Source organism: Epinephelus lanceolatus, chromosome 3 (assembly GCF_041903045.1).
Source record: "Epinephelus lanceolatus isolate andai-2023 chromosome 3, ASM4190304v1, whole genome shotgun sequence".
NCBI classification, from domain to species: Eukaryota; Metazoa; Chordata; class Actinopteri; order Perciformes; family Serranidae; genus Epinephelus; species Epinephelus lanceolatus.
The window spans coordinates 1,855,574-1,927,662 of record NC_135736.1 but is presented as its reverse complement, the minus strand read 5'-3'; the positions used below and the strand labels follow the sequence as shown (position 1 = coordinate 1,927,662).

Sequence of the window (72,089 nt, the reverse complement as noted above, 5' to 3'; positions counted from 1 at the left end):
AAAGGCGCTGTGTGTAAGTATGTGGCCAAAACGGTTTCTGCACTCAAATTCAAAATACTGCCGCGAGTCATGTCCACCCCCCCTCCCCTACAAATTCGAGGTAGATTCGCTGGAGACTGATTTGTTTGCCCATGGGCGGCTGCCGTGGCAGGGCCGCGCTGCCGCGTCCTTGATCTTTGGTTTTCCAGAGGACCGTTCAAGCAAGTCCGGCTTCTCTGCTGCTAACGCTGCTGCCGGGATGCAGCTGAGGAGGAGCTGGCTGCTAATGCTGTGTACCGGGACACTGCTAATGCTGCTTGCCGTGCTGCTGTAGCTCAGTCGTAACTGTAACTGATGCTGAGACTCTACTGACTGTGTGACTGGTAGACGGCGGTGGGTGGCGCAACAGGCCAAAACACAAATTCAAAACATAAACATGATTTGTGGACCGTAAAAAAATTTTTTAAATGCGAATATTCTGGCAATACTATTGTTGTCGGTGAGATCAGTATGTTATATGAACATTGTTCCTTAGTCTCTGTGACATATTAGGAGGATTTTACGACTATTTGCTTTCGATTTCTTACATATACCTCCTTTAAGCCTGCTATTGAGCCACTGGTTTCAACCAGCATTCTCCCTTTCTTATGCTATCTGCATGTAACTGTTTCCAAATCCCCTTCGCTACAGGATACAACGCAACCTCCTGAGCAAACAACCTATGTGCCAGAAATTGACAGAGGTTTGGATCAAGCAATAACACATGTCTGATTTGTTCTTTCAGTGAATTGTTGTAAAGATCTTCAACAAATAAGACATCTAGTGAACGCACCTCAGGAAAAGCACAGACTCTGTCTCACAGGAGTCTCTAACTGAGTGTTGATCAGTTTTGGCATGCGGCCAGCCAGAGTTGATTTGCCACATCTGTTTACCCTGGCAGTGTCATGCACCAGTGACAGCGACTTTACTAATGTTCTGTGATATCGTCATAATGATGTTCTACTGGGGTCACATACAGCCAGTAGATAGTCTGTGGTTTGTACAGGTCCACTGAGCTCATTCAGAGCTAAGTATAGTCAGGCTTCACCTCTAGGGCTTCAATTATCAAATTATCTTTGTCTTTTTTATCAACATATTCTTACTTTAAACTCATCAGATATCGCTGCTTTATCAGTGGACTTTCATGTCTACATATTGTGGTGGATTACCTGGAGTTTTAGGGGTGCCAGTCGGAGCTCCCTCCGACAACTGGAAATTGAGTACTGGTCAGGGTAATCCCCCAAAGTCCCCCATAACCATAAACTCTGTGTCATGTACCCTCTTTTGGTTCACACCACCATTACAACGCATACAAGGCACAAGCACAAAAAAAGCAAAGGACAATGCAACACAGTTGATTCCAAGTGCATTGAAAAGTTAAACACAAACCACAAAAGAAAATGTCCTTTTCAGGCAAATTCACAAAAGCAAAATGTTCAAAATGTCCCACACCAGCAATAATAAACAAAAACAAAGTTCAACCACAACAGAAAGTTCAGTCTTTCACCATCCCGGGGAAACCCCTCCAAGTGACCCCTCTTGCTAACAAAAAAATCTTCGGGTCAGGTAAGTTTTGTTCATATTTCTCCCACCCGAGTTATAGCTCTTCACAAAAAAAAACAATAGAGGATCTCTGTCAGCGAAATCTCCGACTTTCGTTGGAGTTACCTCACACACACACACAGGAAGCCTGCGGGCTGGGGCTGTTGGCTCAGGAGACTGATGGTCCCGGCGTAGCTCCAAGGTTCCGGAGAGGGTCCAGACTTTGTATTCCACAGGGCGAGGGCGTTGTACTCGTACCAACCCGACCGCAGACTGTGTTCAAAAAGCCAAGGATAGACACGGTGATGAGGAGACGGACATACGGTGAGACAGAGGCCCAATTCCAATCCGGCCCCTAAAGACTCAAGCCCTGAACCCTCACTGACTTAACTGACATCAGCTGTAAGTGATTGAGTGTGACAGTCTGAAAGGGCTCCGGATGCTACAAATAGGACTGGGACAGCACTTATCCCCCTCTCTACAAAATGTTGTTGACACTGGCGGCTCTGGGCGTGATCATTTATCGGTTATATTCTATATTCTAGTTTCTTCAAAATAGCCACCCTTTGCTCTGATTACTGCTTTGCACACTCTTGGCATTCTCTCCATGAGCTTCAAGAGGTAGTCACCTGAAATGGTTTTCCAACAGTCTTGAAGGAGTTCCCAGAGGTGTTTAGCACTTGTTGGCCCCTTTGCCTTCACTCTGCGGTCCAGTTCACCCCAAACCATCTCGATTGGGTTCAGGTCCGGTGACTGTGGAGGCCAGGTCATCTGCCGCAGCACTCCATCACTCTCCTTCTTGGTCAAATAGCCCTTAGACAGCCTGGAGGTGTGTTTGGGGTCATTGTCCTGTTGAAAAATAAATGATCGTCCAACTAAACGCAAACCGGATGGGATGGCATGTCGCTGCAGGATGCTGTGGTAGCCATGCTGGTTCAGTGTGCCTTCAATTTTGAATAAATCCCCAACAGTGTCACCAGCAAAACACCCCCACACCATCACACCTCCTCCTCCATGCTTCACAGTAGGAACCAGGCATGTGGAATCCATCCATTCACCTTTTCTGCGTCTCACAAAGACACGGCGGTTGGAACCAAAGATCTCAAATTTGGACTCATCAGACCAAAGCACAGATTTCCACTGGTCTAATGTCTATTCCTTGTGTTTCTTGGCCCAAACAAATCTCTTCTGCTTGTTGCCTCTCCTTAGCAGTGGTTTCCTAGCAGCTATTTGACCATGAAGGCCTGATTGGCGCAGTCTCCTCTTAACAGTTGTTCTAGAGATGGGTCTGCTGCTAGAACTCTGTGTGGCATTCATCTGGTCTCTGATCTGAGCTGCTGTTAACTTGCCATTTCTGAGGCTGGTGACTCGGATGAACTTATCCTCAGAAGCAGAGGTGACTCTTGGTCTTCCTTTCCTGGGTCGGTCCTCATGTGTGCCAGTTTCGTTGTAGCGCTTGATGGTTTTTGCGACTCCACTTGGGGACACATTTAAAGTTTTTGCAATTTTCCGGACTGACTGACCTTCATTTCTTAAAGTAATGATGGCCACTCGTTTTTCTTTAGTTAGCTGATTGGTTCTTGCCATAATATGAATTTTAACAGTTGTCCAATAGGGCTGTCGGCTGTGTATTAACCTGACTTCTGCACAACACAACTGATGGTCCCAACCCCATTGATAAAGCAAGAAATTCCACTAATTAACCCTGATAAGGCACACCTGTGAAGTGGAAACCATTTCAAGTGACTACCTCTTGAAGCTCATGGAGAGAATGCCAAGAGTGTGCAAAGCAGTAATCAGAGCAAAGGGTGGCTATTTTGAAGAAACTAGAATATAAAACATGTTTTCAGTTATTTCACCTTTTTTTGTTAAGTACATAACTCCACATGTGTTCATTCATAGTTTTGATGCCTTCAGTGAGAATCTACAATGTAAATAGTCATGAAAATAAAGAAAACGCATTGAATGAGAAGGTGTGTCCAAACTTTTGGCCTGTACTGTATATCTATAGATAGATAGAAAGATAGATATATATTCTTTGTGTGTGGAATATAACCACTGGTATTCCCATGACTTCATGTGTGTTTATGTACCATCTTAAATCCTTGTTAATGTAATGTTTCATTGTTTATCTATCTGTTTTTTTCCGCTCTCCTTCCATAACGTTACCGTTTGCATATCTGCCAACCGTGTTATCGGTTTTTTTTTATAACACTTCTGGTGTTCCGAGGGCAACCCCTGTATTTGACGTTACAACGCTATGAACTGTGGGTAATTTCCTTACCGTAAGTCCGCATCGATGCTGACCTACGGTAAGGGGGCATAAAGGGCTCACTCACTGACTTACTGACTTGAGGATTTGACAATGGGACAGCCCTCACACACTCACGCACTTCACATGAACGCGCCTCTAAGTCAGTGAGTCTGAAAGGGATTCGTTTGGAATTGGGCCAGACGCTGCCACTTCCCTGGGGTAAGCCGCCATCTTGCCTCTTACGACACCATTTTAAAATATCATGGAAGGGATGCCAATGGCTGGTGCTGGAGGTGTGGCAGGGGGCGTGAATTAACGGGGAACGGGACGTGAAGATTAAAGGGAAATGTTTATCCTAATGGCGGATCGCCAAAATATGAAGCGCCAGGTAACCTGAGTGCGTCTGCTGTTGATGGTCTGGGACGCCATGTCAATTTAAACCTGTAATGACAAAATGCATGTAGCCCACCCTATACGAACTGTCCAGCTCCTTCAATTATGTTGCTGTCCTGTGGCATTTCAAACTGACACTGTCCAGCAGCGTTATAAACTGATGCCGCCCAGTGGTGTATCATATCGCGGCATAAGGATGCCATTTTTGTTGGTGTCTGATGTGGAAATCACTGACCAAGCTGCAGTATTTCATGAGTTCGGAATGACAGTGGATTGTTTTCATCACTAAAAGTTGAATCACACAAAGAGATACAACTGGTTATTTTTGTGTGGTATTTTCGTTTGCAGGGCCATTTAAATAATAATAATAATAACAATAAGCTTTTTTTATCGAGCACCTTTCATACAAAGTGCTATACAATAAGGGCATTATAAGCACTGAGTGCTTCACATGAAAATAGACAGAAGGAAGATAAAACAGACAAACAAGGCAATTCAATATAAAAGCACATTTAAAAAACAATTTAAAACAAGGATTAACTGATTCTAATTTAATTTACTTTTTAATTTTATATACTTTATTAATCTCCCTGAGGGGAAATTCAATTTTTTCACTCCGTTGTCATTAACACACAGGTCCGAAATACACACACATGCACAAACAGGACCTATACATGCACAAAGTGGAGAGATGTCAGAGTTAGGCGGCTGCCTTGGTCAGGTGCCCCGAGCAGTTGGGGGGTTCGGTGCCTTGCTCAAGGGCACCTCGGCAATGCCCAGGAGGTGAATTGGCACCTCTCCAGCCACCAGTCCACGCTCCGTATTTGGTCCGGACAGGGACTTGAACCGGCAACCCTCTGGTTCCCAGCCCAGGTCCCTATGGACTGAGCTACTGCAGCCCCCAACGACTTTCAACTTTCAACAACTTTAATTTAAAAGTGGTGATTTGAGATCCTATTCATCAAAATCTCATATAGTTTTTCTACTTGTGTCACCTTTAAGGCCTTCAACATCATTAACAATCAGAGCCTATAATTCCCAGTGGGAACAGACTAACCAACAGACACTGATTAACCGAAATAAATGTCTTTCAGATTACCCTTGAACTTCTTTTCAAGAGTAAACCTCACTGCAGGTATTGTCAGTGTCGGAAACAGCCCACAGCTGCCCCAGAATCTACCACCCAGTTGCATAAATGACAGTGCTCGCCTCTCCATCTGCAAATGTTTCACCAAAATGAGTTCAGCCTGACACTATTTTGCAAGAGCACCACTGCTGTATCCTGGGCTTAGTACCACCCAAGACTACCATGATTGGTTTTGAACACACAATAACACAACAGTGTTTTTCCCACATAGCAGGAAGATAATTGGTGATTCCAGACCTTTCACTACCGCTGACAGCACTGTAAAGATAGGTCTAGCTATGCGAGACCAACTGTAATCATACTCAGTGGCGGCTCCTGCCAAATTTCTCAGGGGGGGGCAATTGTTGTGATGATGGCTGAGGTGACCCGTTCAATGGGTAACTTTGAATTAATTTGGCTCTGCAATGACTGAACAATCCACTGTGGTCATCAACAGACTAATTTTCATCAGTTTGCCCACACAAATGCTTTGAATGTGAACAGAGACCTGTTTTACCATTAATCAAATAAAACTGAGTAAGGTATTCACTAAGTCATTGTCAGTCTTAATCAGAAAACATTTTATTATAGCCAAGTGCAAATTCATTTTGTGTTCTGATTAAAGAAAAAAATCCAGGCATACCCTACAACTTAATACAATGCACATCAAATAGTAACCATTACAACATGCATAAGATAAGGACTGGGGTTGATAATGTGCAATTAATAAATCTATTTACAGTTCAACTATTGTAATATAATAAGTGCAGTGGTGGAATGCGACACAGTACTTGTACTTTACTTGAGTGTTTCCATTTTATGCTTGTTATACTTCCAATTCCACTACATCTCAGGGGCAGATATTGTCATTTACTCGGACAACTTTAGTAGGCTAACGAGTTACATTTCATATCTTTCATCCCCATCCTGTCCAGTGAAAACCATGTGCCTCCAGATGTGTTGATGTTGAATGTCTGTGATAAAGTGAAGGATGAAGTGTTCCCTTACGCATTGAGAAAATTCTCCTACTTCTGGAGCTAAATCAACTCTTTAAAAACCCTTTGGGCCCTAGGCCTTTTTGGGTTTTTTTACTGCCTTTACTTTTAAGCTCATATCACCGTCATTATAAAGGCTACATAGACATGCTATATCTTGTTTTGTTTTTTTTTCAAGACAATCTAGGCTAACCAGATTTGCCATCATTCCATGTCCTTCTATGTGCCTGTATTTTATATTAATTTTTATATCAATGGAAAAAAACAAATCTGTGCTACTAAATTCTTACATTTTGACATGCACCTCACCATAGCAAGTTGGAAGTTGACATATTCTGCCATGTATGAAGAGGGGAGACTCTCTGGAATCTGGCAATGTAAGAACCATGATGGTGGGACATTCTGTCACTTCCCAGTTGTCCAAAACATGTGGTTTGTGCCAGGCAGACATGATTGCCATTATTTTTTCGTTATTGCAAAAAATTCCATTGATTCATTCACAAGTCAAAAATGTGTTTTATCTGAAAGAAACATGCAATATTTACATCTAAGATAATAGAAAAATAGTAAACCAAGTGCAATGATGTCAGTTATATATTGTGGGGGACGTGTCCCCCTCAATGGATATGGTGACTACTGCCCTGTCATGTATGCATAATTAGGCTACAGTTGTTTGGGTGCGCAAAGGTGAAGTGTGCTAGTCTTGTGGTGTGCACGGGGGGGTGGGGGAGCAGAGGGGGCGGTTGCCCCCCCTTGTGGCCTTGTAAAGTGCCCAAAATGCCCGCTAAAGTGCCCTCCTGGGAGCCAAAACGCACGCTAAAGTGCCCTCCTGGGAGCCACAACGCGTGCTTAAGTACCCTCTTGGTTGCCAAAACACAACTGCTCTCTTGGGTGGAAAAACACACTAAACTCCAGAAGACTATTAGGACCAAGAAATACTATAAAACATCACAGTTGCAATGACTTTTATTTTGGGCCCTTTTTTGATCTATATTGAGCCAGAACTATATCTCACAGAACCAGTTTGGATTATCTGGTGCTAATATGGTGTTAAAATGCACTAGATTACAGGAAATGGCATCTACTTGAAAATGTTCTGGGAGAGGACCCCCAGACCCCCCCAGGGATTTATTTCCTTCATACATCCATGTCTCTGTGTGTTCTTCACAGTCCAACGTTGAATCTACACAGTTCTCGTGGATGCTTATCCTAACTACAAACTAACTTGAGTAGTCTGTCTAGTTAGTCTGTTTTAAGGCTATATAATGTGCCATTTGTATACGAAAACACGCAGAACTTAGTGCCTTCTTCAGTGGCGAGAACGCGTTGTATGTGCCCTTCTTTTTCTTTTCGCCCCTGCCCTTCAAAAAGTCTGTGCACGCCAAGGGTTGTCATACAAAGTTTGATGGAGTGTCAACTGGACAATATGGAGATATTTGCATCTTGAAAGCCGGACTACAAATGTGGATAGACAGGGAGAAACACACACAAGCCTAAGACGTGGTAAGATACGATATTCCTCACTATATGAAGTGACTGATAACAAGATCTGTATAATGGATTGTAAAGAAATTCGTCAGGTTTTTATTTTGTAGACAATTAATCTGTATTTACAGCGTGATGGGATGACAGCACAATGATGTGTTTGGTATCACTGGAAAGCTCTAGTCCTGCGCTTTCATGTGATATGTGTGGCATTTCTGTGCGACCCTGCATTCGCGAGTAATCCATCCAAGAGTAATGTGTGTGCAAAGCTGTATGGAAGCTTTGTTATACATAATTTTAGTGTAACTTTATCATTGTTTTTCGCTGTGAAAACATTGGACTACAGGCAAGTGACACTTGGTCTTGTCAGAATGCTGTGGTTCCGCTGTTTCACGTGATATGAGTGGCTTCTGGCTATGACGAACGGTCGTGAAGAATATCTATAGAGAAGAACAGGTGTGAATTTGGGGGTCCATGTCATTGGTCCAACAGCCCATTGGTCTGACATCCCATTAGTCCGACGGTCCGCAGTGCTGAACGGCTCCGGCGGGTGTATTTCTGCCTTGATGGTGTGCCGCAACTGGCTCTGGGTCAGCTGGGAAAGGCTTGAGGCGAAGCAGGCTCACAGCATGTGTTTGTCACTTTCTTTTTCATTTTAACCCACACCATGATCTTTTCCTGACCCTAACCAAGTGGTTTTTGTGCCTAAACCTAACCAGACCTTAACCACAGGGCATCATGATGACTTCGGAACAACAGGACTTCGGAACAATGGGTTTAAAATGGTCGGAACAATGGGATGTCGGACCAATGGGCTGTCGGACCAATGGGCAATTCCCGAATTTGGACGCACTATGCCTCGTTCCTTCACCTATTTTTACCTATTTACCTAAGTTTGCAATATTTCAGTGGAAACGGTTGATGACGTGTTTTTTTAAACATTTTGAGTGATAAAATACAATACATCTTCTTTGTAATGTCCATGTTGTCTCCACATTACGACTTAAACGCTCATGAACACACAATGAAGTACCGAAGAATGACTTCCAGACACTGGGAAATCAGACCATCAGAGGAGCACATGAATGATACTTGGTGGTTTACATGTGACGAAAACACATTGGGGCGAGCCCTCCCGGAACCCATAGAAATTGCATTGGAGTGCTAGCCTGGAAATCCAGACAAAAATCTAGACAGATTTAAGGTCTGGCTATGAGTAATGAAAATGGCCCAACTCGAGGGGCAGCACCAAGCATGCATTTGAAAATATCACTGCATGCAATTGGATAACACTATGACCAATCAGAACAATACACGGGGTGACGTATCCAGAGCTTAGCTACCAGCGGAGCTAACTTGTAGATTAGACTCTTGCCGTATCTGGTCGGCAAAACAGCAAAAACATCCTTCTTGCAAAGGAAAGATTTGAGCGCTGTCTTCTGTTCCTCTTTTAGAGAAAAAGCCAAGTCTAACTCGTTCATTGTAGCGGCCAAAGCTGTTTCAAACAACTGGTGGTCATCCGTAGCCATCTTGCAATGTTTACTGACTGATTCCGGACTTCGCCGTCGCAGCGCTGTCGTCATCTGTTTAGCTCCCCTCTGGCCCACCTATATCAGATACATCGATGTGATTGGTGCAGCTCGGCTCCAACGGCATGGGTAATGAGCATCATTACTGATTGCCAGAGTGACTCGATGAGCAAATTCAAATTGTGCTCTCGCGAGAACTCTGGATTTCCAGGGTATTGGAGTGCCTGCATTTAGAAAAAAAAGCTTTTTACATTAAAGTCTGAGAGTGATCGGGGCAATTTCCAGCCAGGCTGATATCGCCCTAAAGGGTCGGAACGCGTCTTCACACTGCGGCTGATTGGATATTCAGAGGCAGGACGAGCTGTTTCAAGTGAAAATTATCAGAATAATTAATATATTGTGCGTGTATATATGACAATAATGATGATATTCATACATTTATTATCATCATCTTTCTTTCCTTTTGTGGCTTTTTTCAAACATCAATTCATTGTTGAACATTTTGTGGAAACGTCTAAGATGTCATTATTACTGCAGAAAAATAAATCAAACTTTATATTTGGGCTATTACAAATTTGACAAAGTACACAAGTCAAAACAAACAGCAATGATATATAGAAAAGAAAACGACCACTCTTCACTCTGCTTTATGAGTATAAAAAAGCCACCAAATAGGCTACCTGAATGTAAAATGAAATGTAAGAAAAACTGAAATATTCAGCACAAGCTGTTAGTTCTTTTCATCCAATATTAACCCTTTGAACTGGTCCACCAGGACTTACATTGGTATTTTTGCTTATTGTAATGTCATTTCGTATTTTCAAGTGCTTTATATCCCTAAAATCTGTACAACCTAAACTAAAAGGTTATGTAAGTCAATAAACCATAATATTTTATCTAAGTATCAAAAATATGTCATTAAACCGATTAACACACAAATTGGACATTTTTTCATCATACACATTATACAATTATATAATTAATACACGAACAATATTGATCCAAAAGATTTTTAAATGTAGAAACATACATAATATTTCTTAACTTTCCATAATTTATTTGAACTATGGACTGTCAGGGAACTGAGCCAAGGTGAGGTGAACCCAAAAGCGAGACACTCGAGATAATCTGAGAAGCAGTTTATTAAAGCAACCAAGTCCAAAAATCCACAATCCAAAATCCACAGTCAAAAAACAGGCAAGCAAGGTCGGTACACATAAGACAATAATAGCAGGCAAAGTCCAAAATGCACAGTCAGAAAACAGGTAAGCAAGGTCGGTACACGTAAGGCAATAATAGCAGGCAAAGTCCAAAATCCACAGTCAGAAAACAGGCAAGCAAGGTCGGTACACGTAAGGCAATAATATCTGGCAGAGGTACAAAAGGGCTAAGCTAGAGGCAAACACGGGAAGGCAAAAAAGGTCTTACATGCAAACTCTGCACAGAAGGGCGCCCCCACCCAGGGTTCGAACTCCCCAGCCTGGATTCGAACCAGGAACCCTCTTGCTGTGACGCGACAATGCTAACCACTGCAACACCGTGTTGCCCTATGTATGTACATTATGTAGTTTTTGAAATATTTTTCTTTTTATGAGCAGAGTGAAAAGGCGGTTATTTATTCCTCTGATGCCACCACACATTTTCACGTGGTTTTGCCTCACATGTAACATAGATTAATGACATCATTACTAGCATACAATGTGATGATATGGAAGACAAACAAAAAGAATGAATGTTCTGGCTGTTATAATTTTTATTTTAAATCGATACAGGATGATGCAAACAATGATCTCCTGTGGCCATTGTGGGGAAATTTCTGTGGGAACTTCTGGCATAATTACAGCAAAACTAATATAATGTCATGTAACATAATTTCATGACCTGGTGATAGGAAAGACAGAAGTCTTAGCTTTCTGCTATAAAACAAATGAACGTTCTGTTATGGTTCTTATTTTGGATCTATTTATACAGGATCATACAAACAATGATCTCCCATGGCCATCCGCAGGAGGTCCATTTTTAAAAAGTTAAAAGAAAAAAAATGCACTGTGCTGCTCTCTAATACACCAACTGAAAACCAAACAGGTTTCAGGTCAGTCTCACCAAATCTGCATCATCAATGACATGCTTCGTGCTTCAGTCAAGAAAAACTCCTTATGCCAAGCAAGCATTTTTGCAAATCTTTTGACATCTCTCTTCAGCTCCCCTTACTCCTCATTAACAAAATATATATCTCGTAAACTCAGTGTATACCTTTAGGGGGGACTTGGTAAAATATCCAAGATCAGCACTTCTACTTATCTTGAAAGCTGTGATGAATAAGAACTTCAGACCTCCCTCCCTCCCAGCTCACGCTTTCTCACCTCCCAGTGGATTATGAATTTGTGTGAGAAATGTGCGACAGCCAGTGAAGCTATCCGTGAGAATGTTTATACATGCTTGTGCAGATTTACCACTAACCCCCCAACCCCCTGTCTTTAAAGCTCAGGAAAACTGTGATCTCCTTAGAGCTCAACTTTGACCTGAACAGGAAGCCCTGCAAGAGACCAGTGCCCTCAGTGTGTGTGTGTGTGTGTGTGTGTGTGTGTGACTACAGCCAGTGGCTTGAGAGAGAGTGTGTTTTCTGCCTGTGGTAGTTAAAGTAATTGAGTGCAGCTGTTGGACTTTCTGCACAGAGCTTTGTGTCTGGGTAAGGTTCAATGTTACTGCATGTTTAGCTAAGACATGCTTACATAGGGGAACTGAGTAAGAACATGGCATCTGTGTTTAAAATGTGCATGCACATGCTTATGGAAGTTTCGTGCAAGACACTCAGGCTCACACACACACACACACACACACACACACACACAATGAAGATGTGCTTGCCAGTTAGAGCAGCAGTGAACAACTGGGTAGCAGCTGTGCTGGTGAAGCACTCTGTGAGAAAGGGTGTGAGGAATCCTAGAAACATAACATAAAAGAAAAAAAAAAAAAGAACAAGCAACAATCTCCGTAGCCAAACAGCAGCCTTACAACAATTTGCCACTCACTAAAAAAATCAAATCAGTGCTCTTCCAGCTCAAACAGCGTAAAGAGTAGACTAGCTTTGTTTTAAGGTCAAGTATAATGTAATACACAGCTAATCTGATGCCTGCACGCATTTATTGACTTCTGCTGCAGGACTGACCTACAAACAAGAACAGATCCACTCCCATGTATTAGGTCAGCAATTTGTGAAACCGCAGACACATTTCCAATATCTTTCACTCCAATCAGCCATCTTGATTGTCCTAGTTATTTTATTTTACTCAGTGAGAGGAAGCAGAGCCGAGACAAAAGCAGGGAGAAAGAATGAGAAGCAGAAGCCTATCATTACAGGGGGATCTTGGCTCCTGTAAGCTTTCCAATTAGAGCTGATTCTAACAGGGCCCAGCCTAGCAGGAAGACAGGGTCAGAGGTTTTTGGTGGATCAAAGGGTCACATATGTGATGTATTAGATGTGTATGCGTGTGCCAGCTCATTCCCATTCCAAAGTCGTGAATGTTGCTTTGTGAGTGATTTTTGGCATCAGACACTGTAGCCAAAAGCTACCTTTTATGGCAGTATGAAATGCCTCAGAGCAGTGTCAGTTTGTAACGTGGCTGGACAGCACCTGGTGTGGCAGTATGATACGCCACAGGACAGCATCAGTTTGAAACACTGCTGGTAACAGACATGGTATAAGGAGCTGGAAAGTCCTTACAGGGCGGGCAGAAGGGGTGGTGGATAGATCCCGCAAACCACTGACCACCAACCAGGAGTCTGGAGTTAGCTTCCTGTGTGAACATAGAGCCAAACCATGATGCTTTTATTCTGAACCTAATTGTGTGCATTTGTTGATATCCTGGTGTTGGTTGTGGTGTCCCAGAACATCTACAGCAGACACGGGAGGATAGTTAGCATATAATATGAAGATGTGAAAGGCCACAGACAAAGACTTGTGATGAAAACATGTTATAGTGGGATAGCAGATTCAAGGAGAAAGTGATAACAGAAACATGATGGAGACAGGAGGTAAAGTGTGGGGGTTGGGGGGGGGGGGGGTGGGTGGCAATTAAGCTGATTCAGGAAAATGGAGGCGAGAGCATGAAAGGAGGATGGGGCTAAAAAGAGCAGTACAAAGGTCTTTGACTCTGAGCGGTGTAGCTGAGATGTTCAGAGACAGGCTTGGAACTCGGTGAAGGGAAGAACCAGGTGGTGGATGTGGAATCGGGCAATGAGGATAATAACAGAAGATGGAAGGAAGTGGTGGTTGTGGTGAGCGGGGGTGGGTTGAAAATGACGAGTGGGGAGAATGAGCGCAGCAGCGGATGTGAAGACATGCAGAAAAGATACAGGAGTCGGAAAACTGCTCCTAGTTCCCATGAACTCTAAGTCCCATGAGACCTCAGAATGGGGGTGAACCCTAGGGTAGGCTATTTCCTGTAGATCTTTAAATAGACATTGATGGAAAATCGCATGTAGATAAACTGAAAAAATAATTCATAAAGCTGTAACTGTTGCAAATCAGCACAGGCACAGTGGTTAACAGAGTCTTTCCAACCTTTGTTGAGCATCACATGCAGCTGTATTTAGCTGCTTGACTTCACATGTCCAGTTGTGGACCAGTTCAAAATCCTTGTTTTAACATATAGAGCTGTTCATGGTCAGGCACCTGAGTATTTGTCTGACCTGCTGCATGTATACGTTCCTAGTAGGACACTTAGGTTGGCTGATCACGGCCTGTTGGCAGTTCCTCGCACTAGGCTCAGAACTAGAGGTGACTGGGCCTTTGAATCCATTGCGTCCAGATTGTGGAATGCCCTCTCAATGAATTTGAGAGCCGCAGCATCTGTCGAAGCTTTTAAGAAGTACCTTAAAACCCACCTCTATAGGCAGGCATTCTTCAACTTGTCTTAAGTGATTTAGTTTTGCAACAACTGCTGTTTCATTTTGTGTTTCTGTATGTTTGTATGTATGTATTCTTGGTTGTATTTTAATCCTGTGAAGCACTTTGTGAGTTCTCTCTGTGAGAGGTGCTATACAAATAAATTTTACTTACTTACTTACTGACTTAAATGGGAAAATGGGAGATTCTCCCCTTTTATCATACGACTAACGGAGCTAATTTGTTCCACTGAGGGAACTGTTCCTTATCCACAAACACAGCACTGCAGGAGTGGTTCGATTAATGCAATGAACCGCTCAGCAAAAAGGAATGCTAGAGAGGTTGCTGAACTCGTGGAAAGAGCTGTCTGGGTAGCGCTTGCGCTAATTAGTGCTTCCTTCACTGTGAGCTTTTTCCTCTAAATATTTCAGATTAATCAGCTACATGACACCTACTGTAAATCTATAGTCTTGACTGCTAAATATATTTATGCCACATGAAACATTAACTCTAATTTCTCCCAGAAAAATACATTCAGGCAGGCAGAAACTTTGAGACTAAGCTTGCTGAATTAACATTTGGTATTCTAAAATGCTTTGCAGTTACTTCTTGAGGGCAAGAAATGATTCAATGATACAAGAACATAGAGTGGAGTTTTTCTTCCCACTTCGGGGTAGGAAGTGATTGTCTTCTACAGTTATTATCCTTTCTTTTCTTTTCCGCAGTTATGCTTTGAGAAAATGTCCAGTTGCTAAAAATAGCAGTCATGCATCTTTTTGGCAGAAGAAAAAACTCTGAGCCGTGTGTTTATTTCTCCCCAGGACATATTGTGAAGTAGTGAGGCTGGCGATGATTTGGTGTGTGTGTGTGTGTGTGTGTTTATGTGTGTGTGTATGTGGTTGTGTGGTTGTTCAAGTGGTTGTAAGAGAGAGAGAAGGAATTTTAGGGTCATGCGACTTCCTGAATGAAATGTATCACAGGGACACACAATGAATCACTATAGAGGTGGTGGACATTGTCATTGTTTCCTAATAAGCAGTATTTCCGGGGACAGCTGGATATTGGAACCAGCTAGAGGATGATGTGATACAAGTTTGTTTTGATCTTATATCCATTAGATCTTGATGAGAAAGAAGGTAAAGACAAAAAACAAACAAACAAAAAAACCCCACAGCATATAAAAATGAAATATAGTCATATATCACTGCTGTGTCAGTGGACTTTACATCTTCGTATTTCGCAAAAGGTTTCCTCCTGCAACCCAGCTTGTGCAGTGGTTTCTGGCATCAGACACTGAAGAAAAAAAATGTCCTTTCATGTTGGCATGATACGCAGCCAGTTACCATTATTGTAACAGTGCCCAGCAGCATCAAGGGGTAACACAGCAAGACAATGATGAAAGTTAACGGGGCGGAAGTCTGAGTCGGGTGGGCGGGAGTGGTGGTGGATGGTTCAAACAACCACTGACTTTCACCTGAGTCTGGTCTTCGCTTCCAGTAAGATTGTCGGCCAATCCCTGGTCTTTTTTCCTAAACCGAACCATGTGCTTTTGTGGCGTAAATCAAACCATGTGCATGTGCTAACTAAATGTAACTGTGTGCATTTGTTGTTGAAGGAAAAAGATGTAAATTTGCAGTGTTGTACCGACATAGTGCATTTATTTTTAAAAAGACTGTATGCAAACGATAAACTTCCTGTAAAAACGGACATCTATTCTAAGACAGCAGACAATGCATGTACCAGGCTGATGTTCAGATGGCATCCCAGAACATCAACAACCATCCATCCATACGTGCGGCCGCATTATTAACTCACAACCACCAGAGACATATCATAACACCGTGGAGGTAACTTTTGGCGTCAGGTATCTGACAACGAAATCACTGACGAAGCATCAATATTTGCAGACTTTGACTGAGAACGGGCTGGTCTTTCTTTCTTTGCATTCGAGTTTCTCAATGTGAATGCAGAGCTTTTGAGATGGTTCTATCCAGGTGCTGTGTTGATATTATAAACCACTGCCAGTCTGTTTAATAGGAGTATTGATGAAGGCCTTTGGACAGTCCTTTCCTTGACCACCACACAAATCGAGTCACATTTGTATCTCTGGAGCAGGGTTTGGAGAAGCAACCATCCAAATAAGAATCAATTGAGTTCTCACAGCTGAGAATACTTAATTTAGCCATTCCCTAAGCTCAATAAATCTCCCACAATAATAGTAAACCATGCAATAAAACTCTGTACCCCCGATTGATGGTTAAAGGTTCATACACCTCTGAATAATTTCCTCTCATTTAACCCAAAAGACATCAAAATAAAATCTTCCTCCTGCTATTTCTGTCAATAAAATGCTTCAGTGCACCTCAATGTCCTCACAGCATCACCCATACGGCAACCAGACTTTGCACCTTAGGGCCTCTGGAAGACAAAAAAGTGCCTGAATTCATTTGCATGCCATTGCTTTCGATGCATACACTCTCTTGAAGTGTATCTTCCCTTCCCACAGAGAGGCCACCAAAGTCATCCCACAGCCATTGTACCCTGTTTTTTTTTATCATATTCACTGCAGTGAAAGTTTACAAAGTGAAAGATGAGACATCAAGTGGCTCATCTAGAGATAAGTGCCTCACCTCCAACTTTTAAACCCTCGCTATCATCAAGTCGGCTGTTTGCAGTGCTTAAAGTGAATGAGTAGATCAGCAGTTAATCCTATGGGCTTGCACAGCTAAGTAGCTCATCGCTGTCTGGGTGCTAAAGAGGGCTTGAATGCTGATGTTATCAGATGCGGACAAGGGGGGGGAGTAGATAAGCTATTGTTTTCCCAAAGAAAGCACAGAGGGCTCGATGTAGCGACGCAACACTGATGCAACCTTCCGAAAGAGTGGCCGTCTTTGGAGTTCTTTTGGAGTGGGGATTTCATCATCCATATACATGCATACACATACTGTATATTTACATGTACAAATCAAGCAGGACATGCTAATAAGATCAGGAAATGCAGATGCAAGCACACAAGCAGCACTCACGCACACGCGCGCGCGCGCACACACACACACACACACACACACACACACACTTCAGCTGCTTGTCTCAAGTGAAGATGGTAACTAAGGACGCCGTGTGTCAGAAGCATGTGCAATTGTCACAGAACATCAATAACCAGCATACAACAACCTCTGTCCTCCACAGCTGTTTTGATTTGCTTCAAAATACAACCCATTCTGCTTTGTTTTTGATATCAGCCAGCTCCAAATGTGTTTTGCTCTCTCTTTTATCGGAGGCCCCTCTTTGCTTATTTTTTTTTCTTTCACTCCGATGCTTATTTTGAGGATAAAATACAGTGCTCTTTTTGTGAGATAATAAATGTTCCTCCTGGCACTGTTCCTACATCTACTATTCATTTCCTATTCTCAGTCATAAACAGATTAAACAAGCCTAACTGGCTCAAGATCAGATGATGAACTGTGTGAAGTGATTGTCCAGGCCTTCAGATGCTAGTTCTTTATTTTCACCATGCTGTGCCACAATACAATGAAAACAATGTAATGTAATCAAAGAAACAAGTGTTCCAGATTGTATCAACGTTCTTCAAGATTTTGTTGGGTACCTGATCATAACTGTTACTGCAAGACTACCATAAAGATGGGAAAAAACTGATTCATCATGTTTATGACGTATTTGCTGTGTTTTCTTTTTTCAGCCATCTTTTGGAAAATGACTAGTTAGAGAAGTGTGTATTTTTTGTGCTTTTATAGTGTGTATTATGATATGTGATGCAACATTTACTCAAAAAGCAGTTCCCTTGTTGAAATTAAAAAAAAAAAAAAATTAAAATTAAATCATAAACTCCTCTGAGAACCGTCACCTTATCGTGGTGGAGGAGTTTGAGTGCCCTAATGACCCTAGGAGCTATGCTGTCGGGGGCATTTTGCCCCTGGTAGGGTTTCCCATGGCAGATTGGTTCTGGGCGAAGGGTCAGACGAAGAACGGTTCAAAAGACCCTTCATGATGGATACAAACAAGGACACGTGTACCCGGGGCCCCGCCCTTGAGCCAGGCCTGGGGTTGGGGCCCGTGGGCGAGCGCCTGGTGGTCGGGCCTTCGCCCATGGGGTCCGGCCGGGCCCAGCCCGAACCGGCTACATGGGCTCGTCCCCCTGCAGGCCCACCACCCGCAGAGGGATCCAGAAGGGTTTGGTGCAGTGTGGATTGGGCAGCAGACCAAGGTGGGGGCCTTGGCGGTCCGATCCTCGGTTACAGAAGTTGGCTCTTGGGACATGGAATGTCACCTCTCTGGCGAGGAAGGAGCCGGAGCTTGTGGAAGAGGTTGAGCGCTACTGGCTAGATATAGTCGGCCTCACCTCGACACATAGTTCCGGCTCTGGAACCCTAGTCCTTGAGAGAGGTTGGACTCTCTCCTTCGCTGGAGTTGCTCCGGGTGAGAGGCGGAGGGCCGGGGTGGGCTTTCTGATAGCCCCCAGACTCTCTGCCTGTACGTTGGGGTTTACCCCGGTAGACGAAAGGGTTGCTTCCCTGCGCCTTCGGGTCGGAGAACGGGTCCTGACTGATTTCTGCACTTTGCGCCGAACAACAGTTCAGAGTACCCACCCTTTTTGGAGTCCCTGGGACGGGTGCTGGACAGTGCCTCAACCAGGGACTCCATTGTTCTGCTGGGGGACTTCAACACTCATGTGGGCAATCAGGCCCACCACCCGCAGAGGGATCCAGAAGGGTTTGGTGCAATGTGGATTGGGCAGCAGACCAAGGCGGGGGCCTTGGCGGTCTGATCCTCGGTTACAGAAGTTGGCTCTTGGGACATGGAATGTCACCTCTCTGGCGGGGAAGGAGCCGGAGTTTGTGGAAGAGGTTGAGCGCTACTGGCTAGATACAAGAGTCCTTTTTAGTCGTTTTAGAAGAAGTTTGATACACGGAACAATAGTGTGTTTACGTTCTGCGCGGAGGGATACACTGGTGAGCAACAACTACAGCTGGCTCTGGGGCAGGTACGCTAGGTCACTCAGTAAAAGCAAACAAAGAGACGACACGGACGATATTACTCACTTGACTGAAAGCTGTTCATCAGCTCCTGCAGGCCTGGGGCGTTTTTTTCAGTGTATCTTAGGAACGTGAAAAAAATGTTTCAATCACGCCAGGATTAGTGATTGCTGCAAAGTTTTCACTCCTTGTGATGCACTCTCTGCAGCGGTTTTCCTCCTGATGATATATCTCTAGCCTCCCCAACGATGGTAACACTGAATCCCATTCTGTGCAGCAAAATGATTCCACCTCCGTAGGCATAGGTTGGCAAGCCCCGCAGCTACACCACCAATCCTCCCCTGACCTCCGTCTCCCCTCGGCCCCTTGCTGTTCCACTGCTTCAGAGGATTCAGCCTCTCTTCTTGCCCGCTCAGCATCCAACACCTGGAGTTCCTCATCTGTATACTCCGGCTCAAACAGGTATGGCTCTGGATCTGTGTCCGCTACAAGAAACTCTTCAAAATTGCGTTCAAAGTCATCCATTGCAGCTACTAAACTCCAGAGATATCGTTAGGCTAAATAAACAACTGAGTTTTGTTTACAGGCTACGTCTATGCCTGTGCCTGCTCACCGGTGTATCCCTCTGCGCAGGACGTAAACACACTATAGTTGCATGTATCAAACTTCTTCTAAAATGACTAAAAAAAAAAAATTTGAATTAATGTTTAAACATGTTTATTTTAAATGCACGTGCAGAAATGCCAGCTTCAGGGTTTCTGTAACGTTTATTTGTTCACTTTTACTGTAGGCTACTGACCCCCTATAGACTTCGATTGTATTTGCTAAGCTAAGCCACAATGCTAACCGCTGAGACCCAGCCACTGGACATACAGACACAAAAAAGATATCGATCATGTTGTCTCCATATGAAAATGATAGAGAAAGGGCATAACTTCCAAATCGTAGGAGTATTCCTTTAAGGCTTAACGTTAAGCATAGTTAAGGGCGGGGCTGCTTTGAGTGATAGGCTGTTGGTAAGGCATCACCTCAGTCCCCTCAACCCTCTCCAGCTCAAAATATGGTCACATCCAACCCAGTCTCACTGCAAAGTCGTCAAAAACTAGTACTTGATCAGTGGATTCCAGTGTCAGACACAGATGAAAAGAAATTGTCCTTTCATGTCAGCATGTCAGTTCCAGACTTTTGGCCCTGATCTCGTGTGGGGGCATGGCATCAACTGAGAGGGGTGTGGAATCATGACAGACAGCTTAACAAAAAGGCTAGGGACCTTCCCCTATCATGTTGCCTTCAGGGAACGTAGGAACTAAAACAATTCGACTCAGCACTTTATGTAGGCTACACCATGTGATTGGCAGTTAAAAAACTGATGTCAGTGACAAACTTCCATTTGTACAGCGTGCACGAATATCGTGCATGGCTAAATCTGTTTTAATTTCCACTGTAAGGCTAAGGCTGTTAATATGTCACTTTATTAAGTTTTAATATTCTTCAATACGTGGTAAGTTTATCCAGATATTGCCTTTTTGAAATTTACTCCAATGTTTTCGGAGATGTGAGATGTGAAAGCTGTTTAAAAAGTACTGAGGACCAATTGCAGAAGCGGAGCGATAAATTATGCCAGATTGTGCACTTCAGTAGCCACACTTTAAGTGCTGAAATTTCTAATTTCCATGTATCACTGTGAATGCAGCGCAGTGTCCCCTCGCAATGATGGCGTCTGGTTCAGCAGGCCCACCTGCTGGAGCCAGCACACAGGTGAGAAATGTTCAAAATGAGAGGTCGTTTTGTGACAACATACAGTGTTTCTGACGTCTTTAAGTGGTGAATTGGTAAAGCTGGAAGTTAAGAATAGGGTGATTCATAATTATATTTAACCTAAAAAAACTTTCTGTACACTCATTTTTATTTTGAATACATTGATGTATTTTTCAAAATTCAAAACTTGAATTTTCAGTTTAAAATTTTATTTTTTCAAGTACAAAACATTTGGCCCCAATATAGCTCCATATCCCCCCAGCCCTACTTGGACTTCTGCCGCCTTAACTTTGTTGTTGTCCCGCTGCAGTACAAAACATTTGGCCCCAATATAGCTCCATACTGGGAGGGGTGGTAGGTGGCTCCAACAACCACCGACTTTCACCCAGGAGGTTGGTGTTCGCTTTTTTCCTAAACCCAACCACGTGGTTTTGTTGTCTAAACCCAACCACATGCATGTGTTGTCCAAATGTAATTGCATGTGCTTCTTGTTGAAGGAAAAAAAACATTAATTTGTTGTGTTGTACCAATGTAGTGCATTTATTTTGAAAGGGACTGTTTGAAAATTTTACATTTCCGGTGAAAACATAAATGTATTTTGAAAGCACAATGCATGTACCAACCTGAAGTTTACACAACATCCCAGAAAATCAACAACCAACCCACCCAGGGTACCTTGCACAACATATGGGGATGTGGGAAGTCCATGACCAAATGTCAATCAATCAATCGATCAATCAATCAGTTAATTTTATTTATAAAGCCCAATATCACAAATAACAAGTTGCCTCACAGGGCTTTACAGCATACAACATCCCTCTGTCCTTTGGACCCTGACAGCAGATAAGGAAAAACTCACTGGAACATTGGAAGCGGTTCAGCCACAGTCCCACCGGCTGGCGCGGTCACTGTTGAGATTCGTTTTTTATTATTAACAAAATGGATTTTTACTGACCGTATGAATGGTTTTGTTTTCAAATAAATATTTGGAAACGAAAATGTATGCTTTGGTGTACTTTTACAGACTTTTGCAATATGTATAGCCACCTGTAGGCCTATGTATCAAAATGTATAATTTTCAGCAGCGGTTGGAGGTATAAATGCTCAAAAGTCTAGTGTGTTTCATTTTTGTAACTTAAAGGCTTCAGAAAACATACAAGACACATTTTTAGTAAAAGTCATAGGAAGAGAAGCTTGTAGGTTTTATCTAAACAGAGTTATTTGCATTATGAAAACCGTTGTGGCGGCTCTAGGACAAGTGCACTTACATTGATCACTTCCATAAAATAAAATGAGAAATTGGAGAAGATTGAAAAAATTGTTAAAATTAAATTAGGGAACTGATCACAGATGCATTGTGTCTGTGTGTTTTTACATCTATTGTTGCTTTTAATTTGCAGCTATACTTTTAAGGAAGCTGACATGTCATGACAGTCAAGAACCCCCCGGGATTCTGGGGTTACGGCAGCCAATCAGCGTTGAGCTGCAAGCAACAGCACCCAGCGAAATACCGCTCCAATGAGATTTCTCATCTCAAGCGACGAGCGAAAAATCGCTCTGTCCCTGTCGCTCGAATATACGCTCGATCGCCCGTTTGCATTAACTTTGTATGTAAACTCGTCGCTAGCGAAAAAAAAATAGGTCCGGTGTGAACACACCTTTAGTAACATGCAGTAGAGCCAAGTTAGCGAGATGCAGTAACAGGACATGAGTGTTAGCAAAGGAGAGAGAGAGAGAGAGAGAGAGAGAGAAAGAAAGAGAGAGAGAGAGAGAGAGAGAGAGAGAAGGAGAGAAGGTGCTCGGTGTATTATTGGAGGTCCCCCCGGCAGACTAGGCCTATGTCAGCCTAACTAGGGGCTGGTCCTAGGCAAGCCTGAGCCAGCCCTAACTATAAGCTTTATTGAAGATGAAAGTCTTAAGTCTAGTCTTAAATGTGGAGATGTTGTCTGCCTCCCGGACCAAAACAGGAAGATGATTCCACAGATACAATGATAGCTGAAGGCTCTGGCTCCTGTTATACTTAATTTAATTCTAATACATATATATTTTTAAATTTTATATACTTTATTAATCCCCTGAAGGGGAAATTCAATTTTTTCACTCCATTGTCTTTAACACACAGGTCGGAAATACACACACATGAACAGGCAACCCTCAGTTTCCCAAGCCAAGTTCCTATGGACTGAGCTGCTGCTGCCCCAAATTTGGCACTGCCATATGCGATGATCTAATGCTGTATCAGCGCATATGCCAGCGGTGCTTATCGGGCATGCTTCCGGGCTCCATGGTTACAGCCTGATTTGAGCACAGGCTACTTACCAACTTACTTTTGGAGACTTTAGGGACCACGAGTAACCCTGGATCGGAGCGCAGTGTTCTAGTGGGATAATAGAGTACTATGAGCTCTCTAAGATATGACGGAGCCTGACCATTTAGAACTTTATAAGTTAGGAGTAGGATTTTAAATTCAATTCTGGATTTTAAAGGGAGCCCGTGCAGAGGAGCTAAAACAGGAGAAATGTGATCTTGTTTTATAGTTCCTGTCAGCATACATGGCGCTGCTTTCTGGATTAGCTGGAGAGTTTTTAAAGACTTATTAGAGGTTATGGCCTGCATCAAGGACACCATCAATGTCACTGTGGACCCACACCAATATGCGTACCGGAAGAACCAGTCCACGGAGGACGCCATGGCCTCTGTGGTTCACACTGCCCTCACCCACCTGAAGTGTAAGGACTCCTATGTTCGTATGCTCTTTGTGGACTTCACATCAGCCTTCAACACCATAATCCCACAGAACCTAGTGGACAATCTAGTTACTTACTCACTTACCACAATAGCCGTAATTAGAATTAGAATATTATTACTTTAATTAATGTTGTTGTAAGCTACTGTCATTACCGTCCTGCATCTCTCTCTCTGTCTCTGTCTCTCTTTCTGTCTCATTGTGTCATACGGATTACTGTTAATTTATCATGTTGATCTGGTCTGTACGACATCTATTGCACATCTGTCCGTCCTGGAAGAGGAATCCCTCCTCAGTTGCTCTTCCTGAGGTTTCTACCATTTTTTCCCCCTGTTAAATGTTTTTTTTGGGGGGAGTTTTTCCTTATCTGCTATGAGGGCCCTAAGGACAGAGGAATGTTGTATCCTGTAAAGCCCTCTGAGGCAAATTTGTGATATTTGGCTTTATAAATAAAATTGATTGATTGATTGATTGATTGATTGGACTGAGCCCCTCCCTTTGCAACTGGGTCCTGGACTTCCTGACGAACAGGCCGCAGTCTGTGAGGATCCACAACGTCTCCTCCTCCCCCATTATCCTGAGCATGGGCTCCCCCCAGGGCTCCATGCTGAGTCCCCTCCTGTTCGGGTCTAAGAGACAGGTTGATTATTTAGATGAAGAAATCATTGAGGTCAGTTGTTGAAGAGAAATCGGGGAAAAACAATCTAAATATATATTAGGTCTTACAGCTGTGTTTGAGGGCAGATACGTACTATCTGAGGACAGGAGGTCATGAATTTTGCCTCTAATAGTTAGAATTTTGTCATTAAAAAAGCTCATAAAATCATTACTGCTAAGGGCTAAAGGAATACAAGGCTCAATAGAGCTTTGACTCTCAGTCAGCCTGGCTACAGTGCTGAAAAGAAACCTGGGGTTGTTCTTGTTTTCTTCTATCAATGCTGAGTCATAGTTTGCTCTGGCATTGCGGAGGCCCCTGTTATAAGTTTTGATACTGTCTTCCCAGACTAAACGAGATTCTTCCAGTTTGGTCAATCACCAATTCCTTTCAGATTTTCGCGATGTTTGTTTTAATTTTCAGGTTTGAGAGCTGTACCTTTGTTTGCTTTGTTAACTTCTTTTTAAGAGGTGCTACAGAGTCGAGTGTTGCTCGCAGCGAGCCTATGGCGCTATCAACAAGATGATCAATTCGGGAGAGTTTAAAGTCCGTACGGGAAACCTCTGTTACAGAAGGACATGGTATTGAATTTAACGTTGATGGAATCATTTCCTTAAATTTTGCGACAGCACTATCTAATAAAGACCTAGTATAGTAACTGTTGCTGAGTGGCATGTAATCGAGTAGAAAGAAATCAAAAGTTATTAAATACTGATCTGATAGAGAGGGATTCTGTGGAAAGACTGTTAGGTTATCAATTTCAATTCCATACGTCAGAACTAGATCGAGGGTGTGGTTAAAACAGTGAGTGGGTTTATGTACACCCTGACTGAAGCCAATGGAGTCTAACAATGTGATAAACACAGTAGCAAGGGAGTCATTATCAATGTCAACATTAACGTCAAAATCACCGACAGTAATAACTTTATCTGATTTAAGACTGAAACTGGATAAAAACTCTGAGAATTCAGATACAAATTCAGAATGCGGGCCAGGAGCGCGGTACACTATGACAAATAAAAGTGGCTGCGAGGTTTTCCAGGTCGGATGTAAAAGACTAAGAACAAGGCTTTCAAAGGAATTATAATCTAGTTTAGGTTTAGGGATGATTAATAGACTAGAGTTAAAAATGGCTGCAACTCCTCCTCCTCCTTGGCCGCTGCCTCGAGGAATGTGGGTATTATTAGGAGTAGATTCATTTAGACAGACATATTCATCTTGACACAGCGAGGTTTCAGTGAGGCTGAGTAAATCAATATGATTATCTGATATTAATTTGTTCACTAATACTGCTTTAGATGTTAGAGACCTGATATTTAACAGTCTCCTGTTTTGTCTTTCTGTCACAGAGGAAGTTTTAATTTTTATGAGGTTGTTATGCACAACTCCTCTTTGTTTAAATTTAGATTTCGATAATTTAGATGGTGGGGCGGCACGGTGGTGTGGTGGTTAGCACTCTCGCCTCACAGCAAGAGGGTTGCCGGTTCGATCCCGGGCGTGGGAGCCCTTCTGTGCGGAGTTTCTCCCCGTGTCAGTGTGGGTTCTCTCCGGGCACTCTGGCTTCCTCCCACAGTCCAAAGCCATGCAGATTGGGCACTAGGTTTATTGATAACTAAATTGTCCGGAGATGTGAATGTGAGCGTGAATGGTTGTTTGTCTCTATGTGTCAGCCCTGCGATAGTCTGGCGACCTGTCCAGGGTGTACCCTGCCTCTCGCCCGATGTCAGCGCCGCGACCCTCAAGAGGATGAAGCGGTTAGAAGATGAATGAATTCATTTAGGTGGTCGAGGGACAGACACCGTTTGTATCACTCTGTGGGTGGGTAATTGCATTAGAAGCTCAGAGAAGCGTTTAAGACTGCAACTCTGATTCCTGGTCTGAATTCTGGGTTGTCAGGGTTTTGAATTACTAATAATCTTGGCCAGGTTTCTAGATATGAAAGCAGCTCCATCCAAAGTGGGATGAATGCCATCTCTCCTAATCAGACCAGGTTTTCCCCAGAAAGTTTGCCGATTATTAACGAAACCCACATCGTTTTCTGGACACCACCTGGACAGCCAGCGACTAAATGATGACATTACAATTACAATTACAATTACAATTTATTTATTTAAGGTAGGGACAGTACATATTAATAAACATAGTACAGTAGTACATGTTAATATGCCAGATTGTAGCCCACGGCTAATTTCCATCTGTCGTCCCTAGGCAGGTTGTTGTTACATTAGTAACATAAAAACAAAATGCATAAATGGCACATGAGATACAGTAGAAACATGGAGAAACAGTACAAATATACACATAGTAAATAGTAAACAGAAAACATTCAAATACGTCAGGAGTGACTGAGGAACTAGATCAGGAGTGACCATAGAAATTAAAAAGAGGATGAAAATTGAAATTTCATTGAATGCGGCTAAACATCTCATAAGTGGTCCAATTTGGGAGGGGTCCAGAGAAAACTACGGAGTCCAACATATTTTTAGCATATTCACACACCGAGGCAACATTCATTTTCGTGACCTCCGATTGGCGTAACCAGGTGTCATTACCGCTGACGTGAATAACAATCTTACTAAATCTACGTTTAGGCTTAGCCAGCAGTTTTAAATCAGACTCAATGTTGCCCGCTCTGGCCCCAGGGATACATATGACTATGGCTGTTGGTGTTGCTAATTCCTGTTTCTCAGAATAGAGCTGCCAGTGATCAGAGTTTTCTCCTCAGCGGGTGTGTCACTGAATGGGGAAAAACGGTTGGAAACATGAACAGGCTGGTGGTGAACTGTGGGCTTCGGCTTGGTACTACGCTTCTCCCGGACAGTTGCCCAGCCTCCCGACTACACGGGGGTTACCGGAGGACCACTACATGTCGATATTTGACAAGGTACGAGTGAGAATGTGTTTGTTTCTGGGGAGTCCAGGTGCTGGAGGATAAAATTGACGGGCATGTTGACAGCGTCGTCCACAGACGTGTTGGCTCTGTAGGTGAACTGCAGGGGGTCAAGAATGGCTTTAAGGTGGGACAGTCTATGGCTCATTCTACAGTCTATGGATGCAAAAAAGTCAAGACAAACTGTATTTTTATGGTACATCTCAGTCAGAAACACTCAATGTTATCTTTTCAATGCCACGAAAATTAAATTCTATTTAATTTATAATAGGAAAAAGAAGAAAAGACACAGCAGTGCTGTCCAGACAGCACAAACAAACTATTCAATGACTAAGATACAATATTCATGATTGCAAGGTAACAGATGTCTTAAAGCTGCTTTAAAAGAAGTAAGAGTCTGAGCAAACCAATGGCTATTCTATCAGGAGAACAGAAAATAAACAGCAGGTGAGACTGAGAATGTGTTGAATGTTACGGGGGTTAGGTTAAGGAAAACAAACTTGGTGAGGAGGAACCTTAAAATGATTAAAAGTTCACACAGTCTCCAGGGGAAAGTACGTTTTTGTGATCCATCCACCATCCCAACCTGCCTCCTTACAAGACCACTTGGGACTGTTTCTTTGTTTACTCCAGTCAGCGCATCGGTCACGTGACAACAGCCTTTCAGAATATGTGGGATATGTACAAATTTGTGTGCATTACTTTTAATAGGAAAACATATGAACAGTTTAAGAGCAACCTGTATTTTAATATGTTGGGACATATAATGAAAAATAATTTGTATGTAGTTAAGACTATCAGATCAATACATTTCACAAGTTTTTAAAGTAATAAAAGTAACTTTTCCCATTCGTAAGTGCCTTTCTGAATGAAAACCCAACACAGGCGTCCACAGTAGTTTTGTGGTAAAGCACTTGTTAATGCTAACAACTAAGATAGTTCTCCATTGACTGGAGCCAACCCACTGCTATGTTTAGTTTAGTTTAGTTTATTTACTTTATTAATCCCCCTGAGGGGAAATTCAATGTTTTCACTCTTGCTTGTCAATTACACACAGGTCCGAAAGACACACACAGGACCTATACATGCACAAAGTGGAGAGATGTCAGAGTGAGGGGGCTGCCCTTGGTGAGGTGCCCTGAGCGGTTGGGGGGTTCGGTGCCTTGCTCAAGGGCACCTCGGCAGTGCCCAGGAGGTGAACTGGCACCTCTCCAGCCACCAGTCCACGCTCCATATTTTGGTCCGGACGGTTCCCAACCAAAGTCCCTATGGACTGAGCCACTGCTGCCCCGCCAAACGCACCACTGCTTTCTTAAATCACTTGTTTGCCAGAGGAATTTTTTTTCCAGGAAAAGATCTCGCTGCTCAGATGTCTGCATTAGTAATATGAAAAAGAAACTGATATTTGACAGGAAATGTGAAGAAATGGTTTGACATGGGAGATACGGGAGAAAGGAGATATGCTTAGTCACCTTCTTGCCATGAGTTAGATGAGAAGATCAATACGACTCTGGTATTTGTCCATTGAATACAAAGTCAGGGTCATGTGTCGGTTAGTTTTGACTGAAAGACGATGATCCCTATTAGCACGCTCCTCTCCCTTCATGAATCTTTTCCTGCTGATCGGTTGTTCTTTGTCTGTACATCCATCATGGCTATCACAACCTCCGATCTTGATGTCAGTTGAGTCACTACTGCTGCTGTTTGCCAAAGGATTTCTCCAGTCAAAGACGGCTGCTTCAGTGTTCATAACAGAAACTTTAAAAGCTCATGAACTGAACCAATGCTGTCTTCATATTAAACACTGTTATTGAGAGCAGCAAAGCAGATGTTTACATTACCAGTTAAAAAAAACAAAAAAAAACTGATTGATGTTTAACATGAAACTTAACACACACATACAGACGCACACAGATAAGACTAGGGCTCTCAGGGAGCCTGTTGAACTGAGTGGTGATTCAGCTGAAGAGTTCTGCCAGCATGCTTTTGGCTTCACTTTATGAATGCATGAATATCTTACTTGTGCTGCTGTTATTATCCTTGGCAAGGCTATGGCATGTGGGACCTGCACCCTGTGGCACTCCTGGCTACCGTGCTCCTATTGTTGCTGCCACACAATGAAGTGGGTCTGAATGTTAGTGCTGAGGGTTTCTACTCGGATTATATGCTTCTTCATCTGCAGGGAATCAGAGATGTTCCTCACTGGGTTTGGGAGAGCGGGAGGCTTATGTGATGAAACATTCACAAAATTGAAACTGGCTACGGCTTTCTACAAAACTAGAACTATCATTTTAGAAATACAGCTCTGATCCACAGATAGCATTACTGGAGCAGTATGCACTGATCATGTATTTCTGCCACAGACTACATTTAGTGTTGATGGATTTACTACACTGCAGCTAAACAGCTAAACAGAACTGTGTCCATGTCTGCATTTTTGTGATCATCTGCCTCTGGCTCCCTTTGGATTTAGGACAGCACCCTGGGTGGCTTTGGAGACACCAAAACCTTGAAATGCAAAAAGCCCTACACACAGTCTCTCCTATTATGTAAAGTCTCAGAAGATCTGACCATCCGTCTGTCTGTGTATCACCCCTCTCTGTCATCATCACCCCTCAACTACAAAAAAAAGTGTGGGAGTCTTTATGCATGCATGATATTGATGTTTTCATTGCTTGCACACATCAATCAGTATTTTTTTCTTTCATTGTGTGTTGCACCCCTCTTGTGAACTAGCCCACACATTTGTTACTGCTTGGCTGGACTAATGTAATTCCTTATTATTAGGTTACTCCATTAAATGTTGAAAGATTGTCCAGCTCAGTCAGAATGTTGCGGCTCATGCACTGACAGGAAAAGAGATCATAGTTGCCCCATACTAGTCTCTCTGCAGTGGCTCCCTGTGAAATCAGGAACTGTATTTAAAACACTAAAACACTGCACTCCAAGAATGCAGGGTTACATCGTGTCCAAACTGGATGTAACTCGAGCGAGTGTCAGCGACTAAATCAGTTTGCATTGTTTTCTATTGGACTGTTCTAACTGCACATGAGTGACACAGCACAATGTGGCACGCCGTTTTGAGCAAAACATTTGTCAGACACCCTGTTTCTATTTTATTCCTGTAGCTCGTTTTGAAGGTGTCACAATGGATGAGGAATGGCTCATTAATAAGGTTAAAATGGGGAGTTATCTATAAGATACCTCCTTATTTCACTACAAAAACCTAAATAACTTGGCGCCTGGCTGGAGGGAGATCACCAGGGAGCTGAATGTTTCTGCTGAGTATTTTGTGGGATGTTCAGTAGAGCTTGCTAGCAAGCTAGCTTGTTTTACAAAGTGGAAATGGTGGCATGCAACAACAACGCTATCTATAAGTTACCCACAATAGCACTGTTGTGAATATGGAAAATGAGGAAGTAAATACTCACCCATCTTTTCAGTGGTTACTCTGAGACCGTAGCTGCTACGTTAACATGACGTGACAGAGTTCCATATTAAACAGATCCAGTGTGGACAGACAGTGTCTGATGTAACACAATGCAGTGTGATAGTCAGACACTTGTTTGCTGTTAGGACATACAGTGGTGGAAAAAAGTTTTCGGACACCCCATGCATTTGTGAAATATTGCATTAAGAACCACTCTTAGGTCTTCAAGTGCAATTTCTTTTAGTACAGTCACAGCCAAAATACTAAATAAATCCTAAAAAAGCCATTAAAAACTTAAAATTGATTGGTTCCATAAAAATACATAAGAAATTTTGAGTATTGGGTCATTTTGGTACCAGTGATGAAGGTCGTTCTTTTTATTAAAAGACACAATTTTTGTTGCCAAGCTTCGTGTCTACATAAAGCCAGCACATTTGAAAGTTCTTCAGACACAAAAATGGCTAAAACAAGGAACCTAACGCAGGAAACACGCCTGAAGATAAAGATTCTCAGCCAGGAAGGGTACAGCTGCTGCCGGATAGCCAGGAAGTGCAGATGCAGTCCTTCAGCAGTTGGATACACTCTGCAGAAATACAGACGAACCAACAGCTTGGAAGACAAACCAAGATCTGGGCATCCAAGGGTTTCTTCAGCAAGAAATGACCGCATCCTGATCCGCATGTGCAGGCAAAACCGCCGAATGACATCACAGGAGCTTCAGCAGCAGTGGTCAAACCAAACTGGTGTCCAGTGTTCCACCCGCACTGTACGTGGCCGACTTTTAGATCATCTCTTAAGGTCCTACAAGGCTATCAAGAAGCCCCTGATCAATGAGAGACAGAGGTTAGCCCGGCGTCGTTGGGCCCAGGCACACAAGAACTGGACAGCCAGGAATTGGAAGAAGATTTTGTGGTCAGATGAGTCCAGTTTCCAGCTTTATCTTCCTCCTACTAATGTGAGGGTACGCAGAAGGCCAGGCGAAGCATTATCTCCAGCATGTACAGTACCTACTGTCAAGCATGGTGGAGGTAGTATCATGGTTTGGGGATGCATGAGTGCTGCTGGTGTTGGTCATCTCACTGTCTGCACATTGAACTCTACCAAGTATTGTACCATTCTCGAAACCCACATGCTCCCTTCTGTGCGTGCACTGTTCCGTCGAGGTAAAAACTGGATGTTTCAACAAGATAATGCCCCTTGCCACACATCCAAGGCCAGTAGAACTTGGCTGCCGGAGCACAGTATCCAGGTCTTAGAGTGGCCAGCTCAATCCCCGGACATGAGCCCCATTGAAAATCTGTGGTGGATTATCAAAAGGTCTGTTTCAAAGCATAAACCAAAGAATTTAGAAGAATTAAAAGCAGTAATTCAAGAAGAATGGGACAAAATTACCCCTCAACAGTGTGAAAGGCTCGTGGGGAACATGCCAGCCAGGATTAGAGCTCTACTACGTGCCATTGGCAGGACTACTAAATATTAATTTGATGATGTGATGGTTTATTTATTTTTTGTTCAGTTTTGAACACATTCTCTGTTATTTGTTGACTTTGATACTGACAATGTTGAGAACTGACATATTGAAACTGTCAAGAAATTAGTTTTGTTAGTTTTTCTTGTAAACAATAAACAAAAAAATATAATTTGTATTTGTTTGTATCTGTCTAATGCAGCCACACCTTTTGAAACACAAAAAAGATTTTTCCACAAATATTTCATGATAATATTTGAGATTGTGTAAAATTTTAAGGGTGTCCGAAAACTTTTTTCCACCACTGTAGTGTTACTTGTTGTTCCTAGGGTCTCCAAAAGTAGAATGGGAGCCAGAGTCTTTAGCTATCAAGCTTCTCTTATCTGGTATCATTTTCCTGTTTCAGTCCAGGAGGCAGACACCATCTCCATATTGACAAGACTTAAGACTTTCCTTTTTGATTAAGCTTATAGTTGGGGCTGCCTCATGCTTGCCTTGGACCAGCCCCTAGTTAGGCTGATAAAGGCCTAGTCTGCTGGAAGACATCCTGTGACACACCAGGCTGCTCCTTGTCTCTATTTGTATGCATTCATGTCCCATTTATGCACGTTACTTACTCAGGCTTTTCCCTAGAGTGTTTGTGCTTTCTCATCTCGCATGTTTCTTGGATTGTGGTGGTACCTGGTTCATGGTTGCACCTGCTGCCATGAGGCTGCTTGACACCCTATGCTACTGTTATTATCTTCCATAATCATAACTGCTATTATTGTTACTATGAATATGAATCTATGATATCTGCTGCCACTGTTATTATCATCATATGTCATATTTCTTTTATTTGTACTGCTATGATTACCGTTGCTTCTTCAATTTCAATTTAAGTGGCTTTATTGGCAAGACATTATGGATCAAACATGTTGCCAAAGCAAAAGGTCACATACACAATACACAATATAATATAAGTAGTAAATAACAACATGAAATAAACAAAAAGGGAAAAAAAGATGTCTTACACTGACATATTCCTTTTGAGAGGGTAAGGAAGTCTGGGATTTCCTGGTTGAAGCTGAGGTAATATCTTCTCTAATTTCTTTATATTTCAGATAGCTTGTGAACTTCTGTCTCAATTTCTTCTGTTCCAGAATGGGTACAAATTCTTTGTTCTCTCTGGCTGTTCTCTCTCAGTGTTGAGCTTGAAGTGTATTTATTAGAATCTACTAGCATTTAGCATTGTTGCACTGATCAGTGCGTCATTTCATACTGCATTTCTATTGCTCAGTAAGTAGACATACAGTCAGGTCCATAATTATTTGGACAATGATACAGTTGTCGTCATTTTGGCTCTGTACACCACCACAATGGGTTTTAAATGAAACAATGAATACCTGCTTAAAGTGCAGACTCTCAGCTTTCATTTAAGGCTTTTTTCAAAAATGTAGTCTGAACCGTGTAGGAATGACAACCATTTCTTCACACAGTCCCCCAACTTTAAGGGCTCATAAGTATTTGGACAAACTAACATAATCATCAATTAAACAGTCAGTTTTAATACTTGGTTGCAAATCCTTTACAGTCAATGACTGCCTGAAGTGTTGGACACATAGGCATCATCAGATGCTGGGTTTCTTCCCTGGTGATGCTCTGCCAGCCCTTTACTGCAGCCGTCTGCACTTCCTGCTTGTGTTTTGGGTGTTTTGCCCTCAGTTTTGGCTTCAGCAAGAGAAACGCATGTTCAATTGGATTCAGGTCAGATGATATTACTTGGCCATTGCAGAACATTCCACTTCTTTGCCTTAAAAATGACTTTGGTTGCTTTTGCAATATGCTTCAGGTCATTGTCCAATTGCACAGCATCGTCCAATGAGTTTTGAAGCATTTAGTTGAATCTGAGCAGATAATGGTGCCCCAAACACTTCAGCTTTCATCCTGATGCTCTTGTAAGCAAGACAAGACTTCACTAGAATAAATACAGAGGGTTTATCACAAGATGCAAACCATTGGTTAGCCTTAAAAATGGAAGGCCAGATTAGAGTTTGTCAAAAACCATCTAAAAAGCCTGTATAGTTGTGGAACAGCATACTATAGATAGATAAAACAAAGATCAACTACCAGAATGATGGGAAGACAAGAGAAGGAAGAAGGGAAGGAACTGCTCATGATCCAAAGCACACCACCTCATCAGTGAAGCATGGTGGAGGTACTGTTATGTCATGGCCATGTATGGCTGCCAGTGGAACTGGTTCTCTTGTATTTATTGATGATGTGACTGCTGACAAGAGCAGCAGGATGAAAGCTGAAGTGTTTGGGGCTACATTATCTGCTCAGATTCAACCAAATGCTTCAAAACTCATTGGACGATGCTTCACAGTGCAGTTGGACAATGACCTGAAGCATACTGCAAAAGCAACCAAAGTCATTTTTAAGGCAAAGAAGTGGAATGTTCTGCAATGGCCAAGTCATATCATCTGACCTGAATCCAATTGAGCATGCGTTTCTCTTGCTGAAGCCAAAACTGAGGGCAAAACACCCAAAACACAAGCAGGAAGTGCAGACAGCTACAGTAAAGGGCTGGCAGAGCATCACCAGGGAAGAAACCCAGCATCTGATGATGCCTATGTGTCCAACACTTCAGGCAGTCATTGACTGTAAAGGATTTGCAACCAAGTATTAAAACTGACAGAGACAACTGACAACTACAGAGCCAAAATGATGACAACTGTATCATTGTCCAAATAATTATGGACCTGACTGTAGGTACATAGGCAAAACCATGACAAAGGATGTCCTCTCTCACTGTGTGACGTAGGACCTCCTTTTTAAGAGCCACGACCTAAGATATTACCACGTTTCTTTTACATTGGTCATCTTCCATCTGGGACAGCCTAAAATCGCACAGTGTTTACTCAGCTTTAGTTTCAGACATCTTTGCTGTTCTGAGTATGCTTTGTGTTGGTGTAAATCTGACTATCAAGTGGTTACAAAATTTGATTGTTCTTTTCATAAATTTTAATCAAGAGTGTAAATTGCCTCGATTCTGTTCTACACCCATGGTTTTAACAGTTTATATAGACCCTTTACTGAACTCAAGATTAACGTTTTTAACTAGGCTTGAGTCCCAGTCCTTTTGTTTCATTAATGCACCCCATACTTCACTTGCATATAAAAGGATTGGCTCAGTAACACTTTTAAGCCAAATCTTTATTTGAATAGGAATTTCCTTATATTAGTAGGCTAAAGCTCTACAAGCTTTATCTGCACTTATAGCCTGGACAAAATGATGAAGCAGTGATAGTTCAGCTGAGGTATGTACACTCCCTTACATGATTTAAAGTTGTCTCTCCCCAAATAATCTAGTATTTTTGGTTTGTGATCTTGTTTTTTTTTTTCTTTTCCTTTTGAATATTATAATTTTTGTTTTATCTAGATTAACTGATTGCTCAATTTTTACAGTAATCACAGAGTATGTTAAAAAAGGTTTGGCACTTCTTATTCTGTTTGTCATAGCAGCAATAGGTCATCTGCATAAAAAAAGACACCTCACTGTCTTTGCCTCTTAGTCAAGTCCTGGGTCTGCAGAGTGTTGGAGAGAGTATATGTTGAAAAGTGTATATGTTCTAGCTAACCCCATGACGCTGTTTCAAAAATTCTGTTCTTTCTTTGCCCAATTTTAACAGCAAACATATTTTCTGAGTATTTTCATTTAACAAAGTCATTGTAGCCATTTTAAGTTTACTGCTACTGTATTCTCCTACTGTGTTTCAGCGTTTCTTTTCTGATACCATTGACACCACAGGCCTTTTCATTTTTAAAATCAACCCATATTTCTTGGAGCTCTTCCATTTTGAATGGACTTTCCAAAGCATTTTGGTTATCCTTTATTGCATTTTCTAATGATTTCAATCATTTGCGGACATCTGATATGTGTTTAAATCATATAAATTAAACCACTTACCCTCTATTATTGCTGCTGTTAATAGTATTCTTTTGTATCCATTGCTATAATTATTGTGAGTCATATCTGTATTACAAATGAAGCTCTAACTAAAGTTCAGTCAAGAGGACAATACTTTTCATGCTCAGGCTCTAAGTTCTTTCTCACCCTGCCATTCATTCCTTGCACCATGCTCACTCACTGTCTCTAGGTGTCATTGTCAGGGTAAGTCAATTGAGTCATCAGCTGATTCATAATCAACCAACAGCACAGCGCCACACCTTCTCTGTCAGCCTACCATCTTACTGCTACTCATTTTAAATATGGTTCTTTCTCTACTGTAGTTCGTTCTTGCTGCCATCATGTGCGTGTTTATGCTGCTCTCATGTCATTCAATGACAAAGTTTCTCTTTATCCTTTTAATTTCTCATTGCAATTGCAAGCTGTCGGCTGATTCCTCAGCCAGAGGAAAAACGCATGTGTCGGCATTGTTTTGTTTGTTAGAAGCTCATTTGCAATTGTCATCCTATGCTTAGCCAAATTTAAGCCACATTTCAAGCCACACTTTTAACATTCTGGCTGCTTCACTTTATGGTCAATCAAGGCAATATGTTAGTCATCAAACTCAGCTTTAAGTCTATTAGAGTTGGAGAGAGACCAAATTGAAGGCTGCTAGGCCTCTACTGCTGCTACAAAAACCACTGCGACTTTCAAGACCAAACCAGTCTGGGCTGTGACGGTAGGTTTTATCCTTTAAAGCTCTTCATGCATCAATAATACCACTAAACTCTTTTTTTCTCAAACTTTTTGAATAAAAACACACCCACAAATGATGTCAGGATTGAAGCTGCACATATATGCCGTCTAGGGGTACAAAGTATTAACAAGATTTGGCAGTATATTTGGAGCTATGGTCTGTTTTATTCAGCAATGTTGCTTGTCACAATTTTGCAACTTTGGTGCTTAGAGAGTTAACAGCAATGGTAAGCAATCGCATATAACTGGTGGTCAGTGGTGTTGTGTTTCTTTTCTTAGCTGCACTCCCTAATCATTAATTTTTGGGTTACTGTTGGCCTAAACTACATTCTATCATGCAAGTAATTCCTGTACACCAGCCGTGCTGGCAAAACTCAAATATGTTAACTCAATTTCAATCAATCAATCACTTTTATTTATAAAGCCCAATATCAAAAATCACAATTTGCCTCACAAAGCTTTACAGCATATGACATCCCTCTGTCCTTAGGACCCTTGCAGCAGATAAGGAAAAACTCCCCATGGGGAAAAAAAATGGTAGAAACCTCAGGAGGAGCAACTGAGGAGGGATCCCTCTTCCAGGATAGAGAAACGTGGAATAGATGTCGTACAGAACAGATCAGCATAATACATTAACGGTAATCTGTATGACACAATGAGACAGAAGGGGAGACAGAGAGAGAGAGAGACAGAGGGAGATGCAGGACAAACAGTAATGACAGTAGCTTACAACAACATTAATGAAAGTAATAATATTATAGTTATAATTCTGGCTATTTTGGTACAATATGTTGAAAGTATATATTAATATATGATAGTATACACATGTGACAATAATAATGTGTATAATGACAGTAGAGGTATGACTAATGATAACAGCAGCAGCAGGAGGCATCTGGCAGGACCACGGCAGCAGCAAACCCCACATGTCACACTATCCAGGCACCACTGCTGACCATTAGCCTTTGCTGGCTAAAGCATATTCATAGTTATTATTATTATTATTACATAGTTATTTATATATATTCATTATCAGTAGCTGACTAAAGCCTTTCTTTGCAAGCAGGGCATTGGCTGGCTAGAGCCTTTTAATTGAAAAAGCTGGTGTCTGCATAGTAATCATTCTTAGTTCTGTCCTCCTAAATTCTTGTGTAAATATTTATTTAAAAAAAAAAACAAAACTCTGTAACCCCGGTGCACCCCTCTTTGTGACCTCAGGCAATAGTCCCATGTCCAAATCTTGGTTTAGCTTTCACTGAGAATTGGGGGTGGCAATCTTTGCAGCCATGCAAGGTGGCTTACCTGCATCAACTGGGTTGTTGGTCATCATCTTCATATGCCTCCTAAGTGCGTCCTGATGGTGCTGCAATCATTGAAGCTCAACGATCTCTAAGCCATATCAGCCTATGGTAAGCAATTGCAAATAACTGTTGGCAGGTGGTCATGGTTCATTCAATTTATCATATAGCTGTACCCACTGAGTAATTCTCAAGTCAGTGCTGACATCTTCTGGCAAATTCCTTATTGATGAATCCAGGTGTCCCATGCCCACTTATGAATTAATGAAATGTTTAAAGTTTAGTTTTGTTTTAGTTTAGTTTATTGGTTTAGTTGATAGGGACCATGTACAGAACAGGTTCTATACCAGAGTTAGCTGAATAGCATCTGTGGTCCCTGGGCAGGAAGTTAAAAGGACAATAAAACACATTCTAAACATTACAGACAATATCAAAAACAAAACAACAGCATCAACAACATTACAGAGTAAACATCGTACAAAATACATAATACATTTGGTGTTCTATATACAAAGATCAGTCAAAGCATGATTGATTCTCTTTTAGCCATAGAGACTTTTTAAAACTTTTAAGACTTGCACAGTCTCTAATATGGAGTGGGATTGAATTCCATTTTCCAATTGCTTGGAAAGAGAATGCTGATTGCTCAGAAGTGGTCTTCCTAAATTTGGTGAAACAATCGCCTCTCATTGAGGCCCTGGATACCCTTACATTGTCCCTGCAGAATGACACACATTGCTCGAGTGGTGGTGGTGCAAGGTCATGAATCAATTTGTACATCAAGCACGTATCAGAAAACCGAAGAAAACTGTCAAAGGTTAACAGGTTATGTTTTTTTATAATGGTACAGTGGTGGTAATTTCTTGTTTTTTTTATCAAAAACTTTCACAGCCTGTTTGTAAAAAGTATACAAAGGTTTCAGCGTAGTCACACCTGCCTGGAACCAGCTTGTAGCACAATAGGATAGGTGTGAAAGGATCATTGAATGCATAAATAATTTAGCAGCATGTATGGGTAATTGATGTCTAATACGTAAGTCACACACATACTTATTTTTCATCTTATTGTTATTTTTCTTCCGCCAGATTTTGGTGCGTAACTTGTGCCACAGCTCAGAGCGCACACAGGTTCTTCATAAAACATGGATTCAAGATTTAATATGCACAGTAAGGTCACGTGTTTCCCTGCAGAATGAAATTTGTTCTTTTCTGTCACCAATTAATGCTAAACAATATAAATCTGAAGTATGAAATAGATCAAAATATATAGGGTGCACACTGTTGTAACATCTCCTTGCTTAGTGTAATACTCCGTCGTAATTTACATTATATACACATTATAATAAATATATGTGATATAGTCAAGATGGCACCACCCGAGTCGCAGCTGATAACAGTAGTTCTGACCCCCCTTCATGGATGGGGTCCATGTCATTGGTTCAAAAACACATCAACAAACACATAAGCATGTGTTTGTCACTTTCTTTTTCATTTTAACCGACACCATGATCTTTTCCTGACCCTAACCAAGTGTTTTTTGTGCCTAAATCTAACCAGACCTTAACCACAGGGCATCATGATGATTTCAGAACGGACTTCGGAACAATGGGTTTAATATGGTCGGAACAATGGGATGTCGAATCAATGGGCTGTCGAACCAGTGGGCACTTCCCCATGGATGCGCAGTATGTGGCTCTGAGCGAAGCAGTGGCCAATGTGGCACCTTTCCTGATCTCATAATTACAAGATCCTGATCTCGTTATGAGATAGGATGTCTAATTTTTTTTTTTATCCAGTGAATGCAATGCGCTTCCGTAGAAAATAGTTCTGGGTCACGCAAGTTGGATCAAATGAAAAATCAAAATCAAATTTCAATCGTGGCCGGTCAGTCCGGGTATCATCGGATAATTCGTAATTCATTCGTAATTCAAAAACCAAAAACGGTAAATCTGTTATTTGATTCAAAACAAAAAAACTAGAGTACCCAAGAAAAATGTTTTTGGTGTCAGAATCAAATAACGAAAATCCAATCAAACCCGGCCCATTTTTGGTTTTTGCCAATTCGTTTTACCGTTATTCCTTTTTGGACTGAATATTGAACAGGTCTGCAGACATTCAGCCAATTCATTTTTGCGTTTGAAACCAAAAATGGAAGTCGCGTGGTTTTTTTTCCTTTTTTCATTTTAAATCAAAAACGAAAAACCTGTACAGTATACCCCGGTCCGTGTATATTTTGGCAATTGGATTTTTCGTTCTGAAACGGGTATTAAAAAACAAAAAACGAGTGGTTATTTGATTTTCGTTTTAAAATACAAAAATTAAAATTGAAATACAAGGCGTTTTTCCTTTTCATGATCAAAAGGGATATACGAAATTTTAAAAATGGTTCGATTCTCATTTTCTATTTAGAATAACAAAAAATAAAATCAGTAAGAGACAGAAACGAAAAAAGGTCCGCTTTTTTCATTTTCTGAGACCGGATGTGGTCATCAGCAAGAGCGCCAAATATGTGTGCCAGTGTGTCCAGTCCTGTCGGATCTTAGGCTAGTGATAAACGCAAGGTAAAATGTCTTTGAAACCCTACCGTGAAGTTATTTTAGACATGGCAAAAGAGGGCCTGTCATCCGCGGAAATATCTGCACATATTTCGCAAGAAAGTGGGGGTGGAAGAGGGTTTTCTGAAAGAAATGTGAGGAAATTTTGCGCTGACCATGGCTGCAGCTTAATGGGACTCTCCGACGCACATTTGGAGTTAGAGGTGGCAAAAGCTATAACCGAGGTATACATCTTCTCTTCACGACTTAGATGTTTCTTTCTGTGTGCATGTGTGTGTGAGAGCGAACGTGTTTATGCATACATACACATACACACTATGTCTGCATCTCTTCAAGGATTATGCAGGATTATAATCACAAATAGTTAATAAATCACAATAAAGAGCCTCAGCCTACCATCACTTGTAAGTAATCATCAGGGGTGGAAGTAATTCATTACAAATACTCAAATTACTGTAATTAAGTCGTTTTTTGGGATACGTGTACTTTTATGAGTAGATTTTCAAGTCTGTACTTTGACCTTTACTTAAGTATTCATTTCACCATGTAATCTACTTAGTTACTTTTGAAATCATAGTTGAGTACTGAGTACAATTCCAAACCTTTTATCTTCATTTCTGTATGTGGACGAAAAACAAAACAAAACAAAAAAAAAAAGGATGTTAATGATTGACCTTTAATTGATTTTGTGTTAAGAATTTAACCAGTTAAAAATGTATTCATGGATATTAAATCAATAGTCGTGGCAGTAAATGCACCTCATCTAATTTTGTTTTGTTTTTTATGAATACATTGTACTTTTACTGGAGTATTTTTCTAACACCAGTACTTTTACTTGTAATTGAGTAATATTTTAGCAATGTAATAGTACTTGTACTTGAGTACTGATTTTCAGTACTCTTTCCACCACTGGTAATCATAGTCAGCATACATGTAAACCTTACTACACTCCACAAACCACACACACAAACTGCCCTGTCTAATGTCATGATAAACATATATTATCAGGTGTGATTTTTGAATGTGGAAATCATGTTAATTTGTTATTTTCAAGACAGGACCTACATATGGGAGAAGAATGATGAAGGGGTATCTCGCCATGAAAGGAGTGCATGCTGCAGAGACACGAATTGGATCAGTGCTCAGAACTATGCATCAGCCTTACCATGAAGCTGGAGTCAGGCATGTTACTGTCTCAGCCTTCATATTTTACATCATCAAACTTGTGTAATTTGTGTCTAACTATGAGCTTGTGTGTGTGTGTTTTGGTGCTTGTTTAGCAAGTGCCCTAATTTATTTTTAATTTTCATTTTGACAGAGATAGTACAAATAGACATGGTTACATTTATAAAACTTTTAAATGATGCAGTATATGATTAATGGGATTTTTTTATACTGTGAAGTAGTTACATTTTTCTCTCTTTTAGGGTGCCCGCAATCTCAACCCTGTACCATATCATGCTGAATACATGGGACACAAGATTCATATGGACCAGAATGAAAAACTGGCCATGTTTGGAGTCACCCATGTTTTAGCCCTTGATGGCTTCAGCAAAAAGGTTGTTGCTCATTCTACTATGCCAATAAAAAACAACCTTACCATCTATGAAGATGTTTTCAGGTAATAGTCTATGTATTGCTGTGTACAGTAAAGGGATATTCTGTCATTTTTTCAGTGTAGACATGAGTGTAGTCTCTTTCTGGTTTTAAAGGCTGCTTTACAGTAAAAGGATACATCTTTAGGAATTTATTAGACTGTGGTAGCTGTTCTATTCTCTGCCTCTACCTGCTTGATCATCATATCCACTAATGAGTCTTTATTAAAAATATCTTATGTGTAAATATCTTAGGAAAGCAACAGTAGTCAAAATATCAACATTGTGGTATTCAAAGATATTTGATTTTTGATTTTTTCCCTATTGCCTAGCCCTACGTCCCACTAGTGTTTTGCACTGGTCATTTGCAGACACTTGTCTATATTCTTAAACCTCAGCCCCACCTATCAGTTATGCCATTCAGATGTTGGAGTGAAAAGAGAGGCTGCAAATAACAAAAAAAACAATATATTGTTAACAAATAAATTAGACTGTCCCTTTCAAGCCATTGACATAGTTGTACATATTGCATAACTACCACATTCATGATAAACTGCGACTAAATGATACCTGCTGAACATCATTGTTATAAGTCATTTTTACTGAGAATATCTGATTTGGAATGGTGAAGTCTTAAAATGGACTTTTTCATCCAATAGGCCTGCAGTACTTGCCCATGGTATCTGGGACCAGGTGCGAGTCGATCATGGCAAGGAGTTTTATTTGACGCTCTTCATGCAGGAGCTGCTGTCATCTCATCGCTACAATCAGGAGAGAAGGCCTTATTTATAGACTTCATCCACAAAGGTACATTTTTATAGTTTGTGTGGTTGCTTCAGCAACACACTACTTGTTGTATGCCTGCCTTTATTATCATTACTATTATGGTGATTTCAGCAGGTATTCTTGCATACATTTTATTATTACTATGCCTTCCAAATTTTAGAGTTAACATGATATTAAACACATTACCTTTTGCCAAGAAGGGGTTTATTTTTTTTTTAATCTGGTTATTTATTTTACTTAAAACAACTGCAGAAGCAACCACACTGTAGTTATTCGAATTTTATATTCTAGTTATGTGATGAGCATTGTTTTTTTTATCAAACTTTGGGAAAATTTAAAAACAGTAAATTTACTAGCTCATCCATAATACCCAGATAGATGGTCAGCATGCAGATTTCCTGGTAAATGTGCATATTGACTGCTGAGTCAGTAAATTTACAGATTCAGGACAGGAATTCTGCAAATGACCATTTTTCCTGAATGGACCATAACACATTTTTCATTAACACACCAGAACAAATTGAATGATATCTAATCTTTCTTGCAAATTCAGAATCATATAGTTGAACGAATCTGGCCTGAAGTCAACAACCGTGTCAACTATCCACTGAAGACAGCCTTACTGCAGTTGGAGGATCAAGAGGAACTAGACATGAACAATGGCCTTGTGAGATACTGTGTATCCAAACTGACTGTTCAGTTGTGCCAGATTGGTCTCACAAGACTGGTGGACTCATGGAATTCTCACCGCATTCCAGGTGAAATAAACCAGTGTTGCGAAGATTAGAATAATTACAGCAAGCACTTTGAAGTTTCAAGAACTGAACTGATTTCTTTATTTTACAGGTAAAGGTGTACCAAACAACTTGGCTGGCAGTGGCTGTCCCAAAAAAATCCCACAGGAGCTGCTGCCTCATTCAGTTGAAGCAGCAGACCTTTACAGCCAACAGCTTGGATCCTCATTGACAACACATTCTACTTTTGGAATTGATCCATTTTCAACTGAACAGGACAAACTAACAGTTGAGAATCAGTTTGCAGAGAAATATTCAGACATTTCAGTCTTGTTCTCGAGAGCAGTGAACGAGGACTTCGCCCCATACAAAGAAGCAGTGCTCTATCTTATAACAGCAACTCAGCGCAATGTGTGAAAAGACATTTGCTGTATTTGAACTTAGTAGACCTTTACAGCTGGGATCCTCGCTGACAACACATTCTACTTTTGGAGTTGATCTATTTTCAACAGAACAGGACAAACTTGAGAGTTGAAAATCAGTTTGCAGAGAAATATTCAGACATTTCAGAATTCTCTAGAGCAGTGGACAACAACATGGCTCCATACAAAGAGGCACTGCTCTCTCATAACCACAACTTTAAAGAATGTAAATTAGTAACTATAACAATTAACTGGTGGCAATGGATGTTTGGTAAAGATAAATGTTAATCTCACTAAAACAGTGAACAGTAATATGATGTCATCCAGCCCAAACATGTAAATGAATTCACATTACTAGTACAAGAACTCTGACCCAAATACAACAGAACACAACATGCCTACAGTATTTGAGTATGAAAGTGCAAAATGTTACTCCTCTTCAAAAAGGGATCTCAGAACAGAAAATGCCTCTGACAGACCATTAACTTCGAATATGTTGCTGCCTTTGGTGTTCCCTCTACATTTTGCACAATGCACAGAGGTCAACTGCCACTGTTCCACACGTTTTGCAGCCAATAATGCTTCGGCAACACTCTGTGAAGACTGGCTCATTGATGAACTCTGAAACATAAAAAGAGAAAAACTAGTCCTTCTCTGTGTCCCCATCTGTCCTTAATGTGTTTTTAATGTACTGGATGACTGTGTTTTCTTCTTCTTTTTTACTGAACTTAAATGCTTCAGGGTTCCCACACATTTTTACCAACTCATTTTCAAAACTTTTCCATAATATTTTACCTCATTTACAAGACTTTATCTACATACGGTAGTTTTAAATAAGTAGGCTCACATAGTAATCAAAGGGTGCAATAATGAGGCTTTTAGTGGAGGAGAGGAGGATGAGGAAGAGAAAAGGAGATGAGAAGAGGAGGAGAAACAATAGCCATAAACAGTGTATATTCGAAATTTTTCCTGTTAATTTCAAACCATTTCCAGGTCTGGAAAACAGTGTTTCTAATTTAAAAACCTTTCCAGGAATTTCAAGACTGTGGGAACCCTGACTTTTAAAAGATTCTTTGTTATTGTATTATTACACAATGGGCTGTTACACAAAGGACTGCATCAATACATGTAATAACTGTAGTGGATGAGACACCTTGGTTAGTGAATACAAAAATGTGTATTTGGAAATATTAAATTCTGGCACACACCAAATAAAATGGTTCCAAAATTATTTTAAATGTGGGGCAATACTATCTTTTGCATACTTACTCATACAAACAACACAGCAGAACCCTTGCTTGATGGCCTGTAGCTGGGACGGAGTCAGGATGACTTTTTGAGTGGTAGCCAGACTGGTGAGCTCTCTGATTGCTGCAGTGACATCTGGTAGGCTCTGTGCTGCCGTTACCAGCTCTTCTACTTTCTCAGTGACATCTCCAATGCCTGCAGCATCTTCATCTTTTCGGCTGTTAAAAGGAAAAAAACATAGTAGATGTGTACTGGTTGTGATTTAGTGGTTTTGGTAGTGGTGGTGGGGTGGAAGTCTGACCTTTCTGGGAGGAGGATGAGGATGGGGAGAGGAAGCGGAGGAGGAAAAACAATAGCCAAAAACAGTGTATATTTGAAACTTTTCCAAAGCATCCTGTTAATTCTAAATCATTTCCAGGTCTGGAAAACTCTTTTTTATCATTTCATAACTTTTCCAAGAATTTCATGACCATGGGAACCCTGCATAATAGATTTCATTGTTTGGACAAATAAGAGTACTATGAATGCTTAATATTACCTTGTTCTCCTCCTTTTTTTGTCCTGCAACTCCTGGAAGTCCTGTTCTCGTACAGCAAGAATCTTTCGTGCATTTTGTTTCCAGTACTGTGACCCTTTGGAGTCGGGGTGGAAACCAGGAAAAACCATTACAACTTAAGTGGTTGGTCCAGACATGAGGAATCATGTGCCATCTAATATTCAATCACTAAAGTTAATACTTAAAAAATTAAATAAAATCAAATGTACCCACCTGTTGTTCCTTCTGACTCCAAAATTGCATTCCCTTGCGCATCAGTCAACACCACAGGGTCATGATTTCCAATGGCATCTTGTACTTTTCCGATGATCCCCTGCAGGGTAGCCTCACATTCCAAAAACCGGACCACCACCGTTCTGCTGGGACTCAACCTCCCACCAACCACCTCAGCGAGGTACACTGATCTGTGAAAATTTATAAAAATAATTGCTGACACACAGAGCATTCATAATCCTGGCAATGGCTAATGATGATGTATACCAACAATAACTAGAAAATGCGGCAATGATTTTGTTGTGTTTTAAGATGTATGGAAAATACAGTACTTTGAAAAATAGTTTGTGTCTGACATTGTTTTTTCACAAAAAGAGTCAAATATATTTTATTACAATCCTTAAAATTACGTCTGTTCCTTCTACCTTATTACAAATTCCACAGTCTATAAATGTACCAATATTTTTTGTCTCGAAAGTTTAACTGTTGGACACAAGATGTCTTCAAGCTTCAGGTTTCCACATCACACTCGTGTAAGCTCAACAGACTTGGCTTCCAAACTACTTGTGATTTCACAAATCATGCTCTTAGGCCCCCCTTAAACTTGGATTTTCAATAAGCACAGAGAAACATTCCACTTTCAGCAGACTAATGTGAAAACAGCCTTCTGGTGACAAACTGTATATACACATCATTCTGCACAGTGAAGCTCAAACATCCAACTGTTGGAAGAGGAGGAAAAACATTTGAGTGGAGGGGGACGTTTATATTAGGGATACACAATAAATACCTGTTCTGATAAATTATCAGCTAATATTGGCTTATCCAGCAATATCGGTCCATATCGGTCCATGTATTGGCTATACTAATAAATGATTTGACAGATTCTCACCGCATTTAATTTGAATTTGTAGACAAAATGCTCTATAAAAGTTGTACATTTGTGAAGTTTTTTGATGAACTTTACTAGAAAAACTAAGTGAAAATTTTAAGAGTTAGAACTGTTTGTTTTTGTTGCAACAATGATGTCAGATCTTTTTCAGTCATGGCTGTGAAATATTAAATCATCTATTTTCGCACACAAAATCTGAACCTTTCTGGCCCGCAGTTGTGCAGAAACTACAGGTAATATGTGCTTCTTTTAAAAAATACAAATCTGAATTTATCAGTTGTCTATATCAGCTATGAGAAGCAGGTCATTATCGATTATCAGTATCAGCTGAAAAACAAAATCCAGATTGTGCATCCCTAGTTTATATTCCTTCTTCTATCTTTAGGCTGATAAACATGAAAATTTAATAATTTCTTCCTTGGCTCAGGACAAATCTACACACAAGGTTTCATACAAATCCACAAAGAACTTTTTGAGTTATTTTGCTGACAGATCGAGACATAGCAAAAACAGAAGTAGTGGAGGTAATTAAAGTTCTGTCAAAAATTTTAAAATGTGCAAAATACATGTAAATTAATGTAAATGGGTGAAATGCAAGTAGTATGAACTATTAATATACAACAACAACTAACTGCAAGGAAGGAGACAAAGAATGGCTGATATGATCATATCAAGCATTAACTAGGTGTTTTCGCAATAAAATCTAACTGTATTTTATTTCCCTTCCCTTAATTTGTAAATTTGAAGTTATAAATTGTATTACTATCATTTAACAATGATTTAAGTTGAAGTTACCTGTGAAAGGTTTTAGAGACAGTGGCTCGAGGGGGGGCTGAGGCAGTCCGCTGTGGAGTTGAACTTGTAGTGGTTGCAGGCGTGCGCATAAATGAAAAACGTTGCCCTGTGCTATTTGCAGGTCCTGAGGTGTCCTCAGCCTCACCATGAACCTCATAATGAGTCCTTGGATTGAGGTCCAATGAGCTGAAAACACCAGATGCCCCAGGAAACAATGCCACGTTTGCGTCGTCAGTCATGTACAGACTATGAGATGAGACCTGTCAAGAAATTCATAAGTAAAATTAGAATAAATACATTTTCATTTCCGATCCTTTCTCAATGAACATTTTTCAGTGACTACCGGGGAATCTTTTCCAAACACCAGCTTTCTACATGACGATATTATTGTATCTTATAGGGGGAGGATGAAATGACAATGAATCACGGAATTAAATTGTCTCTAATTAATTTATAATCCACAAGGTTATGAGGTGGTGGGAGAGCATCATACACTTCATGGCTCCGGTCAGAGAAGAGCGTTTTCAGTGACATTTTAGATCTTTACTACATATCTGTGACTTGCTACCGATAGCAGCATTAACTAAGAACATTTAAGAATCGAGAGGGAGATCAGCTCCTCTCTGTGTGACTGTGTGAACACAACTGTTGCAGTCACCACGTCAACTGTCTGTTCAATACACAGGGTAAGCTAGCTGAGTTAGCCAGTTAGCTGAGTTAGGCAGTTAGCTTATTACTATCATATTATCGTTAGCCTCAGAGAGCGACACCCTGCTTTAAAGCTAGTTGCTGCCTATACCTTGATAAATGTTACTTTATGTATTCTTTTTTTTTACCTGAAATATGCGACTGAGTTTATCAGCACTCATGTCTTCTTCCCTGAGACACACTCGCTTGTTGTTGCGAAACACGACGTACTGATCCATATCAGTCGGGTTTAAACAGCCGCAGCACCGTACTCTGTTTGGCTCCACACCTGCTGATGACCACATCCGGTCTCAGAAAATGAAAAAAACGGACCTTTTTTCGTTTCTGTCTCTTACTGATTTTATTTTTTGTTATTCTAAATAGAAAATTAAAATCAAACCATTTTTAAAATTTCGTATATCCCTTTTGGTCATGAAAAGAAAAAACGCCTTGTATTTCAATTTTAATTTTTGTATTTTAAATCGAAAATCAAATAACCACTCGTTTTTTGTTTTTTAATATCCGTTTCAGAACGGAAAATCCAATTGCCAAAATATACACGGACCAGTATACTAACTATCATTCGTTCATTCCATTTTCAATTAAAAATCAAAAAAGGGTTTGGTTTGTTTTTCTTATTTTTGATTTTATGCTCACATCAAAAATAGCAAATCGAAAAATGGGTCATGATTAAAATTTGATTTTGATTTTTTATTTGATCCAACTTGCGTGACCTGGAAGTTATTGACTTCTTTGTGTATTGCTTTCTCGGTTTCCTCTTAGAAAAACTATGTCTGCACTGGAGACCTAGGGGGAGTTAATTGTAGAGCTGTTTGAAAGTGGAAGCACTTATATGGAGATTTCTGCCACACTGCGACAGCTGGGTATGTTCTGAGATGAGTGTGAGGCGATTTTGTAGCAAACACGGCCTAAAATGTAAAAGGCATGTATCAGACGCGGAACTGGCTATGGCTGTGGTTGGATCGATATTTGAGGTGAGATTTTATTTAGAGTGTGTCGTGTGGGAAAACTCCTCAAAGAGATTCATCGACCATACCATGAACTCCGATGTCAGGTACATTAAGAACCATATTAAAATAATCGTTACGCATCTGGTGTGTGACGGCCTTTACACGTCATGTCATAAGTTTATATTATTTGCGTGTCTTTTGTTTAACAACACTTGGTCCTGAGGGACACAGATAATTAGCTTGTCAGCTATTGTTGTTGTTGTTGTTATGGGAGATGGACGTAACGTCCGCTCCGCACAACCCGTGCACAACCATCGTGATTGGTTGATGCGTTTGCTTGCAAAAAACGGGTGGAGAAAATATGTAGGCTAAATAAATTTTTATGTGTTAATTATAATGTTGGATTTTTTTCTCCTGACAGCCAAAGCCTGAGAGAACCATATTCAAAAATGAAAAAGCTTGTTCAGTGTTGATCTGTGTGTTTTTAATTGAATTTTGTGAAATACAATTTCTGTATTGTTTTGTCTTTTGTATTTGTAGTCATATATTAACATACTCATGTGACATCATTTCAGCATTCATAATGCGATAGCCCAGGGGCCCGTTTCAACAGCAGGTTTAGTGAAAACTCTGAGTAGGCTATGTTAACCCTGAGAAGAGGGAAACTCTGGGTTTTCCATTTCAGTCAAACCTGGGAAAGAGGAGTAACTCCAACCCATTTCACAAAGAGAAGTAACTTAAACTCAGAGTCAGTTACTATGGTAACAAAGTCTGTGAACCTAACCTGGTCGGGAGCAGGTTTTCTTCAGCAAACCTCAAGTTTTTCTGCACAGTCTATTTAATATATGTATAATCTCTTCCTTCCTCACAACACAAACATAATGGTAAGAGACATAAATATGTCAGAAATCACTTCAGAGATTAAACCACCATCAACACCAGCACCGCCCAGAGCAATCAGATAAAATAAATTATTCATATTTAATTTAGTTTACTTTATTTCCAACAAATACAAAAGAAACAGTTATTTTTTATATATATATATTTTTTTAATAATAAACACCATTCACTTGCATGCACATGCATCTGGCTTTTTTTCCCCCTCTATGGTCACATGATGTTTTCTAACATGGAAGGGGAAAATAGGCGGACCTGTTGATTGTGTTTTTCAGGTGTTGACATGGTGAATCATGGTATCGGTGCTCCATTGATGTTGGCTTTTTAAATCACAGTGAACACACTCAGAGTTGAATCAAAGTAAAATTAGTTTGTTTGACCTTTGGGCAACTTGGGCATTTCTCAGAGTTCAACTTTCAAGATTCTCCATTCATTTGTCCTATAGACAAAATGAATTTGCAGCAGCGAAGGTTTGGCTGCTGGCTGCGGTTATGTTCAACTGCCTGCAGCACATTCTGCAGGTGCTGCTCCTTCCTGGCCACTGCGACAAAGTCGGATGTGAGCTTGACGCCACGCTCGGCACAGTCATTGACCATGTTCATTGCATGTACATTGACCTCACTTTTTTTGAACGCAGCATTGGTAGCCCATTCCTTCACATCGAGAGACAGAAATGCTGGATCAATGTGCAGCTGGTGCATCCCAAACCAGCAATCTGTATTGGCGAGGTCGGCCAAGCTGGTAGTTGGCAAGAGGGTGGGGAACTTTGCTTGCCAAAGCCAGTGCCAAAGCGCCGCTGGGGGATGTGCATGGGGAGATCAGCTGGCTTGTGCTCCAAGATCGCACTGGCAAGTGCACGCTTGTCATCAGTGGGCACCTTGCTGCTGAAGAGAGCCAGGGGTAGCATCTCACCTGTCAGGTACCAGCGATGCCTCTCTAGTGCCTTGATTGCTGATGCTGCAATGCCCTCATCTACAGCCTTGTATGCCTGCAGGTGGTGGTAGAGTGTGAGGTCATTCCAGGCAGCATCTACAGCTTTCTCGCAGGTCAGCCACCACTTTGCATAGATGTGTGTGATGAAGTTGGAAAATGCTCGAATCTTCGGCACCTGCTGCCGTGTGGTGATTGTGCCCTGGGGAAGCAATGCAATGTGCTGCTCCATCAAGGCCAGCTTGAGAGTGTAGAGCAGCTTGGCCATCCATCGTGCCTTGTAGAGCGCTCCCGGTCGTTGGAAGGTCACTGCAGTCTGCTCTTCACCATCTGCATCCAGAAACACAAGACACAGCTGCACAAACTCACGGTAGTCACCTCGCTTGTAGTCAATCACTTCTTTTGCGCATGTGACAAGTTCAGCACGTAACTTGCCCAGGAATGGTTGCTCAGTGTTGCCAGGAATGTAGCGGGACCATTGGCTGCTGGATTCTTGTGGTAACAGGTTCCAGTTCTCTCTCAGACGTGTGAACAAGGTAACCTCTGGCGAGCGTGATGACTCCACCTTCAGGTCTGTGAAAACCTGGTTCAGGAGGACCTCACCAATGTGGTGCTGGCACACAGACCAAAGCAGTGGTCGGCCCAGTGAGAGCTGTATGGCAATGCAGGCTGCCGTGAGATGGCCAGTGTTTGACACGGTGGTGTCAAATGCCATGTTGACAACCTGGTCAGCGCAGCACCAGTCCTGCAGCAACTTGCATGTCAACCGCGCAATGATTGCTCCACATGCCTCATTGCTCTGCTTCTCATACGCCGGGACACCAAGCAGTTTTAGCCGCTCTGCATCTCCGACCACCACTGTAAGACGCTCCTCCAACTGGCGCACATTGCTGAGCACTGGTGTTAACTTGCTGTCCCAGGGTAGGGTGCACAATGGAGGTGGTGTCACTGTCCACTGCTTGTGCTGTTCCTCACTGATTGTCTCCAGCACTTGGCGTCTTGCTCGGTCAGCTGTTGTGTAGGATGCAGAGAGATGTGTACAATCACCGCCTGACTCTGCGACCAAGCCACGCGTGAAGGCAGCCTGTTGCATTGGTGACATCTTCAACCTTGTAGCCAGTGACACGACACTTTGTCGGCTAAGGATATCATGTGGAATGAAGATGTTTGTTCCAGTCTTCTTACGCTTGACGCTTGTTCCAGTCTTCTTACACTTGAGGGATGGTTCGTCCTCAGATGGTGGACAGACTGTGTTAGTATCCTCCTCTGGCTCCTCATCACTTTCCAACACCAAGCTGGACATTGCCGTCATCTCCTCCAGCTCCTTTTCACACCAGGACTGCCTGGCTGCTGCGGCCGCTTGACGCTCCTCTCGCCGTTTCACCTTGAGCTGCAGCTTTTTGTCCAATACACCAAATGTGGCCACTCTGTCGGTCTTCATGCTGGCCAAGAAAGCTAGGTCTTCTGGGTTATCTATCAGCTTTTCAACATTTGGAGGCCACAGCGGAAATGTGGCATCAAGTCTGCACACATTTTCTCCAGTTGTTTTGCTGTAGCCTCACTGGAGCGCTTGGCCTTGGAGATTTTCCGCAGCTTGTTGTTGGCATTAACCAAGTCTACCATCTTGTGGCAAGCACGCTTGTCGCTCACCATAGGAATGTTGGCCTTCTTGTAAAATGGCCGCACCTGCTCCAGGATGACCTAGGCTGCCTCGAACTGCGTCAACGCTCCATCTGCACCAGGTTGCTTGGAAAGCATGCAGCGTAAGAGCTGACGACCAGTTGGCAGCTTGGCGCCAGTGATGATGCCATCCTCACTGGTGATGCTGGGGCCCAGACCAAAGACCAGGCTGCGACTGCTAGTCTGGCAGGGACCAGTTGGTGAGGGCAGCATCTTAGGAGAGATGGATCCTGGGGTGGGTTGTGTTGTACAGTGCCTGAGAATGAAAAGGATACAAGGACAAGGATAGTGTTTAAAATCATATCTTAGCATGCTTAATACCACTCAATTATGATAAAGCATGCTTGAATAACCCTCAAATTTTAGCTGTACATAGTCTAACATAGTCTAACTTAATCATTACAATGATAACTTACCGTTACATCACTACCAGAGTAGCTAGCTGTGCTCGCAAATATACCTATATTTTTTTTAGTTGTTAGATATTTAACAACTACAATGCTACTCTCAATAAACATGAGACATCAATACTCTGAATATGATATTGTCTAATGTCTACTCTAGAATACTGCTGATGTTAAGCTTAATAGCTTAGCTAACATAGCTAGCTAACTGTGGTTAGCAAACTGTTGCTAGCTAACATTAGCTAGATGTAATGAGCACCAAATACCTATGAATATGACTACATTTCATTCAAAGTATGTAAATATACAAAGTCTAACTTCATCATTACAATGATAACTTAAGCTAGCTAACTGTGGTTAGCAAACTGTTGCTAGCTAATGTTAGCCAGATGTAATGAACACCAAATACCTATGAATATGACTCCATTTCATTCAAAGTATGTAAATATACAAAGTCTAACTTCATCATTACAATGATAACTTAAGCTAGCTAACTGTGGTTAGCAAACTGATGCTAGCTAACATTAGCTAGATGTAATGAGCACCAAATACCTATGAATATGACTACATTTCATTCAAAGTATGTAAATATACAAAGACACAACTATATATATAGTAGTAATATGTAATAAGAGTATACATACCCAACACAAAAATATAAAGATCACCTCAGTTTTCTTGAGCTGCAGTCTTTATTACCTCAGAGCTCTACGGCGACCATTGAGCACTGTTTATCACTTTATCCAACAAAAACAGATGTGCGGTGGCACCCCTAAATCATCATGTATTGGAAAAATATTTTGCATGTGTTGTTTCTACATATATTGGAACACTTTTAGCACCCAGCCATATCAAAATTCAAGAATTGTGTTTTTTGATGCACCCTAATGCACAATATTACTCCTCGAGTACATTTTCCAAAGCAGCCAATGCTTCAGAGAGTCCACTGAGTTTGTGTGTGTTGACACCAAAATCATTAGCTTGACATTTCGGACACAAGGCAGAACTGCTCTGCCATTCCTCAACACAGATCCTGCAGCCAATAATGCTATGGCAGCATGATGAGACCATAGGCTCCACCACTGGACCTGAAAATTTGAATCACAAAAAGGTTTTAGTACAATATTTGGTCTTTTTTTTAAAAATTCTCTCTCTCGCTCTCTCTCTCTCTATGTATATATATATATATATATATCTATATATATAACATTCTTAAAAATAAAATAAAATTACCTCTGCACACAACACACGCAAATGCATTCCTAACAGCTGACGCTTGAGCCTCTGTCAGGAATACAGTTCTACGTTTGGAAACTGCAAAATTCGTCAGCTCTTTCATTGTAGTGAACACTTCTTGCAATTCCTGGGCTGTCAGGACCACCTCTTCAATTTTCTCCAGAACATCATCAAGGCCTGTATCTTCCCGCCGACTGAAAAAGAAGAAAAATGTACATCAATTAGATTGACGGTTAAGTTAAATGGTTTCTTTATTTTAAACCCAACATTTAAAGTCTAGATGCTGTAAAACACAATGTTACCTGGTTTTATTTTAATTAATCAAAAAGTCAATGTTTTAGTCCATACATAAATGTAATGTTAGAGACCCCAAATGTCAATGTCAAACTGTGCATGCACATCCAATGGACATCATATGGTAGATACTGAGCAGGAATTGTTATATTCTTGATAAAATCTTTAGCTGTAACAGTAGGTGACTATTTGTAGGTCCTATATAGGCATGACATCTTTCAATAAAAATATGACTCCTCGCCTATGAAGGTCAAATGTGTTATTCATTAGTTATGATCAGCTAAAACAGGCAAGCAAATCCAGAGTAAATACCTTGATTTCCTCTTTTTGCTTTGCTTCAACTGAACAAAGTCGTCTTCAGTCACAGCATAAATTACGGGCACTTTGCTTCCAAAATGTGAATCCTGTAGAGACAATAGTTTATTACAACCTGATCTCACAGAAATACGTGAAATGACCACGACCTCTTAACACCGCATTCCGTGGTGGCAGCACGTAATGGGTTGAAATTACGTGCTGCCACCACGAAAACAATGCCAATGTAAAGTCAATTAGGGTCCTCTCCCGTGGTGGACACACGGATTCCCTGATTCAAACACGTCACATTAACCTCGTTTTCCTCAATGATATCTTTAACATTCCTGTATACACACAAAAACGTGGAAGTGTTCTTGATATTAAAACGGCAAATACATTCCCCTGTTATAATTTCCCACCAATAATAATAATAATGATAATAACGTGATAGTTCGGCTGTTCTAGATATTTGTTATAGGCTATTGAAATATTCAATCACAAAAACGCCGTTTCTAGAGAACTTGCTAAAATATCTGAAATGAACCATCATGCCTACTTTTTCTTAACATATTTCATCTAGGTGCAGTGTCATTACTAGTTCAGCTTTACTAGACATTTGATATACAGTACAGGCCAAAAGTTTGGACACACCTTCTCATTCAATGCGTTTTCTTTATTTTCATGACTATTTACATTGTAGATTCTCACTGCAGGCATCAAAACTATGAATGAACACATGTGGAGTTATGTACTTAACAAAAAAAGGTGAAATAACTGAAAACATGTTTTATATTCTAGTTTCTTCAAAATAGCCACCCTTTGCTCTGATTACTGCTTTGCACACTCTTGGCATTCTCCCGATGAGCTTCAAGAGGTAGTCACCTGAAATGGTTTCCACTTCACAGGTGTGCCTTATCAGGGTTAATTAGTGGAATTTCTTGCTTTATCAATGGGGTTGGGACCATCAGTTGTGTTGTGCAGAAGTCAGGTTAATACACAGCCGACAGCCCTATTGGACAACTGTTAAAATTCATATTATGGCAAGAACCAATCAGCTAACTAAAGAAAAACAAGTGGCCATCATTACTTTAAGAAATGAAGGTCAGTCAGTCCGGAAAATTGCAAAAACTTTAAATGTGTCCCCAAGTGGAGTCGCAAAAACCATCAAGCGCTACAACGAAACTGGCACACATGAGGACCGACCCAGGAAAGGAAGACCAAGAGTCACCTCTGCTTCTGAGGATAAGTTCATCCGAGTCACCAGCCTCAGAAATGGCAAGTTAACAGCAGCTCAGATCAGAGACCAGATGAATGCCACACAGAGTTCTAGCAGCAGACCCATCTCTAGAACAACTGTTAAGAGGAGACTGCGCGAATCAGGCCTTCATGGTCAAATAGCTGCTAGGAAACCACTGCTAAGGAGAGGCAACAAGCAGAAGAGATTTGTTTGGGCCAAGAAACACAAGGAATGGACATTAGACCAGTGGAAATCTGTGCTTTGGTCTGATGAGTCCAAATTTGAGATCTTTGGTTCCAACCGCCGTGTCTTTGTGAGACGCAGAAAAGGTGAACGGATGGATTCCACATGCCTGGTTCCCACTGTGAAGCATGGAGGAGGAGGTGTGATGGTGTGGGGGTGTTTTGCTGGTGACACTGTTGGGGATTTATTCAAAATTGAAGGCACACTGAACCAGCATGGCTACCACAGCATCCTGCAGCGACATGCCATCCCATCCGGTTTGCGTTTAGTTGGACAATCATTTATTTTTCAACAGGACAATGACCCCAAACAAACCTCCGCGCTGCGTAAGGGCTATTTGACCAAGAAGGAGAGTGATGGAATGCTGCGGCAGATGACCTGGCCTCCACAGTCACCGGACCTGAACCCAATTGAGATGGTTTGGGGTGAGCTGGACTGCAGAGTGAAGGCAAAGGGGCCAACAAGTGCTAAACACCTCTGGGAACTCCTTCAAGACTGTTGGAAAACCATTTCAGGTGACTACCTCTTGAAGCTCATGGAGAGAATGCCAAGGGTGTGCAAAGCAGTAATCAGAGCAAAGGGTGGCTATTTTGAAGAAACTAGAATATAAAACATGTTTTCAGTTATTTCACCTTTTTTTGTTAAGTACATAACTCCACATGTGTTCATTCATAGTTTTGATGCCTTCAGTGAGAATCTACAATGTAAATAGTCATGAAAATAAAGAAAACGCATTGAATGAGAAGGTGTGTCCAAACTTTTGGCCTGTACTGTACTCATTAGATGTATCTTTTTACGACCCTGTTTTACAACAAGCCGCAAAAAACCTACCGTCCCAAAAACGTCGTTTTTAGAGTACTATCTAAAATAACTACGATTAGCCAATATCCTTGCTTTTTTTCTTAACATAGTCCATCTAGGTGCAGTGTAATAACTACTTCGGCTTTACTAGATATTAGATTTATTCAGTAGATCTAGCTTTTTACAACCCTATTTTACAAGCCGCAAACGAACCTACTGTCCCAAAAACGCCGTTTCTAGTGTATTAGCTAAAATATCGAAAATTAGCGGACATCTTTACTTTTTCTTACCATAGTTCATCTAGGTGGAGTGTAATAACTAATTCGGCTTTACTTGATATTAGATATATTCAGTAGATATATCTTTTTACAACCCTATTTAGAGCCCTACTTTGCAAATAAGAAGAACTACAACTACGTTGCTGATATGTATCAAACTGCATGGCGCGGTCCCAGAGAATTGTAGTTTTTTAAAAATCTAAGTGTTTTTCCCAGATTTGGAAGTTGTAAATATTGAATTGAGAGTACACTGTGGACTTTAAGGGGATGGTAAACACATTTTTGAAATCAGATTTTAAATATCTAATTTCTAAATGGGTGAAAATTAATTTTATCCATATTTTATCCATATCTGACAGCACCCACAGTTGTTGACTACACTCACATGATAGCTGAGGTCAAGAGCTCTCTATAACAGTTGGTCCCATGTCTGTACCCCCTTTCGTTGCTGAGTTATAAGCCCTCAAACATGCACTGAGGTCAAGGTTCCAAGGTCAATGGCTGAAAGCAGGAGCCATGTAGAATCTTCATACTGACATATGTTACTTGAGACCTTTCCAATGATGTATTTGGTTTAGCTCTACGACGAAGTTTAGATTTTTTTCATTTTTTGGACACAAGCCATGCCAGGTGTAGTTTCAGAGAGCACTTTGAAGGCCCAGTGTATAAAATGAGTTTTGTTTGTTTCTTTGCTTGTTTTTATCTTTTTTTTAATCTTTTCTTTGTTTTACTGTAGATAGTTACTAAAATGAGTCATCCTCAGACAATACAATACTACTAAAAAGTAAAACCAATAATAACAATAATGAAATAAGCAAAAATAATATTAAAATCATATTGAAATGTTAAAATCTATTTACAGAGTGGAATGGTAGCCTAATAGATAACTTAAATAATATTTATTATTGTTTAGACACTTTATTATTGCTTAGATACTATTTAGCCTATTATTGTATTTACTTTTAGCATGTTCTACTTTTGAGTAATTTCCGAAAAGTTATGATTAAAAAAATAAAAAAATTACAGACTATAGGAGACAACCTCTTCAATGTCTCACGTCAATTAATTAACACGATTTGTTGGCTTTTTATAATGCCTTTTTTTTTTTTTTTTTGCTGCTGTCTCCAGTTGAGAGTGGTGATTTGCTAAATACATTCGACAATAATAATTAGATTAACATTTGGTCTATAACATTGTTGGCTATATTACGCATTTTAATTAAAAAAACGGAAGAATAAAAGAAATAAACACCGAAATAATTACTTTTTTTTAATTGATACTCCTCTCTGACACACACACACACACACACACACACACACACACACATTGAACACGCGATTGAATGAATGAATGAATGAATGAATGAACATTGGAAGTGGTTCAGCCGCAGTCCCGCCGGCTGGCTCACATTGAGATTACATTTGTTTTTTATTAGTAACAAAATGTTTTATATTGACCATATGAATGGTTTCGTTTTCAAATAAATATTTGGAAACGAAAATATGCTTTGGTGTACTTTTACAGAGTTTTGCAATATGTATATAGCCTACCTGTATCAAAATGTATAATTTTCAGCAGCGGTTTGTGTGAGCGCTGCCACGGTTGGACGTATAACCAGCGGGGCAGCCGTTCTGTGGCGCTGGCTTGGGGTCCACTCTCCCCTGGTGGAGTGGAGGGTGGCCGGGTTGCCAGGGGCAGACGGCTCCATGTGATGTTGTTTCCTCTCTGGTTCTTCCGTGCTCAGCCTTATTTTTATCTTCTTATTTATTTATTACTGGCGTTTGGATTCAGTTATGGCGGACGGATGGCAATCTGAAATGGAATGAAGCCCACAGACGGCGGACAGCAGCTACAAAACAGTAGTGGAACGCGCCCCATCCGCCCACAGCACAATGCTCTTAAAGCCCTATGCTATCAAAAGCTGGCAAAATACATTTATTTTATTTTATGGCCTTGACATTAACCTGTCATATTGTTGAGTTATCTAGGACACTTCCGCGTTTTACGTGCTGCCACCACGGAATGCGGTGTTAAGAGGTCGTGGTCATTTCACGTATTTCTGTGAGATCAGGTTGGTTTATTAGTGGTGAAAATGGCATGACTTGCTAAGATATGGTATGGTTTTATGAAAATCAGATTTTTAGGGAGACAGTGTTGAAGAGGGGGCCAGTGGTTAATAACTTAAAATTGCATCAAGTGTGAGAGATTTACATAAACGTATATTTAAATATGTGGTAAAATGTAATACGTGAATGTATTGAAAAAAGGTTCCGGCACACTGTCCAACTTGCAGAAAAGATAGGCCTATTTATTTCATTTGCAACATTTTGGTACTCGACCTTAATCAGACAAGTTCAGTGTTTGCGTGATGAAGTAGAGTACTGAAACATTGCAAATTAAATAAATATCTTTTCCGCAAGAAGGGGTGCATTAAGGTCGAAGGTTTGCACCTCTAACAACAGAAGACAATTGGGACACCCTATGCACTGGTGCCCCTTAGCGGGAGCGCGCAATTAAGGGGCACAAGGGCGCAAGTGCGGGTATTTGGACAGGGCCAGTCACAGATCACTGGTGCACGTTCACACTGTGGAGTGCTAACGGTGACGCGCATGTACAGTAGGAGCCACTCAAAAGTTCCCCTTCCCAGCCGGCTGCCTGTCGAATCCAGCCAAATCCCCGCCAAGTTCCAGCCGGCTGCCAGCCAGCTGCCGTGCTGGCTCTACCCCGCCCCCCCTCCTATTTTAATCCTAAACACACCCACTCGTTCAATTGTAGGGTATCGCCGTGAGATGGTGCCTCTCTCACAAAAAAAACAGCCTGCAGTCATTCAGTTTATCAAACGTTGAAGCCTATCGTTTCTATAGCAGTGACTCTTTTCAGGGGTAACTGTCTGCCTTTCCGAAACCTTGCCTCTTCGAATGTTAACTGTTAACTTCCATTATTCGAAAATTACGAAAATTCCTGCCTTTTTTTTATTATTCGAAATGTCGGCCCTTCCTCTTTTTTCTAAAGGATCCGCCATTCCGAAGTTTGGATATTGTGGAATATGGCACAGCTACAGTGCTGCAGTGCAGACATTTCAGTTGCACACTGCGCGTCAGCAGTAGGCAGCAGTATAGAGCTGGGCTTTTACTGATGCACTTTCTGAAGGCTATTTACTTGATTAGACTTCTATTTTCGTTAGGACATTATTTTTTTCGTTATTGTATAATTGTTTTCAGTTAATCAGTGAGATCACATCTTCAAAAAATTTCTGAAAGAAAAATAACCGAAAAGGTGTAATACTGAAGATTTCGTTTGTTTACAAGTTATTTTGAATTTGGAAACCTGTTTTGTTGACCTTTTTGTAATAAATTACGGAGCCCGGCAGTGGCCGTGAGAGGAAAAAATATACATTGTGCACACATTTTAATTAATTTTAATTCTCATTCATTCATTCACTCGGCACTTGCTGCTTTGCATGGGATTGTTGTCAGCAAAAGGCAATTCACAAGGATATTGAGAGTTTTAGAGGATATTCTGTGTGTAAAACTGTGTGTAATATCTCATATTATTTGTGTTGTGTTTATTTGTCAACCCCGCTGACTCTGCTGCGCCTTCCCACTTGAATTAAGCACGGCACAGTCCTGTCCTTGTGTCCTGTGCAACGTAAATTAAACGTTACATTTAATTGGCACAGCTCTGACAGCCGAAATACACCGGGTACCAGCGCTACACATCAGTCGGTGGAGTGGTGCGGGTTTTTTTTTTTTTTTTTTGAAAACTTATTAATTTTTTAATTTCAACCGAAGGTGCAAAAATGATAAATTGATGGTAGCCTACTGCATGCTTTTGCACACTCGCAGAACCGTGAAGCTATTCCTCAAACAAATTGGTGAGGTGATCCTCTTTTTTCCTTTCTTTTCTCTCTTCTCTCTGTCCAAAACTGTCATTGCGCCCCACATGACCAGCTGACTTTGCTACGAGCTGAATGGCAGTTGAAACAGGCGACTTGCCTTATGATCTAAAACCAGCCACTGGCGACTGCATGAAAGGCATCTGTCAATAAGTCTCTTCAACATCTTGAATAGAATCTTGTACAGTAGCCTAACTGTATAGATCTGGTCAATACACAGTAGGCCCTACGTTAAGACTTTACTTGTAGACTGAATAATAAGAGATTATAATCACAACTTTACAGGATTTGACAAGTAGCCGAAGTTTTCACATACAGTACAAAGATCCCTCTGTTTTGATGGCGGACAGTCTAGTCAAAATAAAAAAAATAAAGCAGCCCGGCGCAGTTGTTTTTGCTATTTTGGGCAAGAGAATAAAAACAATTATTAAAGGGGATGCTGAGCAGTAAGATCCGTTGTGTAATTAAAAGGGATAATGCACATTCAGCCACACACTATGCTAACAGGCAGGGTCCCCTCTGGTTTACACGTATTGAATGATAGCACCTTGAATTGCACTTCACTTGCACCCGCAGTTTGCTCCGTCTTAACGTCCTGATTTGCCCCTGATTGCAATAAGCCACATGGCAAAGTATAAATGCTGGCTTTGCGCCAAGAACACCGTGACAGAACAATGGCAGACTTTGTTTGGCAAAGTACTGAATACTGTATACCCCCATGTAGCCTAGTGATGTCTGCTGGTGAGTCAGTCTAACAGTGTCGGATGGGTTGAGGCTGTGGATTTGACCAAGTCTGAACACTTTATCACTATTCCCTCTCACTTGTAGCTGTTTTTTCGTTATCTTTTGAATTTAATATGAATTATGGAACCGTTTTTGTTCACGTTTGTTTCCCCCGTTTTGTAAAATAAATTATTGAAAGTTGCTTTTGAAGTGCGTGACAGAAGTGCGTTTTGAGAACGACCACAGACTGTCACCTGTTCAACGCATCAGTATCTTCGGATGCCATTAAAGTAGTAATGATTATAATAATAATGTCAAATTATTATTTACAGACTGATTTAACAGACGATCACTGCTGCCACGATCACTGGAAAGTCTGGGCGAGAGGCTTCCACAGAGGAGCACCCAGTTTGCACCAGCTTTCTAAAGATGTTATTTACTTCACCGAGACTGCACCGAGACACAATCTGCTTGGCAGCACAGTTAGTGGAGCATTTCACCCTCTGCGTGTGCTTTGTGATTTTGACGGGATCTGTTTGCTCCATTTTTACCAGTTTAGCGGGCACAAAAGCCACGCAATAATTTTGTGAATTCGGCCCTGAGTCTTTTAAGGCTGATGAGCAGCCTTCGTTTCCTGTCAGATTGCGTGTGACTCGTTCATCCAAACTTGGTCGGGATTTGTAGAGGACATATGCTGCTCACAATAAAACGTGGTTACTATAAATAAATGCATCTCTGTGCAGAGAGGGCAATATGTGCTGCCTGCATCTGAGCAGGAAGCTACAGTAGAGATGCGCGTCCTGGCTGACGCACGGCTATCTCGCCATGCGGATCATTTTGGATTTATTTTGAGATATCTGATATTGATGCCTCCACCCTCCAATATGGTGGAAGGCATTTACATTTAACAGATTTAACAGATTCAAAAGTAACACATCTTTTCAGAAACAGTGACCCGGTGTTATTTTCCTTAAGTGCTTTCAGCTGAAGTCCCTATGCCAAAAAATCTTTACAGTGAGGTCTGTGGATTATCCAGAGTACCAGGGACACTCTTTCTACAAAGACAAATTGCTGGTGAACTTTTTAAGATTTTTTTTGGGCATTTTCAGCCTTTAATGGATAGGACAGACAAGTGTGAGGGGGAGAGAGAGAGACAGGGAGTGACATGCAGCAAAGGGCCACAGGCTGGAGTCGAACCCGGGCCGCTGCGGCAGCAACAGCCTTGTACATGGGGCGCCTGCTCTACCACTAAACCACCGACGCCCCATTGCTGGTGAACTTATTAAATAACATTTTTGCCAGCCGTGACACACCGCGACGCCTGGTATTGTTTTACTAACATGAGTCATCCTCAGACAATACAATACTACTAAAAAGTAAACCAATAATAACAATAATGAAATAAGCAAAAACAATATTAAAATTATATTGAAATTTTAAAATCTATTTACAGAGTGGAATGGCAGCCTAATAGATAACTTAGATACAATTTATTATTGTTTAGACACTTTATTATTGCTTAGATACTATTTAGCCTATTATTGTATTTACTTTTAGCATGCTCTACTTTTATCTACTGTGGGCTATATGTTTTAATTTATAACAAATTTATTTTATGTTAGGCTTACATCTTAATATTTTATGTCATTTATCATAGTTTAGTTTTTTACTCCAGTGTTTCCTCAGTGGGAGCTGTCTGCACCGGGGGGTGGCCGCTGGTTCTGTGGCGCTGGCTTGGGGTCCACTCTCCCCTGGTGGAGTGGAGGGTGGCCGGGTTGCCAGGGGCGGACGGCTCCATGTGATGGTGTTTCCTCTCTGGTTCTTCCGTACTCAGCCTTATTTTTTTCTTCTTAATTATTTATTTATCAGTGGCGTTTGGATTCGGTTACGGCAGACGGATGGCAATCTGAAATGGAATGAAGCCCACAGACGGCAGACAGCAGCTACAAAACAGTAGTGGAACGCGCCCCATCCGCCCACAGCACAATGCTCTTAAAGCCCTATGCTATCAAAAGCTGGCAAAATACATTTATTTTATTTTATGGCCTTGACATTAACCTGTCATATTGTTGAGTTATCAAGGACACTTTAGTGTTTCTGTGTGTATACAGGAATGTTAAAGATATCATTGAGGAAAACGAGGTTGACGTGACATTATTGAATCAGGGAATCCGTGTGGACACCAGAGAGGATCCTAATTGACTTTACATTTGCATTGTTTCCGTGGTACCGGCACATAATTTTAACTCATCGCCACCACGGAATGCGGTGTTAAGAGGTCGTGGTCATTTCATGTATTTCTGTGAGATCAGGTTGTTTCACCTTGTGAGTGAGTGAGTGTGTGTGTGTCATCGTGGCAAAGTGTGGTCCACGGCTGCCTTTTACGCACAGAACACACATAACCATTATGCCATGTCTTAGTGGGACTGTCCAGTGTTTTCAGGCTTTTAAATTTTAAGGCTCTCAGATCTCAGGCTGTATAGTAACTTATGCCAAAAACTAAGTAGTGAACCAACTGCATGTAGGTGCAGGGTGGCAACGCGTCTCCCTGCTCCAGCTGCAGGTAGCTCGTACGGATCAATGTTATTTATTTCTTGGATCTTCTCCAAATACCTCAGTTTGAATCATGATAACACAGCAAAAAAGTCACACAAAGCACGGTAAATGAGATGGAGTTTAATTACACTGGGGTAGCCTAATTAACGGGAAACACGGGAACAAGTATAGGTTTTGAAAGATAAAAAGAGAGCGTCCTCTTGGCTTTTCACATGGTAATATTATTTTAAAAAATATAGGTTGCATACAGTAGTTGTAATTCGACCTAGTCATAAAATGCTACTAGGCTAAATAGTGGCTCCGTGGAGCCATAGACCAGCTGATAAGCCGTCTTTCCCAAATCTGCAGATATTACAGTATTTTGGTGATAATCACTGCTCCTCCCCATGGACAAATGAAGGGTTGCAACTGGTTTTCACACAGGTCTCTAGGGGCGTTATAAGTCAGGGCTGCATTTCGTACGTCGTCGCGGGGGATTAAATTAACTCCACGGAGTAGGCGACAAGCTTGCACAGAGCCCTCACAGATCTGCCACGGACCTGCCGGGGACCTGCCAAGGTTCAGCCATGGAAACTTGAACTTTTGAATGGCTCCTACTGTATGTGTCATTCCCTCACGAACTGCCGTGAACTGTACAGTGACGTGCGACCACAAAGTAAGTGGAGAGCGCGGCGCTGGGGAGGACCAATCACACGTTACCAAAATAATGGTGGAGCCAATCGATGAGCAATACGAGGTTAGAGGCGGGACATATGGTAGCAGGGGCGGCTGGCCAATAGATGGCGATAGGGCGCCGCCCCTCCTCAAGCCACAAAAGAAAAGAAAGATGATAATAAATGTATGATTATCATCATCATTATTGTCATATATACACACAATATATTAATGATTCTTATCATTTTCACTTGAAACAGCTCGTCCTGCCTCTGAATATCCAATCAGATGCAGTGTGAAGTCACGTTCCGGCCCTTTGGGGCGATATCAGCCTGGCTGGAAATCGCCCACTCACTCACTCTCATAGACTTCCATGTAAAATGCTTTTTTTTTCTAAATGCAGGCACTCCAATGCAATCTCTATGGGTTCCGGGAGGGCTTGCCCCAGTGTGTTTTCGTCATACGTAAACCACCAAGTATCATTCATGTGCTCCTCGGATGGTCCGATTTCCCATGTCGGGAAGTCGTTCTTACTTCATTGTGTGTTCATGAGCGTCCTAATGTGGAGACAACATGGACATTACAAAGAAGATGTGTTGTATTTTATCACTCAAAATGTTTAAACACATCGTCAACCGTTTCCACTGAAATATTGCTTTACGGTTGGAAACTAATTTTTCCGATTATTCCGACAACACATGAGGCAGCGCCACTGCGCAGCGGTCACATCCAAGATCAACATGGCTAAAGTTTCCAGCTGATCCATGAGGCTTTTACCATATAGGTTAAAAAGACACACAGTGCGCCCAAATTCACACCTGTTTGTTCCTCTCCATGGATTTTCTCCACGACTGTTGGCGAGGAGCCATGCATATCACGTGAAACAGCGGAACTGCAGCTTTGTTGGACACTTGTCGGTAGTCCAATGTTTTCACAGCGAAAAAAAAATGATGTTACACTAAAATTATGTATAACAGAGCTTTCATACAGCTTTGCGCACACATTACTCTTGGATGGATTACTCGCGAATGCAGGCTTGCACAGAAATACCACACATATCACATGAAAGCGCAGGAGCAGAGCTTTCCTATGATACCACACACATCATTGTGCTGTCATCCCATCACGCTATACATACAGATCAATTGTCTACAAAGTAAAAACCTGACGAATTTCTTTACAATCCATTATACAGATCTTGTTATCAGTCACTTCATATAGTGAGGAATATCGTATCTTACCACGTCTTAGGCTTGTGTGTATTTCTCCCTGTCTATCCACATTTGTAGTTCGGCTTTCAAGATGCAAATATCTCCATATTGTCCAGTTGACACTCCATCAAACTTTGTATGACCAGACCAGCCACTTCACCTTTGCGCACCCAGACAACTTAGGCCTAACGCATGCATAACAGGGCCGTAGTTACCATATACATTGAGGGGGACATGTGTATCCCCCAATGCCCAAAATGTTCCCCTAATATTTAACTGAAACTGAAAAACAACAACAAAAAATGTTCAGGTCAGGTCAAAGAGCAGTGATACTATGTGATATGCATTGTATTAAGTTGTAGGATATGCCTGCATTTATTTCTTTAATCAGAACACAAAATTAATTTCCACTTTCTGATTAAGACTGACAATGACTCAGTGAATACCTTACTCAGTTTTATTTGATTAATGGTAAAACAGGTCTCTGTTCACATTCAAAGGTATTTGTGTGGGCAAACTGATGAAAATTAGTCTGTTGATGACCACAGTGGATTGTTGCGACGAGCTGCGGCGAGGAGCTGCGGGAAGGGCTCCCTAATCCCCAGAAGGAGAAGGGGCTTCGTTGTCGGTGTCTGGGATTTCTGGCTGTCCTTCCAACAACCCGCCTTCGCTTCCTGACTCGGATGAGACGGAGGACATGATGGAAAGGATTAGAGGCCCCAGTAACGTCAAGATAAAAAGCTTCATGAGCAGCACACAGCAGCGGCGGCAGCAGCGAGAGCAGCAGAACACAGCAGGATCAGCAGCAGAAACAGCAGCAGAGTAGCAAGGAATGATCAGGTAAGCAGAGGTGGTTTAAATAGCCCGCCCTATCAGCTGAGGAGAGCATGTGGCTGATCAGCTGATCAGGATTGCGCACTTGAGTTGTCTGCCTGAAGTAGCTCCGCAGGCTTCGCATCATTTAAAATTAAAAAAATCTTTGTGAAGCTTTAGACACGTAGGATCAATGAATAATGATCTCTATCGATGTGATTGGTCGCACTGATGGAACATAATTCATATTGTCTAATATTGGAGATTATTAATATTTATGAGTGAGCAGGATCGTGGTGCAGCTGCAGAATGTAGCTTGAAAGTAAGTTTCTTTAATAGTCTGAACGTGTTTTAACAGCATTGGACAGTTTATCAGATTCCAAGAAACACTGTGTTGTATATAACATGCAGCGTTTTGTACATATAGCATTGTGCTGTACTGTATATAGCATGTATCATAGGCTACATACTATCCCCTATTCATTTGTACATACTTTCCATTTTATTAATACTTTTCTCACATCATGTGTATATTTTTACTCAAATTGTTTTGATTTTATTCTTCTCTTATTTTTATATTTGCACTGCCTGGTTTCAGCAAGGGACATCTTAATCAATTTTGTCTGTAGCTGCTATTCACCCATAATCTACCTGATGTGGTTGTGATATTCACAGAAGAACTAATATCTAGGTATGTGTATGAAATAAAGTTGATTTGACTCTATCTGTATCTTTGCCTGTGTTCAAATACATGTTCAAATGTACAACTGACACAAAAATGCAATTGTTTTTTTACTGCAAAACATTTGGTGAAACACCAAAAACAATAATAACAAAAATATTCAAACATGCAATAATATACAACAATATAACAATAACGGAACTTGGAACTTGTAATTGAACTTTTTATGGAAGGGACTTCAAAAAGGCCAGTGCCGTGGACAGCCCAGCAAGCTCTGTGTACAACGGATCCTCGTCCCGGCTCTTCAGGCACGTGGAGGATGTGCTCCTCCACTCCTCAACACAGAGACGACATCCCACCAGGCTCTGGCAGCAGGAGGAAAACATCAAGTCATGGTATCTTAAAAGAAGACATAGAAATGAAAAATATGTTTAAAAAATTAATAATTACGAATATGTACTGTACTTCTGAAAAGTACACTCAAAACAGAGATACACACTGTTTCTTCAGAGTCCACATCAGAAAGGGTTGTTTTATGTGAAAATCAGGTACTGAGATCATAACTAAATGTGGACAGGTTTACATTTTGCAACTAGATTGCATTGAGAGTCAAATGTAAAAAAAAAACATTTGAAGGTTAAAAGGTCAGAATTTTAACACACAGTAAGCAGCGTTATTACCAAGGAGTCTGAAAAAGTCATTATGTTGTTGCATGATAATGCAAGTGTGTCTTCAGTTGTTTTGATTTTTATTCATCTATATTTAGTCAATTTATTATACGGTCACTGTATTAATAGTCAAATCATATTATTTTCCAGACAACTGTTCCAACAAGAACTCTCAATTATTTCTGTGTTACATTGAGCAATATTCAAACAGAGGACAAAATGAAAACAATACCTCTGCAAATCAAGCAGGCAAATGCCTTTGCATAGGCACAAGCTCACGACTCGCAGCCACTATGTTATTAATTTTTTAGGTGACCTCGTCAAGGCCATGGGATGCCTCAAGAAAGTCTTCCACCTGGTCCCTCAACGTGCTGACACCGTTGCCAGAGTGCTCGTTTCTGCATTTGGAACATTTTGTAATTAGTTAGCAGATCAAGGAATTTCAGGCATTTAAGAGAGAGTGCTATATGAAGAAATTTAGCAGTGTTTGCAGATACTGTACATATTGCATAGTAAATAGAATGTTCCTAAATAAATGACAGCATGTTGAAAAATATTTTAGATTTTCTTGAGCTTGTATGAAAAATCAACTTGAGAGAATGTGTGTAGCTCTAGTTAAAGTTTATGCCAAAGAGGTTTATTAAAACAAACATTTTTGAGGCAGAATGAATTGGCAACACGGATGGAGAATTTAAGCCAGTGAGAGCTGCTACACAGTCATGTCATGCTATATTTTCATTATATAGAAGGGAACTTCCCCAAGGGATCCATAAAGTATATCTATGTATCTGTCTGTCTGACTGTCATAAAAGTGGAACATTGCAGGGAGATGTACAAGTGCAAGCCTGAATGATTTTACAAGAATGAGATTGCTGACGTGCTGACGTATTGCGGTAAGCGAGTTGTGTCATTTCCGGTGTTTCTGTGACAGCGTCTCTGTACTGCTCGTACTGCTCTGGTGAATTCTACTAGCCTGCTTTCTGCTTTCTCACTTCAGTTGCTTTAACGTCTACTCCAAGTCTTAACCCACACTAGTTCTGTTTAAGCACTTATAGCTCTCCTCCTTTCTACGACTTTCTTGCTAATATCTTAGCTGTTGTTTGCACGTTACTAGCCTTGGTAGCTACATTAGCTTTACAGCTAGCGATGGCTTCTCTCTCTGCTCTTTCTTGCTCGGTGTGCCAAATGTTTAGTTATGCCTCTGCCTCCTTTAGCGACAGTGGTAATTGTAACAAGTGTAGCTTATTTGCTGCATTGGAGGCGAGGCTTAGTGAATTAGAAGCGCGGCTCCGCACCATGGAAAACCATTCAGTAGCTGCGGTAGTTAGCCAGCCCCCTGTAGCCGGTGCGGAGCCACATAGCATAGCCTTAGCCTCAGCTAACTGTCCTCCGGTAACTCCCGTTCAGCCGGGAGGTTGGGTTACGGTTCGCCAGAGGCACAGCTCCAAGCCAAAGCCCACGGCTCACCACCAGCCTGTTCACGTTTCCAACCGCTTTTCCTCACTCAGCGACACACCCGCTGAGGATAAAACTGTGGTTATTGGCAGCTCTATTCTGAGGAACGTGAAGTTAGCAACACCAGTGGCCATAGTCAAATGTATCCCTGGGGCCAGAGCGGGCGACATTGAATCAAATTTAAAACTGCTGGCTAAAGCTAAACGTAGATTCAGTAAGATTGTTATTCACGTCGGCAGCAATGACACCCGGTTACGCCAATCGGAGGTCACTAAAATTAATATTGCCTCGGTGTGGGAATATGCAAAAACGATGTCAGACTCTGTAGTTTTCTCTGGACCCCTCCCAAATCTGACCACTGATGACATGTTTAGCCGCATGTCATCATTTAATAGCTGGCTGTCCAGGTGGTGTCCAGCAAACGATGTGGGTTTCGTTAATAATTGGCAAACTTTCTGGGGAATACCTGGTCTTATTAGGAGAGATGACATTCATCCCACTTTGGATGGAACTGCTCTCATTTCTAGGAACCTGGCAAATTTTATTAGTAATTTAAATCCCTGACAACCCAGAGTTGAGATCAGGACTCAGAGTCGCAGTCCTATACGCCTCTCTTAGCTTCTAGTTCAGTTACCCAGCCATAGTTTTCATAGTTTTATACGAACGGTGTCTGTCCCCCGACCACCTAAATTATTTAAATCTAAAATTAAACGAAGAGGAGTTGTGCATAACAACCTCATAAAAATTAAAACCTCTTCTGTGACAGAAATACAAAACAGGAGAATTAAATGCGGACTGTTAAATATCAGGTCTCTATCGTCTAAAGCAGTGTTAGTAAATGAATTAATATCAGATAATCATATTGATTTACTCAGTCTCACTGAAACCTGGCTCTGTCAAGATGAATATGTTAGTCTAAATGAGTCCACTCCTCCCAGTCATAATAATACCCACATTCCTCGAGGCAGCGGCCGAGGAGGGGAGTTGCAGCCATTTTTAACTCTAGTGTGTTAATCAGCCCTAAACCTAAGCTAGATTATAATTCATTTGAAAGCCTCGTTCTTAGTCTTTTACATCCGACCTGGAAAACCTCACAGCCACTTTTATTTGTTATAGTGTACCGTGCTCCTGGCCCGTATTCTGAATTTGTATCTGAATTCTCAGAGTTTTTATCCAGTCTAGTTCTTAAATCAGATAAAGTTATTATTGTAGGCGATTTTAACATTCATGTCTACGTTGATAATGACTCCCTGGATACCGCGTTTATCTCATTATTAGACTCCATTGGCTTCAGTCAGGGTGTACATGAACCCACTCACTGTTTTAACCATACCCTCGATCTAGTTCTGACATATGGAATTGAAATTGATAACCTAACAGTCTTTCCACAGAATCCCTCGCTATCAGATCATTATTTGATTACTTTTGATTTCTTTTTAATCAATTACATGCCACTCAGCAACAGTTACTATACTAGATATTTATCAGATAGTGCTGTCGAAAAATTTAAGGAAATGATTACTCCG

General features: G+C 41.2%; 2 protein-coding genes and 2 pseudogenes across 2 annotated transcripts; 1 reads left to right on the top strand and 3 right to left on the bottom strand.

Moving 5' to 3' along the window:
- Positions 1-40,757: 40,757 nt before the first annotated feature.
- LOC144462610 (uncharacterized) lies at positions 40,758-44,242 on the top strand (annotated as a pseudogene).
- Positions 44,243-45,475: 1,233 nt separating this feature from the next.
- LOC144462609 (uncharacterized) lies at positions 45,476-48,940 on the bottom strand. Its single transcript, XM_078166766.1, has 5 exons — positions 48,788-48,940; positions 47,952-48,211; positions 46,265-46,455; positions 46,034-46,127; positions 45,476-45,713 (listed from the first exon to the last, which is right to left on the bottom strand). Exons 1-5 carry the CDS (start codon positions 48,875-48,877, stop codon positions 45,476-45,478), a joined length of 873 nt encoding a protein of 290 aa, XP_078022892.1. The 5' UTR covers positions 48,878-48,940.
- A 1,982-nt stretch (positions 48,941-50,922) lies between these two features.
- Positions 50,923-52,302, bottom strand: LOC144462608 (uncharacterized). Its single transcript, XM_078166765.1, has 3 exons — positions 51,852-52,302; positions 51,301-51,791; positions 50,923-51,040 (listed from the first exon to the last, which is right to left on the bottom strand). Exons 1-3 carry the CDS (start codon positions 52,149-52,151, stop codon positions 50,923-50,925), a joined length of 909 nt encoding a protein of 302 aa, XP_078022891.1. The 5' UTR covers positions 52,152-52,302.
- LOC144462577 (uncharacterized) lies at positions 52,243-53,394 on the bottom strand (annotated as a pseudogene).
- Between the last annotated feature and the right edge of the window lie 18,695 nt (positions 53,395-72,089).

What these genes read in the sequence shown, in the direction of transcription:
- LOC144462609 (XM_078166766.1), bottom strand. Translation starts at nt 48,877, where the DNA reads ATGGATCAGTACGTCGTGTTTCGCAACAACAAGCGAGTGTGTCTCAGG. An exon ending in GTCTCTAAAACCTTTCACAG is followed by an intron (nt 46,456 to 47,951) that starts GTAACTTCAACT and finishes AAATTTTCACAG; the next exon opens with ATCAGTGTACCTCGCTGAGG. An exon ending in GGAGTCAGAAGGAACAACAG is followed by an intron (nt 46,128 to 46,264) that starts GTGGGTACATTT and finishes CCGACTCCAAAG; the next exon opens with GGTCACAGTACTGGAAACAA.
- LOC144462608 (XM_078166765.1), bottom strand. Translation starts at nt 52,151, where the DNA reads ATGGCATTTGACACCACCGTGTCAAACACTGGCCATCTCACGGCAGCC. An exon ending in GCAAGTTACGTGCTGAACTT is followed by an intron (nt 51,792 to 51,851) that starts GTCACATGCGCA and finishes GAGTTTGTGCAG; the next exon opens with CTGTGTCTTGTGTTTCTGGA. An exon ending in CCCATGCACATCCCCCAGCG is followed by an intron (nt 51,041 to 51,300) that starts GCGCTTTGGCAC and finishes CGCAGTGGCCAG; the next exon opens with GAAGGAGCAGCACCTGCAGA.